This window comes from Vicia villosa, unplaced genomic scaffold, assembly GCF_029867415.1.
Source record: "Vicia villosa cultivar HV-30 ecotype Madison, WI unplaced genomic scaffold, Vvil1.0 ctg.000262F_1_1_1, whole genome shotgun sequence".
Taxonomy (NCBI): domain Eukaryota; kingdom Viridiplantae; phylum Streptophyta; class Magnoliopsida; order Fabales; family Fabaceae; genus Vicia; species Vicia villosa.
In genome coordinates this window covers 72,763-133,710 of record NW_026705111.1, presented here as the reverse complement: position 1 = coordinate 133,710, position 60,948 = coordinate 72,763, and the positions used below count along the sequence as shown (strand labels likewise).

The 60,948-nt window shown below is 34.2% G+C and overlaps 5 protein-coding genes and 2 non-coding genes across 7 annotated transcripts; 4 read left to right on the top strand and 3 right to left on the bottom strand.

Moving 5' to 3' along the window:
- Window positions 1-9,239: 9,239 nt before the first annotated feature.
- LOC131626116 (uncharacterized) lies at window positions 9,240-12,385 on the top strand. The gene is made up of 5 exons (XM_058896935.1): window positions 9,240-9,632; window positions 9,719-9,867; window positions 9,981-10,142; window positions 11,255-11,370; window positions 12,005-12,385. Exons 1-5 carry the CDS (start codon window positions 9,449-9,451, stop codon window positions 12,021-12,023), a joined length of 630 nt encoding a protein of 209 aa, XP_058752918.1. The 5' UTR covers window positions 9,240-9,448; the 3' UTR covers window positions 12,024-12,385.
- Window positions 12,386-12,900: 515 nt separating this feature from the next.
- On the bottom strand, window positions 12,901-14,736 carry LOC131626117 (uncharacterized). The gene has a single exon (XM_058896936.1). The coding sequence runs from the start codon at window positions 14,707-14,709 to the stop codon at window positions 14,176-14,178; it is 534 nt and encodes a 177-aa protein (XP_058752919.1). The 5' UTR covers window positions 14,710-14,736; the 3' UTR covers window positions 12,901-14,175.
- A 1,822-nt stretch (window positions 14,737-16,558) lies between these two features.
- On the top strand, window positions 16,559-16,719 carry LOC131626140 (U1 spliceosomal RNA). The gene has a single exon (XR_009291053.1). It is a non-coding gene; the product is annotated as a U1 spliceosomal RNA (small nuclear RNA).
- An 8,833-nt stretch (window positions 16,720-25,552) lies between these two features.
- LOC131626139 (U1 spliceosomal RNA) lies at window positions 25,553-25,713 on the bottom strand. Its single transcript, XR_009291052.1, has one exon. It is a non-coding gene; the product is annotated as a U1 spliceosomal RNA (small nuclear RNA).
- A 1,635-nt stretch (window positions 25,714-27,348) lies between these two features.
- LOC131626091 (uncharacterized) lies at window positions 27,349-28,071 on the top strand. The gene has a single exon (XM_058896914.1). It carries the CDS (start codon window positions 27,368-27,370, stop codon window positions 27,899-27,901), a length of 534 nt encoding a protein of 177 aa, XP_058752897.1. The 5' UTR covers window positions 27,349-27,367; the 3' UTR covers window positions 27,902-28,071.
- Window positions 28,072-32,042: 3,971 nt separating this feature from the next.
- LOC131626090 (aldehyde oxidase GLOX-like) lies at window positions 32,043-33,914 on the top strand. The gene has a single exon (XM_058896913.1). It carries the CDS (start codon window positions 32,102-32,104, stop codon window positions 33,776-33,778), a length of 1,677 nt encoding a protein of 558 aa, XP_058752896.1. The 5' UTR covers window positions 32,043-32,101; the 3' UTR covers window positions 33,779-33,914.
- A 6,906-nt stretch (window positions 33,915-40,820) lies between these two features.
- On the bottom strand, window positions 40,821-42,937 carry LOC131626089 (benzyl alcohol O-benzoyltransferase-like). The gene is made up of 2 exons (XM_058896912.1): window positions 42,384-42,937; window positions 40,821-41,969 (listed from the first exon to the last, which is right to left on the bottom strand). Exons 1-2 carry the CDS (start codon window positions 42,822-42,824, stop codon window positions 41,025-41,027), a joined length of 1,386 nt encoding a protein of 461 aa, XP_058752895.1. The 5' UTR covers window positions 42,825-42,937; the 3' UTR covers window positions 40,821-41,024.
- Between the last annotated feature and the right edge of the window lie 18,011 nt (window positions 42,938-60,948).

Here is a 60,948-nt window from a genome sequence, read left to right as displayed (position 1 = left end):
GATTGAGTTCTTGACAAACTTCATAAAATAATGGGTTAATAGTAGTTTATCTCCTGTAATATGAGCGTGTTTCGGTTTACCCCATCGTTGTCAAAGGCAGGTTTTGGCAACGGTTTTTTTGAAAAAACCGTTGCCAAAAGGTAGGGAGGGGAAAAGCAAATTTCACTAACATTTCAGGGGGTGAATTACTATTAACCCTAAAATGATTTGTGGTCGAGTTTCTCCTATCAAAAAATTTGATTGAGCTCCTAAAAGACTTATATTTAAATATCATAGTAAGAATTGTGCAAATCATAATATTTTAATTTTTATTGATGAAATTATTTATAGTTTTAGAGAAACTTAAAATTTAATATTATTATTAATAATATATTTTGTCTCATTGATCACAAAAGTTCCAATGATGATTTGTATGCATCCTAAAAAAAATCCTAAAAAAAGTTCATCAATTATCTTAAACAATCCAAAAAAAGTTGCATCTATATATTAAAGAATCCTAAGGAAAATTTTAATTTATTTTGATTATTGTTTATAACTACATGTATACATGTTGTTTGTGATATAGTTTTCAAAGAATTAATAAAAATTTCCATGTTATGCATGTGTATTTATTTAAAGTATATGATCAATATTTATAAGATAATCATTTTTATAATTTTTTAAGAGCTAATATTCATTGATAAATATTAGTCGTCTATCCGTACGATGTACGGATAAATTTTATTGATTTAGTATTAATAAACACATACTTTCAAAATATTTAAATAATTCATATTGACTGTGCTTTTATCGTAAAATAATATTAATAATTTAATAATTTAATTTTTTTGATTATATATATATATATATATATATATTTTGTTAATATAATTTAACAAATTACAATTAAAATATAATAAAATTTGCAAAGTGTCCAAATTTATACGAAAATGTATATACTAATAGTAATATATATTTTTCAAATCAATTTATTTTGTATACATAAAAAATAGAATTCAAAATTAAAGATAAATAAAAAGCAGACAAATCATGAAAAAATAAATAAATGAGAAGAAAACTTAAGTAAGGAATAGAAACATGTCATAAAAAATTAAAAATAAAATAATATAAAAAAATGTATGAATTAAATAATACAATATAAAAATAAATTAGCTCCATGATAATTAATTATATTTTGTTTATTAATAAATAATATAATTATTTGGAGATAAATAATAAGAAAAAAAAACTAAATGAATTTTACTTTAAGGGCCAAAAGTGTTTTCATTTACCTTAATAAGGAGTGGTTGTTGTAGAAAAAGAAGTAAAATAAAATAAGATTGTGGTGTTGATAATAGTGGCAAAGAGGAAGAGAGAAAGAAAGATTAAAATGAAATAACAATAACAATATAAATATAAATTAATTGTTTTATTTGACTATCTATTCGGGTGCGTTTGATTTGTTAAAAAATGTGGTATTGGACAGGACAACTTTTTTGTACTCTGTTTGATGCAAAAACTAATTATGGTACTGGACTAAAAATATGGTCAGGTACTGGACAAAACTATAATTTCTTGTCCCCCACTAAACCATGGGACAACTTTTTGTCCCAAGCACTAATTATAAAAAAAAAAATCAAAACATTTTTTTACTCTCTTTCTTATTATTTAATATTTTAATTCATAAATATAATATTATTATTTTATATATAAAAAATGTTATAATAAAAATTATACTATTTTTATTCGGTTATTGACATATCAAATAAAGTAAAGTAGAGAAAAAAATCTCAATTTATTATTTTTCTTCTCTTCTCATTATTTAATATTTTGATTCAAAAATATTAATAAAAATTATTATATAAGAAGTTATATTCTTTTGTTTGCTGCATAAACATATTAAACAAAGTAGAGTAAAAAAACTATTTCTTCATCTTTTTTCCTCCTTATTATTTAATATTTTTATTCATAAATATTGTATTTTATATATCAATAAATAATATTATATTAGAAATTATATTATTTTGTCTGGTGCATAGACATATCAACAAAATCGAAAAAATAGTTGTCCAGTTCAGTAACCATCAAACATAGTACAATACAAAAAGTTGTCAAAAATTGTCTTGTACTGTCTAGTACTGTTCTGTCTAGTACTTCATATTTTACAAATCAAACGCACCCGAAAACCTTACATAAAATTAATAAATGTTAAATTTTCATTTGAAAAAGAAAAAAATATTTACATAGTTAGATGGACATAATTAAATTTACATATTAAAAGTCAAACAAAATACATCAACTTATAATTACTCCATGTGATACCGAGAGACTAATATTTATTAATTCTTAAAAGAAATTTTTTATAACATTTATCTTTAAACCCTCTAGTTTTTCAATTTGATCAAAAATGTAAATTTTGTAACATTTCAAAAATTTGTACCTATAAAATATAATAATCAAAATTATCAAACATAAAATTATAAGAACTTTAAAATCTACACCTTTGAAAAATAATCAAGAATTAACAAACTTCAATAAAATAAAAATAACGTAATATATTATAATATAAACTAATCAAATAAATTAAAAATTAATGATATAACATTTATCTTATTAAAGAGTAAATTATAATTTCGTGCTATGAGATGAATATGAATGGTGATTGGTGAAGATCAAGCTCAACTTGATATCTTTGTGATATTTCTCATTAGGAACATTAGTCATGACTTAGTGTATTTATACAAAGGATGAAGTTAGTTGTTCTCTACCTAACTTCATGAGCAATCTAACTACCTAACTATGAACCCTAATTATCTTATCATGTAGTACATTCATTGCATTCTTAGTATGAACCTTAATTACCTTACCATGCACTACATTCGTTGCATTCTAATACATACACCCTAACATTTCAAATCAAATCAGATAAAACCAAAAAAATGAAGAATCGAATAAAATGAGATGAATTGGATTCCATCATATTTCACTCCACTCCATCTAGGAGTGTATGTAGATCAGAAAAAACTAATTAAAGCGATAATCCAAACAAAAAAAACTGATTGTTTTTGGTTCGGTTCTAAAACCGAATCAAACCAATGAAAACCAAGGTGGTTTGGGTTGATTCGGTTTTTTGTTTTAATTTTTAAGAATGTTAAACCGATGAACCAAACCAATGAGCATAATTACACTCTAAATCTTTTATTCCTCCCGTCATTTAGCACAAATTTTATATCAGTCCAACCATTCTCCATTGTTGTTTACACTTCATTCCTTTTAGCAAAACACACAGCTAAAACCAAACTATAGACACATAGAAATCATAAGTCACAAAAACTTACTCTCACTGAACTGATGTTCTCACCGCCCACCACCACTGTTGCTCTCGCCGCCACCGCTCTGATATGTTATGGTCGCCTTCTTTGTATTCAAGTTTTCTTCCTTAGTTTTCATTATTTTTTTACCTTTTTCTTCTTCTTCAGTGAAATTCCTTATAGTCTTGTTGCAAAATAGTTTTGATGTGTTTAAGGTGTGAAACATGTTAATTTATGTGTATTGCGACTTTTATTGTTATTGTTGTGTTTTATTTGTTAAGCTTTTAAATCTCTTCCCAACTCTCCGATGCTTTGTGCCAATTTTTATATTTGATAGTGAACTTATTTTATGGTGCAATATAAATCATGTCACTTTCGTATGAATTAAGAACAATTTGTAAGTTTTTTTTAAATAGAGCATGAAATAAATAATATGAAATTATTTAAAAAATTAATAGCATAAAGTACACAAGAAAAACACGATAGTGAAGGATACATAAATAAATATAGAATGATTGACAAAGTTTGGTATAAGCTTGAGTAAGGAACTGAGAAAAACACAAGAAAAACACAACTTTGTCAATCACAAGATAATCACAAGAAAAACACTATAGTGAAGAATACATAAATAAATATAGAGTGTTTGTAGCTAAGACTGCTAGATGATTGTTGGTTGAGCTACAAACACAACATTATTAACTACTGAATTTAGATTTTATGACTTGAATTGCAAGCTAGCCATTGAGGGTGCCACATTGAGCTTACTGAAACAATACATACCACTTTCATTTAATTATCCCTTTAGTCGCACATGGTTAGATTCATGAGATTTCACAAAGCATGTGTTAGAGTGAAATTCAAAATAAGCTTTATTATCTTTGGCAAATTTGGAAACTGAAATAATATTTCTTGTTATATGTGGAACATGGAGTAAATCAACAAGATGCAAATGTGACTTAGACTTATAGGAAGACTAAAATTTGGAATTTCCTATAACCTTAAATTCAAAGCTATTTCTATTTCCAACAACTGTTTTGTTTGGTCCAACACATGATTTAATATATTGCAAGTTTGATAAATCAGAGATAATATGATGGGAAGCACCTGAGTCTGCAAACTATGCTTGGGATTCCAATTCTTGAGGAATTTGTAGCTGATCCTGATGTGCCAGATATGCATTGGCTTGAGTGGAAGCACGAGTCGAATTCTTGGTATCTGCTTGAGCATTAGTTGCCTGATGAGAAGTTTCAGCTGAATTTTGAGCTTTTACTGTTGAGGGTTCGGAATAATCATCAAATTTGTGCCAACATTTCATGAATGAGTGTCCATACTTGTTACAGAGTTGGGATGTGGGGCTATTCCCAGTTGAATTATTGGATCTGCTCCTGCCTCTACCTCGACAGGCTTGCCTCGAGCTCTTGTGTGATAACGTGACCCACCTGAGTTAATGGTGGCATGATGATTCTGACAAGATGCTTGAGCTACATTGGTTGTGGCACTTGGTGCTGCAAGTTCTTAACGATACTTATCAAGTTGAGTTTTTTGCACATATAGTAAGCCCTCAACTTCATAAATATCCATTGGTTGCCATAATGATAAAGGAATTATATTCTTCAGGAAGCTCTTGAAGAATTGCATCAATTTGATCACGATCCGATATTGGATCACCAATGGCCATGAGGGAATCAACAATCAATTTGATGCAAAACACAAACTCAGAGATTGAACGAGTACCTTTCTTACTCATTTTCAGTTCAGCCCGTAATTGATGCACTGTTGCTTTCATTTGTGCATCTCGTCCCATACCTCATAGGCATGCTTGCATGAGAGCAACCTAGGAAGAACTGAATTGGAGATCGTAGATAATATCCATGTGAAAAGTGCTTGATCTTGAACTATCCATTCCTCATAAGCTTCAGAAATGACATTCTCAAGACGACCACTTTCGGACTTGAACATTGGTGGAATTCGAGGATTAACAACCATCTTATGCAACTTGTGTGAAAGAATTACTCCTTCTACTTGTTGGTTCCCCAACAAGAAATTGATTTCTTGAAGTTTGATATAAAGTTTGGGCGCGAACATGTTGGAGGAACTTGAGAAGGCCATGGATTTTACAATAACTTGCGAATCTTGAGTTTTCATTGGGAAACTTTGTGATGGAATTTCAACATTCATTTCACCATTGTTTCTCTGAAAAGATGAATTTCTTGCACGAAATCTTTGAATAACTGAAGCTTGTTTGAAGTAGAAGATTCGTGCGAGACGGAGAACACACCTTTGCTCTGATGCTATGCCGTTTCTTCGAAATTGAATTCTCCACAGGTCACACAAAGATGGCAGATGCACGAGGAAGACGATCACCAATTCTCTGAATCTTGTGATGCAAGTGGAAACGTGAAGCTCTGTGTGTTGTGCAGCGGAATAGCTGGTCCCTTAGGCGATTAATACCATGTTATATAAGAGAATTGATTCTCCATTGATGAACATGATTATGCACGAAAGAGGAGATGAATATGAATGGTAAAGATCAAGCTCAACTTGATATCTTTGCTATATTTCTCATTTGTAAGACCAATCATGACTTAGTGTATTTATACAAGGGATGAAGTTAGTTGCTCTCTACCTAACTTCATGAGCAATCTAACTACCTAACTATGAACCTTGACTACCTTACCATACATTACACTCATTGCATTCTTAGTATGAACCATAACTACCTTACCATGCACTACACTCATTGCATTGTAATACATAAATCCCAACATCCTAAGTCAAATGAAACAAAAAAAATGAAGAATTGAATAAAATAAGATGAATTGGATTCCATCATATTCCACTCCGCTCCATTTAGGGGTGTAAGTAGATTAAAAAAACCAATTAAACTGACAATTCAAACCAAACAAAAAACTATTTGTTTTTGGTTCGGTTCTAAAACTGAATCAAACCACTGAAAATCAAGGTGGTTTGGGTTGGTTCAGTTCTTAGTTTTAATTTTTAAGAACCGACAAACCGATGAACCGAACCAATGACCATAATTACGCTCTAAATATTTTAATCCTCCCATCATTTAGCCCAAACTTTATATCGGCCCAACCATTATCCATCTTTATTTACACTTCATTCCTTTTAGCAAAACACACAGCTAGAACCAAACTCTAGACATATATAAATCATAAGTCACAAAAACTTACTCTCACCGAACTACTACTCTCACCGCCCACCACCATTGTTGCTCTTTGTATTCAAGTTTTCTTCCTTACTTTTCATTATTTTTTTACTGTTTTTCTTCTTCTTCTTCTTCTTTAATGAAATTCCTTCTAGTCTTTTTACAAAATAATTTTGATGTGTTTGAGGTGTGAAACATGTTAATTTATCTGTATTGCAACTTTTTGTTGTTATTGTTGTGTTTTATTTGTTAAACTTTCAAATCTCTTCCCAACTCTCTATGCTTTGTGCCATTTTTTATATTTAATAATGAATTTATTTTATGGTTTAATAGAAATCATGTCACTTTCATATGAATTAAGAATAATTTGTAAGTTTTTTTAAAAAAAATAGAACAACAAATAAATAATATGAAATTATTTATTTAAAAGATTAATAGCATAACGCACACAAGAAAACCACATAAAATGGAAAATACATAAATAAATATAAGATTTTTAAAAAAAATTGTAAGCCGATCAACCAAATCGACGATGATATTGTTGATTTGAATATTTTTTGAAAGATTCTCAACTAACCCCATGGATCTCTTAAAATCCACACGAAATTTCTTTTTTGTCCCCAGCTTCCGTAGATGCACATCCGGATGCACCCCGTATTTTGAAAAAATTTGATTCCTTCTGTAGATACATCTACGGAAGCGTAATAAACTAGTGTAAATGGGGAAAAAATACACATAAAATCAGGTCATGGACGTTACCGTATGTGCATCTACGGTATAACTTAGCGCCACATTGTTCTTTAGATGCATCTACGGAAGTGTCTGATATAGTTTGAACGAGCATGATCATTCCCCTCATTGTTTCATTTCTTCAAACTCTTCATATCCCACACCCTAAAAACACTACACCATTGCAATATAATCCTTTTTTGTAGTTTATGTGTTTATGTGTTTTATACTATTACATACCACTGCTGTTACTACTTTGAATTCTGCCAAAAAAATAGCAGAGAAACTTCCGTAGATGCATCTACGGAAGGTTGTTACATATAAAATTACGGGTGTTTACCGTAGATGCATCTATGGAAGGGAGAAATCTATGACCCTTTCGTGGATATATTACGGAATGTTCTGTGACAGAGATTGTGTGGTCCATAGTCTCCAAAGGCTTCAATAAATTTGGGGTTTCTAGGTTTGCATTACACACAAACACAAACACAAACGCTGGACACCAACACAAAAATGTCTCGCATAAAGCCCTGTTTATGGCAGCGAACATCATCCAGGCGTCCCGATCTGGAACCGGAATATCTCAGAAGGAATGTGCATGTTATTTTCTCTCCGGTCAAATCCCCTATACCGTTTATATTTTGGAACATCCATACCTTTGACCAACTCAAGAGGACTCTGATGTCTCAATTAGAGGGGGAGTACAAACCCGACGAAGTCATCCGAAAGATCCAGAGGCTTAAAACAAGGACCATTTTTGAAACCGGAGAAAAGCAACGTTGGTGAGACGAAGTTGAAGGCGACGTCGATTTCGGTCTAATGATGCATGAATCAGATGACATTGTTTTAATTGTTGTTATATCTTAGATCTCTTGGTTTTCTTAATTTTCTGTTTGAAATTTTGTTGTAATGCCGATTAATCAATGAATCAATGCATGGGTCTTTTATGGTTAAAATTGTCGTTGTTCTGGTTTTTTGGGTCTGGGCTGATTCTGTAGATGCATCTACATAAGTCTTCTGTAAGTACATCTACGGAACAAAACAACGTTAAATAAAAAAAAGAGGTGAATCTACGGAAGCACGAAGACAGTTTCATCAATTCGGTGGTGCGCCTCATACCTATGGGGTGGAGTGGGTTAAGAAATCTTCATATTTTTTTTAAATAAAAAATGGACCTAAAACTCCACCCGAATAAGTGTCATAACAACCTTAATATGTTAAAAAAGCCTAATTGTCTTGTCACATACTAGGGATGTAAAGCTCGGTTGTTTGGATTGACGGTGGACAATATTGATTTTAGCATAATTGAGTTTGGTAGAATTGGTTTTATCATAATTGAGTTTAGCATAATTGATTATGTTTGAATATATTTATGTAAAAATAAGTTGAACAGTAAATTATAGTGTAAAAATCATCCAGAATCAATTCTGGAGGCAGAAACTACAAATTATAGCTTCAAGTAAAATCAATTATAGAGACAGAATCAATTCTACTTTTCTCTAGAATCAAACATCTTAAAATCATCAAGAATCAATTTTACACCTCTAAAATTGCTTTTATATTTTCCAAATGATAAACCAAACATAACATGCGCCAAGTGTCATAATAAACTTTAATATGTTTTTTTGACAAGTTGAACTTTAATATGTTAAAGAAGCCCGAATTGTCTTGTTACATAGTACTAGTCACTGGGGCTGTATTATAATTAGGGCTGTTTGTTTTTGGTCCAGTCCGGTCTGGGTATTTGTTATCCTGAGAGCCGGACCGAAATAGTATCGGATAAATTTGGATCGGACCGAAACAGTAATGGACTAATTTTTTGAACCGAAACCGGACCGTTACTTCGGATATCCGACAAAAGTATCTAATAAATATCCAATATAGTATCCATTTTTGGTATCGGATAAAAAAATTACCCACTCCCGAACCGGATAACATTTGGTCGGTCCAATAGACCGGTTTCACCGGTCCGGTTTCCGGTACGATTCTCGGACTTATGGACCAAATACAGCCCTAATTATAATCTCTAAGCTCGGTTGTTTCTGCTCCTTGATTTAAAGTCGCAAAGTAGGTTCTTTCAGTCAAGAGCCGTGACCAATTTTTCATTAATAGCTGCCTGAGCTTGAACTTGAAGTCCTAATATTTTTTAACGAGACCTATATAAAACGGAGTTAGCATTTTTTTATGCTAAAACCCCATCTTAAAACCCTTGAAAGTTTTGGTTTCCATCTAAAATTCAGACATTACAGAAATCCATTCAATGGCTTTATTTCGCATCGCAACCAGAATCATAAATCGTCATCATCACCACCGTTCAATTTCCACCACACTCCACCTTCAGAATTCATGGCTCAACAAGGTCAAAAACGTCTTCACACCCCAAAAACCCGAACAACCATTACCAGACGCATCTCAAATTCCCTCCGGACCATTCACACTACTCAGTAACTTCATCTCCCTCACTTCAATCTCTTCTTCTTATTCTTCTTCATTATTTTAGGTTTTCATTTTCATCCAATTTCGCTCACAGATTTCGCAGATGAAATGAAGAAAGCGAGAAAAATTGGCGCGTTTAAAGAGTATATGGTTGGAAGAAGCAGCGAAGTTACTTTCGCTACTGCGTTTGAGAAATACGAAGCAATTATTAGATATCTCGCGGCATTCGATTATACCGGAGAGGTATCTTTTTGTTTAGATTAAACTGTAATAATAATGTACTAATTTGTTATTAGGATTTTCTGCATTTGTTTTTTTTTAGGGTTTATGATGATTTTGTTGTTTGTTATGTTTAGAATTTGAAGACTAGTCATAAACAAGAAGCGGCGAAACATTGTAATTGTACGATTGCTGATGTCGAGAATGCACTTGCAAAGTTTACTTGGGCTAAAGAAGCACAGAAGAAGATTCAGGAGTTGAATAAAGAAGGAAAACCAATGCCGAAAAATATTGCTGAAGTAATCTTCATACTTAATTAACACTTTAACTGTCTTATTGAAGATATGAATCTTGCTTTTATGTTGGTTGTTATGCTTGAAAATTGGTCTTGCTTAGGAATTTTTATCTTGACATTTGAAATAAAGAGGCCAATTTGGGTTTGTATAAGAGAAGTTATTAAAAAAGATGTTGAGATTAATGATTTAGATATAAGGATGGTCCTCAATAGAACATTATGGTAGAAGTTGATCCATGTATCCGACTCCACTTAGTGGGATAAGACTTGGTTGTTGTTGTTGATGACTAACTAGGTGCTAAGCCTTGGGTTAACCCTGTGATTTTTTTCTGTGACAATTAATGACGGAAATGGTTGCTTCATAAACTGGTTTTAGAATTATTTTAGACTGTGGAGCTAGTGAATTTTGATGTACACCATACTAGTCGTCTTAAGTTTTTGGAGGCCCTGTGTAGGTTAACCACGATTCAACCATGACAAAACAATTCGAGACTCTATTTAACCAAAATTTAACAATAACAAAATTTTTATGAGGCCCTAGCTTTAGTTTGACTGTGATAAATTTTGGGCCCTGTGCAGTTTGGACGCCCTCAAAGACGGCCTTGACCACACTGCTCAATATTAATTGCTTATATTAGTCTCGACGCATTCTATATATTATATAGCATGTTTGGAATTCCAGTGACAGGGGTCAAGTCATGACCTCACTGCGTAACTTGATGTATCGTGTTGTCACAGCGTGATGATTGCAGTTTCCAAACCCGTGCATTGTGTTCTTCTGTTGAGATCCATCACAAACTGTATTCTTGATGTTGATTCATCTTACCGGAAATGTATTGTGTGGCATTGCACCATAGATTAAAAAATGGATGTTTATGTGTCTGTTGTGTATTTTCTTGTCTTTTCTGTTGGTATTGATATTTCATTGAGAGTTGGTTTCATTGTTTGCATGATTTGGATGTTTATGTGTAAATACTCTAATGCATGCAAACCAAGTCAATAATCAATTTCTTTGATAACTAAGATATTTATGAGTTTATGAGCATATGCATAATACAATATGAGATAAGAGGATTACTTTGCTAACCATTCATATTTATTTTTCTTGTTCTCTAGCTCCAAAAGCTGGTCGGTACGAATCCAGTGGATCTTGCAAGGTCTAATTTGGCGAAAAGTGGACAAGTTAGCAGGAATGCTCCCTGTCCATGTGGTTCAAAGAAGAGATATAAAAGGTGCTTTTTCACCTTCTGTTCAAAATATAGAAAATCTTTTGAGAACAAGCTAATTCCTTACTCTTTTTTATTTTTTATAGTAGTTGACTAGTTGAACTTATTTTTCAATTAGAAAAGCTAAATAAATAGTCTCTGAATCTTTTCTTGATAGAGTTGGACTTAATGTTACATCTTTACATGGCTAAGCAAATAGGTTTATAGAATAAACTAGTGCTTTCTGACCTATAATTACTGCTTTTCTATTTTTCTTGATAGATATTAGATTAGTTTACCTCATAGTAACTTTTTTATTCTCATGTCTCTTACAGTTATGATTAAAATAAATTTCTTATTCTCTTATTGAAAAAAGAACATTGATTAAAATAAATACGAGTAATTCCTTACTTGTATTTGTAGATTTTTCAAAATAGGATTTGGTGTTAATATGTATGTATCACTGTGTGAAAATTATTGCATGTTTAATAAACATAACTGTCATTTTTCAGTTTTTCTTTTTAATTCCTTCCTATTGAAAAAGTGAAAAACATTTTTCATTTCTCCAATTGCTTTGAATTTCAAAATACTAGCAGGGTGTTATTTATGATAATATTTTCGAAATTTATCAGCATAGGCTTCTTAACATTTATTTATGCAGGTGCTGTGGAAAGGATTGAAAGAATTGAGAGGCTAAAGATTAAACTGCAAGGAAGCCTTGTTTGTTAGATGTGCACACATATGCCTGAGTGAATCTACACCCGTGCTCTGTTTTATTTAGTTCAGATCAAGCCATCAATTGCACTAGACTACGGAATCGCTCACAATAATCAAATGTTAGGATGAGAGATTTTGCCAAATAGTTGTTTGAGTTTGTTAGTCTACAATTTTCGGGGTGTACTTAGGCAGAACTAAACAGAATATTTTTTGTTCAGCTGAAGAGTAATTAGTCAGTTCTATTCTTTCTGTTAGTTCAGCCTTAATAAAAGGCAAGAGAATAAGAACAAAATTTATAGTGGCAGAAGTTAATTTTATGCTCTGTCCTCTCATTTTCTTATTTCACTGATCCAGTGTAGTATTGTTCTGAAAATTAACATATTTCAGTTTCAACTCATTTGTTTACGATTTTCGAATAGAAATTGAGGAAAATTGATCTCACTTATAGATAATTATCTTCCTACATTTTTGTTACTGTAAATGCTTAAATTATTTGTTACGGCAATGTGCGTCTCTGTTCTCTGCATGTCATCTAGCACGCCTGAGCAGCATCTTATGCTAAAATAGTTTGTACGTGGATTTGAGAATTGGGAGAAAGAGGCATGTGTGAGAAGAAGAAAAACAAAGGTTTGTGGGAAGGATGAAGTTATAGCTAGAGCTTGGAGATTGCTGGAAATTTTCAGGTAAGGGGTGGAAAGAGAATTACTCTAATATTAGTGTCAAATGCATGAAGGATAGAGAGGGATCCTCACCCTTCTCTAGGGTTTTCTCCATTGTTGAGACTTGTGTATTTGATTGAGGTTTATGTGAAAACTATTTTGTTGTTGGAATTGATATGAAATTCGTGCTTTGGTATGTTGTTGAGATTGCGTATGATGTGCAAATCTGAATTTTTGATGCTTATGTCCATGAGCGTTGGCTTGATAAACAAATCCTTAAATTTTTATTATACCTATTGGGTTCCAAAAAGTACACGTCTCTTTGAACCTTATCAAGTGCTCATTATAATGTATAGAAGCGCTTTTGTTAAATTGAGAATCTCTAAAATCTACACGCACATAAATTTTCATTTCAAACAAAGATGGGTTTGCTAGTTGAAACTTGTAAGCTACCTTTTCTTAAGATAGTAGTCGTCCAAAATCTCCCATAATTTTTATTTCAAACATGAGTTCGTCAGTTGGAACTTGTAAGCTACCTTTTCTTAAGATAGTAGTCGTCCAAAATCTCCCATAATTAACATTCCAGTCCTCAGCCGAGGTCTTAATGTTACTGCTACAATTAATTCCAAATCGATTCCACGATAAAGATTTAACCCGAGAAATCACAGTATTAATGTCCAATTGATCACCTTCGAATAGAATTGCATTCCTAGTCAGCCAAATACTCCAAATCATTGCAAACCACAAAATTCTCTGATACTATTTCTTGATATTTCCTAGCAAGAGATAATAAAAAAACAAAGCTCTCAAAATTTGTCTGCAATAACGTGAACACCAGAATTCCCAACCAAAAAAACAAACCCTGCCAAATTTGAAACGAAACTCTACAATAAAGGAAAAGGTGGCCAACTTATTCTTCATCATCAAAGCAAAGAGGACTCATTGTGTCATGAGAACCACTAATTATTCCTCTTCTGCAAAGTTGAATTCTTGTTGGAGGCCGATCAAGAAGAAATCTTCGAAACAAATATTTGAAAAAATTGGATCCTTCCAAATCTTTAAAAAAAAATGAGATGAAGTAAAATTCTGAATTAACTCTGTCGCACATATTTATCTATTAACCAATCAGAGTAAGAGACATGTTTGTCCAACCTATAGACGACTCTTGATATGGGGCCTAAGAAATAACAGTCAAGTCCAACTTTCAGCTAGTGACATCCCAAATAAAAAGATACTATCAAGTTAAAGATCTAATTATATTGGATACATACACTTGATTTCAATATATTGTAATAGTAGTTTAAACAGTTTCCCTTTTAATACAATAAGCCATATTAAGCATATCAATATTCATTCAATATCTACCAATAATAATAGGTAGCATTATGATACACAAGAGCATAAACATACCTTACATTATTTTGAACCAAACTACAACACATTCACCATAGGCCAACTAGTCAACGCGAGGAAATTCATCTGTTGACAAGAAACTAAACACTACTAAATCCTTAACACTACCTTTGATAAAAGTATATTTTCTAAGAACACCCTCTCTAACAAACCCAGCCTTTTCCAAAACTCTCTGAGAAGCCTTATTATCCACATCAACAAAAGCCTGCAACCTTAACAAATCAGGAAAATCATTAAACACATGTGACAAAGCAATCTTGATTGCTCTTGTGGCTATCCCATGTCCCCAGTAGTTAGCAGCAACAGCATAACCTATGTCAGCCTTGCACCTATCATCACCCGACCAACGATATACAGAAACGAAACCGATGGAATGATCGTCGAGACAGATAGATCGGCGCCATGGGTGAGGTATGCAGACATCTTTGATGAATGCTAGAGCTTCTTCCCTTGACAAGCATGTCTTCCATCGGATGTTTTTGGTTACTTGGTTGTCACCTGCCCATAAGAAGAAATCGTCAACGTCTGTTAGCTTGAATGGCCTCAAAGATATCCTAGACAGATCCATCTTTGGCATGTTAGTCAAATGCACGTTGTTATTCTTGTTACCTACTACCCCTATATTATATATATCATGTATTTGATTTATAACAAGTTTTGTATTTTTATAATAAAGGTATAAACAACCAATTTCTAATAACATTATTTGAAATTTGACTTATATTTAGGGGCAAAATATTTGTTAAATAAGTGTTTGTATTAAGAGAGAGAGGATATTAGATTTGAATACAATTTAAATTAGTTAATTATATTATAAAAATAAGGATTATGTAGAAAAGCTGTTAACAAGTTGCTATGTTTTTTAATCGTAAAACTAATCTTCTTAAAAAACTATGTTTATAAAACTAATTTTTTTAAAAGATCAATTGTATTTGGTGTTAGGAAGTTCATTTGACTAATCGCCAAGAGATAAGTCTATTACTTAATAACCGATATCTCGGACTATTAACTAACATAAAGCATTAAGTCCCAACAGACAACAGTGTAGTGTAGAAAGACTCTTACACTGGTCATGCTAAGTTGAGATCATAGCCACCCACCCCATTCTTCTTTCTGGCAATCTAAAAATTGATGCTGTTTCTAAATTTCCATTATGTCCCCTTATAAAACGTTTGTAGTTGTTATGTCCAGACAATGGTAACCATCCCTAGTAAATCAAGTAATTACAATTAGATTGATTGAAAAATCACAATTCCATGAGAAGAGTACAAAAGCAAGTAACACGTTGTGATGAAGAAACCGAGCCTATGTTGTTGGCAAGCCTATTGTATTTGATGATCACGGAAACCTCAAACCTGCACAAGGCTCAGCTACCAAGCATCAGAGACAGCTAGGGCACTTAATATCATTAAATAAAATTTGATTGCACAACTCACATACAGAGCTATAACCCAGAAATCTAAATGCAACTTATCAGATCCAGAACAAGATGCAAAATTTTAAACCATCATGATAACTAGCGTTATTTGATAATCATAGTGAATGATATTAATCAAATCATTGACTGTAACGATACACAAATCTGCAATAATTTCTAACACATCTGAACTATGAAAGGTTTGTTTTTGAGGAACAAACAAATGGCAGCAATAGATGAAAAATGATGAAGTGGTGTACAACTGCAAGAAGGATGCTGCTGTCTGCATATATACTTAATTAATTTGACTGCATTAATAATCACAATGGAACTTTGAAGTTAAGTAAGAGCTCACACACACCCCTTGATATGAATCCACCAGCAAATAGCAATGACTCAGAGTTGTAGTAGCAAATAAATAGAAGAAACAGATAGTGAAAAACTTGAAGCATATTATTAATTAACATAAAAAATGAGCAAATATATACTATGGGAAATGGCATCAGCTGGTAGATATCAAATACTAGCATTTATATATTCTTTGGATCTCACCAAGTGACAAAATTGAATCTGCAAACCTACTAATTAATGGTAATTCAGTTCATTTACGTAAGTAACTATTTGATGGAAAATGTAAGGAAAGTGTTGAGAATGTGTAAGTAAGAGAAGAAAACAGTGAAGTAGTATGACCCATTGAAATGGGAACATGTTAGTATATGGCAAGATTTGATATGGATGATGAAGTATTTTTTCTGTTAAAAAAAGGTGGCTATAACAATGGATTCCAACTAGAGATGATTAATCTATCATCATAAAAAATGTGGTTTAAGAAGAAAAAGTTTGGGCAGACACGTTTCACGCAGCTCTTGGTAACAAGGATCTCAAGTGTGACTAGTAGTGGCTTGTTAAAAAATTGAAGTAGCAATTTACTTAGTCCCACATCGGTAGACTTTCAGAAGTGCAATGTGATAGCAGGCTATAAGTAAAAAGTGACATGCAACGTTGCAACATACTTACCTGGATGGGGTCAATGGGTGATCATGAAGGCCCATGGCCTAGAATTGTGACCTCCATTGCACTTAGGAGGGGTGCTTTTCTAAGGTCTACCCAAGTGGTGGAGCCTACATCATAATTTGTTGCTGAGGGGGCCTGCGTTCGCGCGGCCCCCACCCAATTCAAGTTCAAATTTTTAACACTTAATTAAGCTTATTTATACTTCGTAGATCTACAGCGTATAACAAATCTACTTGGTAGATGCATTACATATACTTGATCTCGATTTTAATGTTGTTTGGTTTTTGTTATTTAATATAATGAAACAGTTTGCTAAACAAATTCAAGTTTAACTGTATTCAAGAATGAGTCCCACATTGAGGGTATTAGCCTGTGGTGAAAATAAATAAAAGGATATCGGTGCCACTCAAGCACAACTAATCTAATAAAGCCTCTATGAGAAAACTGATGCATGCTATGTATTCTGCTTCATAGTAAAGATAAAGATAGTTTTATTAGTTCTAACAAAAGAAATTGATGCTTCTCTAATTAAAAATAAATGTGATTTGCAATGAATTTCATGTTATCTACGTCGTTGAAAATATGTATTTTGCAATAGATTTTTCATGTCATCTATGTCACTACACTACTTTGAGTATTTTGCAATAGATTTTTCATGTCATCTATGTCACTACACTACTTTGAGTCAGTGTAACCTTATATTTGAGATGCATCTTAATTATTCAACAAGTCTTCTATATTCCGTCGCGTCAGTGTAACCTTATATTTGAGATGCATCTTAATTATTCAATAAGTCTTCTATATTCCGTCGCGTCAACTTAACATTCTTCTGTAATCTTTGAAATTCACCATCTCTAATCTTTTGAGATTTTAACTAGCATATCTCATCTGGTGCATTTGCAGGCCTCCACTAGTTCTTTGAAACTCCTTGATCAACCATCTTAAACTCCTTGAATTCATCCATATAGACTTTTTTGCTACATGTTGAAATTGCTCAATTGGTAACAGTGAATTTCATTCATGTATTTTGACGATCTGTCGTATTTGAGATACTTCTGAAATATCATCTATTTTTAATTTATTTTTTTCGATTTGTTTGTAATTTGATCATTAATTGTGGTATTGTACCTTGAGCTATCCCCTACACTCATTTAGGTTGAATCTATTGCACCGTTTTTTAGTTTGAGCAATTTGGTCAAAACCAAAGTATACGTGCCTTGAATCACAAGTTAGAAGTCTTAAAATAAGGTTTGATTGAATCTTGATTTGAATCAAAACTTTGGCTGATTCGAATAAAATTTAAAAGAGAATTTTGGAATTTATGTGCTATTTAGATGATTTGAATTAAGGATGTTCCTGATTCGAATCAAAGATCTCCTTGATGCGAATCATGGCTAATTAATTGTTTTGAAAATCAACTAAGGTTCAATGTAATTGCTTGATTCAAATCAAACACGTTTCTAAAATTTAGCACATTGATTCAAGTTATTCTTTCATCTGGTTCAAATCATAACTGCATGATCTAACTCAAATCAATTGCTCATTTTCTCACCTATTTTGTGTCTTGCCTTTATCATCTATATAAATCTTTTTAGACATTCTATTTATATACACATTGTTGAAGTTGTTGGTGTTCAACAATAATAAAAATAATCAAAAACTATATTTTCACAAACATTGAAAAACTTTGAATGTTTTTTCTTTTACAATTTCTATCTTAAGTCAAGCCTATAGAAAAATTTCATAGTGTGTTTATTGAGTTTGTCCTATTTAAGTGTTGTGTGAGATTATTTAGATCTTCAACCTTGAATTAAGAAATCTCATCGTTGCGGTGCTCAACTCCAACGATTGAGTGTGATTGGTAGACACAAAGTTCATTAGGGAATCTAATATTTTTTTCTTGAGACTGACTTACGTCAAAGAAAAATATTATTTTTTCTTCCATTGAAGACTTCGGTAGAATCAAGTGAAGATTGTTGTAAAACGAAGTTGCGAGTTTCTGAGATCCTTTAGTAGAACAAAGACTCGAACAAGGGACTTACAATAGGGTTGAATGAAGATTACTTCGGAATGAAAGTTTGGAACAAAGCTTTTGGTCTATCAAGGTAATCGACTCAAGATCAAGTGAAGATCTTTTGAATTCGATAGTTTTTTTTGCCACTATAAAAGTGAAATCCAGATTTAGACCTGTGTTTGCTTAGAAATTTGACTTGAAGTGTTCAATGTTATCTTGATTTTTTTTTGTAACAAAAGATCTTGTATATTAATTTTAAAATAATGGAAGACCTAACAGATTTTCAGTGGTTCTCCATTGAAGATTGAACTAAGAGAAAAGCAATGAAGAATGCGCTGAACCAATATAAATCTGGTGTATAATCTCTCTCTCTCTCTCTCTCTCTCTCTCTCTCTCTCACACACACACACATTCCAGTATAGATTTGCATGACTTAGAATTTATCACTTTCTAAATTCACACGATGATAGGCTATCATTTACTTATAGTGATTTATTGTGTAAGTTTAGGTGTGTGATAGATCCAGGTAGGGGTGTTCGCGGTGCGCTTTGGGCGATTTTGGCACTAAAAATCATTCGAACCACAAGAGAAATAAACGTGCACTTCGGTTTGATTCGGTTGACTTTCAAAAATAAACCGAACCAAACTAATGCAGTTTGGGTTGGTTCGATTTTTTACAAAAATATTATCGAGTCACACTTACATATATAGAGGAAAATATAATTTTGAATTTTATCATTCATACATTACCATAAAAAAAGTTTATAATTGTCAATAAGTTTAAGATTTGATACATAAAATTGCATCTTACAAATTTATCTCAAGTCTAAAGAATGATATACATGAAATTACATTCTTAATATGGTCTTTAAATATGGTCTTGTGTAACACCCCGAAATTTCTGAATAATTATTTAACCAAGTTTTAATAATTATTTCAAATTATATGTGAATTATGATGATTATTTTGATGAGTTGTGATATTTGGTGGTGCTATGTGTGAGACATTGAGGAGCAGTGTGAATTCCTTTAGAGAAAAATTATTTAGATTTAATAATATTATTAGAATTATTTTTAATAATTTAAATTATAGTAATTTAGGACAAATGGGGAAAATGATAGTAAGGGTCCAAGGGGCAAGAATGACAAAAGGAAGGGAGAAGAGAAAAAGAGTTATTCTACGATCGTGAAAATTTGGAAATACATTGTGAAGAAGAGTTGGGGCACTGAGGGACAGGGAGATTCAGTAGAAACTCGAAGAGAGGATCGAAGCTAAGAAAATCTAAGGTAATGGGATGATCATTTCATTATAATTCATATGGGGTTTAGATGTATGTGGAGATTATCGAATCTTAGGTTTCGGTGTTGATTGTCTTTGAATTGACCTCTATAATCGAATACAAATGATGAAATTGATGTGGTAAATTGTTGAGGAATGTAGTGTATCATATGTGTTAGAAGTTGTGTGGTTGACTGATTTTGTTTTAGTTACAAGCTGGAATTTTGGGCCTAAGAGGAGGATTTTCGTAGCAGAAAAATTGTAGGCTTTTGGCTTTGTTTTAGTGATGTAACCGGTTACATCATGAGGTAACTGGATACATCGATAAGAATCTTACAAAAATTAGCAGTGGTTCAGTGATGTAACAGGTTACATCGTCAAAAATTGCGTAACAGGGGATGGGAAGGATGATGTAACCGATTACATCATGAGGTTACCGGTTACCTTACTGAAACTGACAGATTTTCCCAAATTTTAAAAATTAATAACTTTTGACTAGGGTGTCTGTTTGACGCGTCGTTCAAACCGTTTGAAAGTTGATTTAACGCACTTTTATGTAAAGTTATTTTCATGTCAGAATTCCACCTCTTCAACACGTTTATGTGTGTTTCCAAGTGTTTCGAGTTATGTTGTTTTGTGGGGAATGTGAGAATAATTAGTATGATTGATACTTGGTGATGTCCCCTTATTCTTATGATGACTATGATGTATTGTGAAGTTGTTGTGAGGATGTGATGTATGTTGACTATTGTGAGGATGTGATGTATGTTGAGGCATGACGTATTATGAAATTCATGTTTGATGATATATATGTACCTTGATAATATATATGTACCTTGACAATAATTATAATAATGATTTGATGCAAAAGATGTTGTTTGTGAATATGATGTTGTGACGAGTACGTGAATGATGATGCACTTTGACCAGCCAAGGTCGTGATGTTTTTCATTGTATGCATTCATGGCATATGTTAGGATTTCGGTTCGGTGGTGATTTGTAGGACTCCAGTCCAGTGGTGGCATCAATCCCATTGTGCGGGTTGTGTGCGTTTAAAATATGTGCTCCGGTTCCAAGTGGGAATCGATCATATTGGTGAGGATCTTTGGAGGTAGAAGACTTAATGTCATTAGTGATGTTTTGGTACCACATGCATGAGTCAGTGAAGTTGCAATTCATAGTTTGTATGCTTGCATGATGGTTGGTGTAAAAGATGATTTGATGATATGGTGATGTGAATTGATGTCTCAGTGGTATTGTGTGTACATGATGGGGTGATGGTATTACTGTTAATAACTATTATGTATATTCCGTATATCTTTTGTAATGTTTGTGATTACTCACCCTTTCTATTTGAATGTTACCTCCACGTGGGTAACACACAGGTGATCATGAATAACATATTGAGGAGTAAGGATAGTGCTATGGAGTCGTTTAGTTTATTTCTGTTAAATAAAGGGTCTTGCTCTGATATGTAACATCGGATTGAGATCGTGTGACTTTAATATTCTATTGTCTGAGAACATGATTCTATAAGTTATCGATAATGGTTTTGAAGTTGATTTTGAGATTTAAATCACGAATAATGAAGCGTGATAGATAATTTTTATTTTAATTTAATTGTACATAAGTTTCTAAAATTGGATATTGAGACAATTGAGGAAACTTAATGTTGTATTCCAAGGTTTAAGGAGATTCTCTGCAAAATTGGTGCAACTCTCAGCTTGTGGATCAAGTAATATTTGGGTGAAGATTTTGAAGCTCGAGGACTGTTGAGTAGTATTTAAAGAGGAACCTAGACCTAATGTAACAAAGTCTTCCACAATTGTAAAATTAGGGGAAGGTTAGAAGTCTTAGGTTTTGAGAGTCTCTTGTGTTTTGAGTCACCCATGTATATTTTGGTACCATGTGGTAGACTGATAGTTGACTGTTTGTCAAGTTATTGTTCTCACTCTTGAAGCTTTTAAGCATAAAGTTGATTATTGTTCTTGGTTAAAGTTTTTAAGCAAGATCAAGTATTGTGTTGTATTGGAAGTGTAATCTTCAGTTTTGATTACTAGTTACTAGAATTGTGATTGGTTTTGGTCACTGGGATTGTGACTTGTTTTGAAACAATAACTAGGATTGAGACTATTTTATCACTGCGGTGATTGTTTGTAGGAAGTGAGAGGAGGATCTCATATCTAGATGGTGATTTCTAGGTAGAAGTTGCACAATGTAGTGATTAGGCGATAAGTTGTATGCTAGAACTGTTTAGGCTTAGAACTAATGTTGTCATAGTGAATTTCCTTCTTGGCTTGGTAGGCCTTAGAGTAGGAGACGTTGCATTGAATTGGGTTTACAATTGACTGTGTGATTTACCATTCTACAATTTAATCCTGCATGATTTATGTTTGGTAAAAGTGAGTTATGTCAGTAGATGATGTCCTAACATCTGTCCTGACATTGTGATTTGTGTTGAGTGGTGTTTATCACTCTGTAGTTTATCCTTTTACATACATTACAGGTTGATGTTATTATTCTGTATCAGAAACAAATGTCACAACATCTGTCTTGGCATTGTTCTGATGCTAAAGCATCATTATTAGCATGTTTTGTAAGTGCTAGAATTTCAACCTCTATAGCGCCTAAGGTTCATATATCAAAGGTATAAAGGTTGTTTATGTTAGTTGAGTTGTAATTCAACAATCATTGATTTACATTATGTATTGATCATTAGGTTTAGTGGTTGAGATAAAGTGAGAGGGGTTCTCATATTTAGGGGGAGTCCTAAATAGAAAGACACATGTAGTATTAGGAAGAGAGACATTGAACAAAGGTTGTTCATCTAAGAATATTTATACTAATACTATTATGAGTTGATTTCCTTTGTTGGGTTGAAAGCTCCTCAAACGTAGGTGACGTTGCACCGAACTGAGTTACCAATTCTTTTGTGTTGTTTATTGTCTTATGATTTATTCTCTATTTTCTGCCAATCTATCTTAATCTAGGTATACACATTATCCAAAACATTATGTCTAACATCTGTCCAGCGAAGAACAAAATTTCATTCTATAATGTATATTTTAGTGTTTAGGATAGTGAGGTTTCCCTTAAACCCCGACTTCGACCTAATTCATTTGGAAATTTCTATAAGAGATGAATTGTCCTGAACCTTAGATTGGGGTTTGCTTCTTGAATGATAGATCATTAAGGTATTTGTGTAAATTGGTATGTTTGATCATGATTATATATATAATTTCGGAATTCATGTTTACCTCCTTGGAGATATGTTAATATGGATAGATTTTGTGTTCAAAGTTATGTTTAAATGATGTTTGAATGTGTTAAATTGCTTCTTTATGTTAAATGCTTTTCGATGCGGTAATATGATGTTTATTGAGTTGAATGTGAGGCCTTGAGTATTGATATGCTTTTGGTTCAGTGCATTCTTCATTGAGTTGAATATGATGTTTATTGATGTTTGATATGTTTTCGATGCGGTAATATGCTTTTGGTTCAGTGCATTCTTCATTGCTTTTCTCTTAGTTCAATCTTCAATGGAGAACCACTGAAAATCTGTTAGGTCTTCCATTATTTTAAAATTAATATACAAGATCTTTTGTTACAAAAAAAAAATCAAGATAACATTGAACACTTCAAGTCAAATTTCTAAGCAAACACAGGTCTAAATCTGGATTTCACTTTTATAGTGGCAAAAAAAAACTATCGAATTCAAAAGATCTTCACTTGATCTTGAGTCGATTACCTTGATAGACCAAAAGCTTTGTTCCAAACTTTCATTCCGAAGTAATCTTCATTCAACCCTATTGTAAGTCCCTTGTTCGAGTCTTTGTTCTACTAAAGGATCTCAGAAACTCGCAACTTCGTTTTACAACAATCTTCACTTGATTCTACCGAAGTCTTCAATGGAAGAAAAAATAATATTTTTCTTTGACGTAAGTCAGTCTAAAAAAAAAAATATTAGATTCCCTAATGAACTTTGTGTCTACCAATCACACTCAATCGTTGGAGTTGAGCACCGCAACGATGAGATTTCTTAATTCAAGGTTGAAGATCTAAATAATCTCACACAACACTTAAATAGGACAAACTCAATAAACACACTATGAAATTTTTCTATAGGCTTGACTTAAGATAGAAATTGTAAAAGAAAAAACATTCAAAGTTTTTCAATGTTTGTGAAAATATAGTTTTTGATTATTTTTATTATTGTTGAACACCAACAACTTCAACAATGTGTATATAAATAGAATGTCTAAAAAGATTTATATAGATGATAAAGGCAAGACACAAAATAGGTGAGAAAATGAGCAATTGATTTGAGTTAGATCATGCAGTTATGATTTGAACCAGATGAAAGAATAACTTGAATCAATGTGCTAAATTTTAGAAACGTGTTTGATTTGAATCAAGCAATTACATTGAACCTTAGTTGATTTTCAAAACAATTAATTAGCCATGATTCGCATCAAGGAGATCTTTGATTCGAATCAGGAACATCCTTAATTCAAATCATCTAAATAGCACATAAATTCCAAAATTCTCTTTTAAATTTTATTCGAATCAGCCAAAGTTTTGATTCAAATCAAGATTCAATCAAACCTTATTTTAAGACTTCTAACTTGTGATTCAAGGCACGTATACTTTGGTTTTGACCAAATTGCTCAAACTAAAAAACGGTGCAATAGATTCAACCTAAATGAGTGTAGGGGATAGCTCAAGGTACAATACCACAATTAATGATCAAATTACAAACAAATCGAAAAAAATAAATTAAAAATAGATGATATTTCAGAAGTATCTCAAATACGACAGATCGTCAAAATACATGAATGAAATTCACTGTTACCAATTGAGCAATTTCAACATGTAGCAAAAAAGTCTATATGGATGAATTCAAGGAGTTTAAGATGGTTGATCAAGGAGTTTCAAAGAACTAGTGGAGGCCTGCAAATGCACCAGATGAGATATGCTAGTTAAAATCTCAAAAGATTAGAGATGGTGAATTTCAAAGATTACAGAAGAATGTTAAGTTGACGCGACGGAATATAGAAGACTTATTGAATAATTAAGATGCATCTCAAATATAAGGTTACACTGACGCGACGGAATATAGAAGACTTGTTGAATAATTAAGATGCATCTCAAATATAAGGTTACACTGACTCAAAGTAGTGTAGTGACATAGATGACATGAAAAATCTATTGCAAAATACTCAAAGTAGTGTAGTGACATAGATGACATGAAAAATCTATTGCAAAATACATATTTTCAACGACGTAGATAACATGAAATTCATTGCAAATCACATTTATTTTTAATTAGAGAAGCATCAATTTCTTTTGTTAGAACTAATAAAACTATCTTTATCTTTACTATGAAGCAGAATACATAGCATGCATCAGTTTTCTCATAGAGGCTTTATTAGATTAGTTGTGCTTGAGTGGCACCGATATCCTTTTATTTATTTTCACCACAGGCTAATACCCTCAATGTGGGACTCATTCTTGAATACAGTTAAACTTGAATTTGTTTAGCAAACTGTTTCATTATATTAAATAACAAAAACCAAACAACATTAAAATCGAGATCAAGTATATGTAATGCATCTACCAAGTAGATTTGTTATACGCTGTAGATCTACGAAGTATAAATAAGCTTAATTAAGTGTTAAAAATTTGAACTTGAATTGGGTGGGGGCCGCGCGAACGCAGGCCCCCTCAGCAACAAATTATGATGTAGGCTCCACCACTTGGGTAGACCTTAGAAAAGCACCCCTCCTAAGTGCAATGGAGGTCACAATTCTAGGCCATGGGCCTTCATGATCACCCATTGACCCCATCCAGGTAAGTATGTTGCAACGTTGCATGTCACTTTTTACTTATAGCCTGCTATCACATTGCACTTCTGAAAGTCTACCGATGTGGGACTAAGTAAATTGCTACTTCAATTTTTTAACAAGCCACTACTAGTCACACTTGAGATCCTTGTTACCAAGAGCTGCGTGAAACGTGTCTGCCCAAACTTTTTCTTCTTAAACCACATTTTTTATGATGATAGATTAATCATCTCTAGTTGGAATCCATTGTTATAGCCACCTTTTTTTAACAGAAAAAATACTTCATCATCCATATCAAATCTTGCCATATACTAACATGTTCCCATTTCAATGGGTCATACTACTTCACTGTTTTCTTCTCTTACTTACACATTCTCAACACTTTCCTTACATTTTCCATCAAATAGTTACTTACGTAAATGAACTGAATTACCATTAATTAGTAGGTTTGCAGATTCAATTTTGTCACTTGGTGAGATCCAAAGAATATATAAATGCTAGTATTTGATATCTACCAGCTGATGCCATTTCCCATAGTATATATTTGCTCATTTTTTATGTTAATTAATAATATGCTTCAAGTTTTTCACTATCTGTTTCTTCTATTTATTTGCTACTACAACTCTGAGTCATTGCTATTTGCTGGTGGATTCATATCAAGGGGTGTGTGTGAGCTCTTACTTAACTTCAAAGTTCCATTGTGATTATTAATGCAGTCAAATTAATTAAGTATATATGCAGACAGCAGCATCCTTCTTGCAGTTGTACACCACTTCATCATTTTTCATCTATTGCTGCCATTTGTAAGTGTAGGTATCCAAAGACGACCCCGGCACTGATAATCTCAAGTGTCAGTGTAGGTACTACATGCAAAACATTCAATGATTGGATCAATATCAATTACTGTGATCATGTGCCCAAAAAAAAAAATCATTCAGTGATTATCAAATAATAACTCTAGTTATCATAATATTTTGAATCATAATAACTCTTATTTAACTATAAAGATTTCACTGGCAGTTACTAGATTGCATTAACCAGGCTTTGCAATTTTATTTATGTGCAGAGTAACAAGGCTTTATAAAGGTACTCAATCTTGGTCATGCCCTTGAAGAGAAAAGTAGTGAAAAGGATTTCAACCTTGTTGATCCATGAATTCAGAAGGTGTAGCGTAGTGAAAAATGAACGGTAGTGGTAATAATCCCGTTTTCATGGGGTGCGTGTGCGTGTACGGGTCTTTATGATTTAAACCTGCAAAAGGGTTAGCATACAAAATTTGCAATAATTCCGTTTTCATTTTATTTTGTTGAACATTCCTTTTGCATTTTAGTGAGATGGATTAACGTTTGGGACTATGTTGACACGGTGTGCCACCATTGCTGTTGGTGTTAATGTATACTTCAGCCATGGTTCTTTGTGTTGAAACAGAAGAATCTTCTAGATCTAGCTCTTCGGCTTTGTATTCAAATCTAATATCCTCTCTCTCTCTTAATACAAACACTTATTTAACAAATATTTTGCCCCTAAATTTAAGTCAATTTTCAAATAATGTTATTAGAAATCGGTTGTTTATTATACCTCTATTATAAAAATGCAAAACTTGCAATAAATCAAATATATAATATAGGGGGTAGTAGGTAACAAGAATAACAGCGAGCATTTGACTAACATGGCAAAGGTGGATCTGTCTGGGATATCTCTGAGGCCATTCAAGCTAACAGACGTTGACGATTTCTTCTTATGGGCAGGTGACAACGAGGTAACCAAAAACATCCGATGGAAAACATGTTTATCAAGAGAAGAAGCTCTAACATTCATCAAAGATGTCTGCATACCTCACCCATGGCGCCGATCTATCTGTCTCGACGATCGTTCCATCGGTTTCGTTTCTGTATATCGTTGGTCGGGTGATGATAGGTGCAAAGCTGACATAGGTTATGCTGTTGCTGCTAACTACTGGGGACATGGGATAGCCACAAAAGCAATCAAGATTGCTCTGTCACATGTGTTTAATGATTTTTCTGATTTGTTAAGGTTGCAGGCTTTTGCTGATGTGGATAATAAGGCTTCTCATAGAGTTTTGGAAAAGGCTGGGTTTGTTAGAGAGGGTGTTCTTAGAAAGTATACTTTTATCAAAGGTAGTATTAAGGATTTAGCAGTGTTTAGTTTCTTGTCAACAGATGAAATTCCTCACGTTGACTAGTTGGCCTATGGTGAATATGTTGTAGTTTGGTTCAGAATAATGTAAGATATGTTTATGTTCTTGTGTATCATAATGCTACCTATTATTGGTAGATATTGAATGAATGAATGATATGCTTAATATGGCTTATTGTATTAAAAAGGAAATTGTTTAAACTACTATTACAATATATATTGAAATCAAGTGTATATATCCAATATAATTAGATCTTTAACTTATAGTATCTTTTTACTTGTGATGTCACTAGCTGAAAGTTGGACTTGCCTGTTATTTTTTAGGCCCCATATCAAGAGTCGTCTATAGGTTGGACAAACATGTCTCTTACTCTGGTTAATAGATAAATATGTCTATAATGTGAACGGTTAAAGCTGTGTATTCTAGGCTGTATTTGTTATGTGCGCCAGAGTTAATTCAGAATTTTACTCCATCTCATCTTTTTTTTAAAGATTTGGAAGGATCCAATTTTTTAAAATATTTGTTTCAGAGATTTCTTCTTGATCGGCCTCCAACAAGAATTCAACTTTGCAGAAGAGGAATAATTAGTGGTTCTCATGACACAATGAGTCCTCTTTGCTTTGATGATGAAGAATCAGTTGGCCACCTTTTCCTTTATTGTAGAGTTTCGTCTCAAATTTAGCAGGGTTTGTTTTTTTGTTGGGAATTCTGGTGTTCACTTTATTGCAGACAAATTTTGAGAGCTTTGTTCTTTTTTATTCTCTCTTGCTAGGAAATATCAAGAAATAGTATCAGAGAATTTTGTGGTTTGCAGTGATTTGGAGTATTTGGCTGACTAGGAATGCAATTCTATTCGAAGGTGATCAATTGGACATTAATACTGTGATTTCTCGGGTTAAATCTTTATCGTGGAATCGATTTGGAATTAGTTGTAGCAGTAACATTGAGACCTCGGTTGAGGATTGGAATGTTAATCATATTAAAAACAACCCACCTAGGCGTACTTTAGGAGATTTTGGACGACTATTATCTTAAGAAAAAGTAGCTTACAAGTTCCAACTGACGAGCTCATGTTTGAAATAAAAATTATGGAAGATTTTGGACCATAGTACGAGCTCATGTTTGAAATAAAAATTATGGAAGATTTTGGACGACTACTATCGTAAGAAAAGGTAGCTTACAAGTTCCAACAGACGAACTCATATTTGAAATAAAAAATATGGGAGATTTTGGACAACTACTATCTTAAGAAAAAGTAGCTTACAAGTTTCAACTAGCAAACTCATCTTTGTTTGAAATGAAAAATTATGTGTGTAGATTTTAGAGATCCTCAATTTAACAAAAGCGCTTCTATACATTATAATGAGCACTTGATAAGGTTCAAAGAGACATGTACTTTTTGGAACCCAATAGGTATAATAAAAATTTAAGGATTTGTTTATCAAGCCAACGCTCATGGACATAAGCATCAAAAATTCAGATTTGCACATCATACGCAATCTCAACAACATATCAGAGCACGAATTTCATATCAATTGCAACAACAAAATAGTTTTCACATAAACCTCAATCAAATACACAAGTCTCGACAATGGAGAAAAACCTAGAGAAGGGTGAGGATCCCTCTCTATCCTTCATGCATTTGACACTAATATTAGAGCAATTCTCTTTCCACCCCTTACCTAAAAAATTTCAGCAATCTCCAAGCTCTAGCTATAACTTCATCCTTCCCACAAACCTTTGATTTTCTTCTTCTCACACATGCCTCTTTCTCCCAATTCTCAAATCCACCTACAAACTATTTGGCTCCCTCCCTATTTGGTCTCAATTATCATGTGAATAGACCATTAGCATAAGATGCTGCTCAGGCGTGCTAGATGACATGCAGAGAACAGAGACGCACATTGCCGTAACAAATAATTTAAGCATTTACAGTAACAAAAATGTAGGAAGATAATTATCTATAAGTGAGATCAATTTTCCTCAATTTCTATTCGAAAATCGTAAACAAATGAGTTGAAACTGAAATATGTTAATTTTCAGAATAATACTACACTGGATCAGTGAAATAAGAAAATGAGAGACTGTAAATACTACACTGAAATATGTCAATTTCTCTGCTCAAAATTTGGGTGGCTGTAAATGGGTCTTTCGAATCAAACGGAATCTGGATGGATCGATTGATCGTTACAAGGCTCAGTTAGTTGCCAAAGGGTTTCACCAACGCCCTGGTTGTGACTATACGGAAACATTCAGTCCCATTGTTAAATCGGCGACCATTCGAATTGTTCTAACACTTGCAGTTCATCAAGGGTGGTCCATCTATCAACTTGATGTCAATAATGCATTTCTTCAAGGGACGCTCAAGGAGGAAGTATTTATGGTTCAGCCACCTGGCTTTGTCAACAAAAACTTCCCTAATCATGTTTGCCGCCACAAAAAGGCACTTTATGGGTTGAAGCAGGCACCTCGCGCCTGGTATACGAAATTTCGAGTATTTCTACTCTCCATTGGCTTCGTTAATTCAACTACAGATGCATCTTTATTCATCCACCAAAAACCGGGTGTTACTCTGTACTTATTAGTATATGTTGATGATATAATTGTCACTGGGAGTTCTTCTATAGAATTATCAAGCCTCATTGCCACATTTGCCGTCTGTTTCTCGTTGAAATATCTTGGATGCCTCAACTATTTCTTGGGTGTCGAAGTAATTCCTTCCGCTACAGGTATGTTTCTTTCACAAAGGAAATATATCACTGATCTGCTACATAAATCAGGCATGGCAGATGCGAAACCAGCATCCACTCCGTTATCTGCAACTGTTCAATTACTCAAGGATTCTGGTGATCTCCTGCCTTCCCCAACTGAGTACCAAACGCTAGTTGGAAGTCTTCAATACTTGAGTCTTACACGCCCAAACATCGCCTTCAGCACCAACAAACTTGCACAGTTCATGCAGAACCCAAGAACGGTGCATAAGTCTGCACTCAAAAGAGTGTTCCGTTATCTAACAGGCTCGTGTGACAAAGGAATTGTAATATCGGCAACTGCTCCGCTGAATTTTTATGCATACTCAAAAGAGCATGGATTTCATATCAATTACAACAACAAAATAGTTTTCACATAAACCTCAGTCAAACACACAAGTCTCAACAATGGAGAAAACCTAGAGGAGGGTGAGGATCTCTCTCTACCCTTCATGCATTTGACACTAATATTAGGCAAAGACCTGTACTTAGAAGTCAACCAAACCACATTATGATTTTGACTTTTACTCCGAAATTGTCAAAATTTTACTAGAACTAAATGAATGTGCATGTGTTTCTAACAAAACCTCTCAACAATGTAGGCAAAGACCTGTAATTAGAAGTCAACCAAAACACATTCTGATTTTGACTTTTACTCCAAAATGAAATGATGCTTGTTAGTGATGCAGAGGGAATGTGAACAGATAATTAAAAGCAAGCAGTCACTCTTGGACCATTTACAATTTACATTCAATTTTTAGACACAAATGAAAGTGACGACTTTACAAACATTCAAATGAAATTGAATACTCTTGACTCTTCACCCATCTGAACCTTTGAAGTTTGAAATATGCAATAAAATAAATTGTACCCTGAGTCTATGAAATACTCTTGGTTCCTTAATCCACGTATAAATGAATGAATGACATTAAGATCAAATAAAATGCTTGAAATATGAATAAATATTTATAGTGTTTAACATTATCTGAAATATTTTTATTCCTTAATAAAAATATTTCACATAATTCACAATCTAAGTTCAACAAATTAATTATCAAACTATTTTTATGTTGTTTCGACTCATTGCTCGCTCCAGTTTAAACTAATTAATTGTATTTTGAAAATTTTAAAAAATAAATTATTCCAAACTAAAAAAAACACATCCGAAATACTTACCAACTTGACAAGTCCATTGCCTAGTCTTTCTTTGTTTCTAAACATGTGGAATTCAAGATCTCCCACATGTGTTTAGAATCACATATCTTGGCCTTAAACAACATTCCTTGATTATCTCCCCTTTAATTGCCGAATTCATCCCTTCATTCAAAGAAACTTTCCATCAAAACCCATCAATACATATCTCATGTTGTATTTAATCATTCCGATAAATTATGGATTCTATTAATTTTATACTAAACAAACCTAAATCTCACCAACACTTCACTAGTAAAAATACTAATTAAACTCTACCTCTACCTCTTTTTTCTCCCACACAATGAACTCTATCACATTAACCCTAATTTTCCTCATATTATCTTCACTAATCCCACATTTTCATCTCACACTATCATCATCATTATCATTCTTATTACCCTTTAGCAATCAAGGAAAATGGCAGCTATTACAACCAACCATTGGAATCTCAGCCATGCACATGCAACTTACACGCAATGACAAAATCATCATTTTCGACCGAACCGATTTCGGCCCTTCAAATCTACCTCTCCCCAATGGCAGTTGTCGAATGGATCCATTCGATACCGCCCTTACAACCGATTGTACTGCTCACTCGGTTATTTACGACATTATATCAAACACCTTCCGACCATTAACGGTACAAACAGATACATGGTGCTCCTCAGGTTCTGTCCTCCCAAACGGTACATTAGTCCAAACCGGTGGTTTCAACGACGGTGAACGCCGCATTCGAATGTTTACACCGTGTTTCGATAATACTTGCGATTGGATCGAGTTCCCGAGCTACTTATCTGAAAGAAGATGGTATGCAACAAATCAAATACTACCTGATAGCCGCATTATCATAATCGGAGGTAGAAGACAATTCAACTACGAATTCGTTCCTAAAGAAACAACAGTTTCTTCTTCGTCGTCTTCAATTCATCTACCTTTTCTTCAAGAAACCAACGATCCAAGCGAAAACAACCTATATCCTTTCGTTCATCTTCTACCAGACGGAAACCTTTTCGTATTCGCGAACACACGATCAATACTACTTGATTACAAAAACAACGTGATCGTTAAAGAGTTTCCCGAGATTCCAGGTGGTGATCCTCACAACTATCCAAGTTCAGGTTCATCGGTTCTTCTTCCGCTAGACGAAAACCTAGCCTCCGTCGAAGCCACAGTCATGATTTGTGGAGGAGCGCCTCGTGGATCATTCGAAGCTGCTTCGAAGCAAAACACGTTCATGAAAGCACTTACAACATGTGGATTTCTCAAAGTAACAGACTCAAACCCTAGTTGGGTTATGGAGGAAATGCCAATGGAAAGAGTGATGGGAGATATGTTAATTCTACCGAACGGCAATGTTATTATAATCAACGGTGCTGGTTCCGGGACTGCTGGTTGGGAAAACGGTCGTCAACCGGTTTTAACACCGGTGATATTCCGTTCATCGGAGACAGAATTATCGAAACGGTATAGTGTGATGTCACCGGCTTATAGACCTAGGCTTTATCATTCTTCTGCAGTGGTGTTAAAAGATGGAAGAGTTTTAGTTGGTGGTAGTAATCCACATGTATACTACAATTTCACTGGAGTTGAATTTCCAACTGATTTAAGCCTAGAAGCATTTTCTCCACCGTATATGTCGCCGGAGTTTTTTCCGATCCGGCCAACGATTCGACATATCACCAACACTATATTAGGGTACAGGGTTTTTTATTATGTTACATTTACAGTAGGTAATTTTGGTTCGGCGAGCGATGTTTCTGTTAGGTTATTGGCGCCGTCGTTTACGACACATTCTTATGGAATGAATCAGAGGATGGTGGTTTTGAAGTTGATTGGAGTAACAATGGTGAATTTGGAGACTTATTATGCTACTGTTTTGGGACCATCTACTCAAGAAATTGCACCCCCTGGTTATTATCTTTTGTTTTTGGTGCATAAGGGTGTGCCTAGTTTTGGTGAGTGGGTGCAACTCATGTAATGTAGTTGAAGATTGGTTTATTTAGATGGTTGTTTGTTAGGTAAGTATGAGTTAGGAGAAATTTGTTAGGTTAGATGGATGCTAACTATCATGAAGAATGGTTTGTTTTGTTTCTTTCTTTTGTTAATTTTGTAGGTAGGTCATCATTATTTGTGTTAGAATTTGAATTCTATTGAAGTTTATTAATTATTTGAGTTTAATTAGTTGATTAGATGCATTATAATTGTGTAAAATATATGAATTAAATCCAAATAAAACTCCAAGAGCTAATACTTTATTTGTTCCTAACCATTTGAGTCGAAAAAGGTTAACATAGATTATTTTTAAAAGAGAAGTTTGAACCCTTAAACATGATGTGAAATCTTGAAATCATTAAATTTTCGGTGATCTTGATTCTCAGATGACCACTTGGCGCTGATGTGGCATATGATCATCACCATATTAATAAAAAAAATTCAAAAAGCTTGCTTTAGAGACCTGGATTCAAACCAGGTACATATTGGTTACTAGACAAATTACTCTACCCTAAGACATTTTTTCTTTTGTTACTAAATTTACAAATTAGATGTATATTTATTCTCTCTCTTTCATGGATTTCTTCAAACTTCTTCAACCTGGGTTTCTTCAATCTCTGGGTTTCTTTTACAACCACCATAAAAAAAAACAGACTCACTATACAAGGATTCATATTGTTATCCTAAAAAAAATCCTACATTCATCCTTTCATCTCATCTTTAACTTATCAAAATCCAAACAACCTCTGCACAAACTAGTTTAGAAAATTTTAGATTCGACGATTTCAGATTCAAAAATTGTTTTATCAAAATCAACCTTTTAATCCTATTGTCGTGCCAAAATCAACCTTGTAAGTCACCATGAATCCGCCGGCTTCGCCCTTTTTCTGTCACCTTTGCGTCGCCGTCATTCACCATGGTTTCTTCTGGATTTCAAATTCAATATTCTAGGGTTTATATATTAAAAGAGCAAAAATAAATCTGGTGTGTTTGGGTGGATAATGCTGCCATTTTTTTTTGAAAAAGAACTTGGATTTTCTGCATTATGTTTCATGGGTTTCTGGAAAATGAATGCTTAAGCAAGTGAGGGGAGGATCTAAATCCGAATTAAAGTTCTCACAATAAGTTGCAATAGAAAGAGAATGGTGAAACCAAAAGAGGTAGAAGGAGCAGTAGTACATGAATCAACAATAGAACTCCTCAACCGTACTTTATACAACCTTGAGGAACTCGAAACCCAATTGCCCCAATTCCTCTCCCACTCAGACCCTGATTACCTCTCCCAACTCCCACTCCTCCGACGTGCTCACTTTCTCATCTCCCTCGCTAAACTCACTTCAACTCTCTTCTCATGTTCGTAGCTACAACTTTATTACCATTATCATCATCATCATCATCATCTATTTATTTATTGTTGCTTCACTTCAATTTGATCTTGATTTTTCATTACAGTGAAGTTGAAGTGTAGAGGAGTTAACCCAAATGACCATCCTTTCAAATCTGAGCTTGTAAGTATGTTAAAGGGTTTTTTTTGGTATTGTTTTATTTATGGTTCAAAATTTGAGCTTTTGTGATGCATTGCATGTTGCTGAAAATTATTGGTTTTATGTTGCACAGGATAGGATAATGTTGAATATAAAGCTAGCACTGTTAGTTGGAATGATTTTTAGCCATTGGACATATTCAATGATTTTTGGTTATGTAATGTAATTATGTAAAGTAATTAATTGATGTTGAAAGATGGCGATGTCTGTTAATTGATGTTGTAGATGATGTTGAAAGATGGTTGCAGAGTGGATGTTGTTCTGATGAAGATGAATGTTTTTATTGAATGTTTTTTAGAAATAATAAACTTGATAATAAATATGAATGAAATAGTTAACATCAATTGTAAAGTGGTGTGGTGGAAAGTTGAGATAGCTTACAGCTAAGGTAGCTTGGGTTCGATTCTAAACTTAAACAAAAATTTTGGAATGTTTTTTCAGAATTTTAAAGACCTTGAAGATTAATATGTGCCAAGTCACCTGCCACGCGTATGACAAGTGCCACGTCAGATGCCACACAAGCAAACGTTGACGCCGTTAGTAAAAATTAAAAATTGGACGGAAAGGACTAACGTGGACCTTTTTGAATAATTAAAGGACTACTCTGACACTTTTTAAAGATAAGGGACCAGAATGTACCTTGGGGTTAAGTTAAGGGACCAAAAAGGGTATTTTGCCTTATCTTTTTCATTGTTAAGAATATTATTTTTACATAAAAATAATATAAGTGATACATTTATATAGTTCATAGGGTGTCCGCTTTAGAATTGGTCTTATCAAGACCCGATTCATGACATATCAAGCAATGCTTACTACATCGACACATAAATATTTAGGAATATTAGTCTCATTGAACATCATCCTTCTAAGCTCTTCTAGTGATCTATTTTTCCTCTCTACTACCCCATTTTGTTGGAGAGTTCATGAAGTGGCAAAGACTCGTTACAAATATTTTCCAATTCCTCATTTCAGAATTCTCCACCGTGGTCGCTTCTAATGGGCGTAATGTTTATTTCTTTTTCGTTATGGATAACCTTGGCTAGTTTTGGAAAGGAAGAAAAAAATATCTATTCTGTAAGATAGGAATAATGTCCATGTGTAGCGAGAGTAGTCATCTACAATTACAAGGGCATACACTACTAGAAAAACAAGTATTAGCGTCGACCGTTTACTGACGCTACCAACATAAAAATCGACGTTATATTAGGTTTAGCGTTGACTTAGCATCGGTGGTGGGGGAAGGCTAAAAGGCTCAAAGGTAACAAGTTAGTGTCGGCCAAAAGAGTCATGTCTAAATTTGTGCAGTGGTGATTTTATATGATATGGATCTGTTATATTATTTATCATACATCAGATTATATGGTTCGATATCTCACCCATTCTGTTTGAATGTTACCCTTATGTTGGTAACGTGCAGGTAATCCAGAGTGAAGGTTGTTTACCTTCATTAGTTTGAGTCATGTGTCGGTCGCTCTGATACGTAACACTCGGGGGGGATGAACGCTTGTTACTTTATTGTTCTCATGGCTTTAGTTGTTGAATTTTAACTCGATATCAATAAGCATTTTGTTGTTTTTGAATTTGTTTTCAGTTGGACAAGACGATATGTCATTTAGTTGAAATTGAGATTCTGCTGCTTAATTAATGAAAGTTGGTTTGTTTTCAAAGATCAAATTATGTTGTTATCGGTTCATCTGAATTTTAAGTGTTATGTATCTATTTTACATGCGATTAAATGTCGTTGTTTTAAGAAGTAAATGTTACATCCTATTTGTATGTTGAATTTTGTAACTCTGATTTTAATAATATTCGCCGGGTAGAAATGGGGTGTTACACCAACCATCTCATACACTCTCAAATATTGCCACTTTCTCCACCCAAAACCAGACAACATCATACACCCATAATTGCAATTGTGTAGTAGATTGCTCACTTTAGAACATAACTGGTTATTAGTCATCCCCACTTACCCATTCTTGGTTCATGTCTCGCTTCTTGTGGGGCATGCTTTCCTATGTCATTTCAACACGCATTTCGTAGTAAATCATCATTTTGGTCCTAAAAATTTAAATTAACAAATTCTTAGATGATTTATGAAATTAATTTCAGCAAACAAAATGCATAATTCTAACAATTTCAAAGCACGACTCTTACAAATAAATAAATGCTTGTATGACTACTTCTTAAATGTATTGTACCTAGCAAGTATGATTACTTGTTTGATCCTGATGATCCAGATGAATTTAAAGTCAGAGAGTTTGATGTTATGTCAAAGAGTTACTAATAAATAAATGCTTGAAACTCCGTTACAGAAGTTATGTCAAAGCCATAAGAAATAAAAAACCTATCAGATACTAACACAAAGAGCCTTGTTTTTTAAGGGCATGACTCAGCACTCACAGCATGTAAGAGTATCCTTGTGTTCTATTGAAAGATTATGTGCATTAGTTTACAACTACTATGAATCACATTACAGATGAAATATTTCAATTATCAATGATTTAATGGAGGGTCTATTCATATTCTTCTCTTTTCCATTATTTTTAAAGCAAACTCTGCATGCCGGTCACTAAAAGCAGTGATTTTTGCATTCAAGTAGCGGATCTTATCGTTAGGAAGTTATGGAAAGAAATTTAAAAGCACAACTAGATCAACCTGACTAACCAACCTGTTGGGCAAACAAAGGTAAAAACCAACGGATAAAAAAAATAGGATAATAAGTATATTAACAAGTCCCACATCGTTTTTTACAAAGACAAAATGAGTCTTTATAAAGCAAACACAGTGAATTAAAAACAGACTCATACAATTAAGCTTATAATGCATCAAATTTGGGCTTAGGCTCAAACTTTAATTTTCATAATTCATAAAAACTAATAAATATTTGATTTTATTTTAATCCAATGGTTAGAAATGTTTAACTAGTGACTCATGATTCTTACTTAAAATAGTTTTATTCTATTTTTGGTAATTAATAATTTTGATTTCATCAAATTATAATTTATTCTTTTTCTCATAAAATCAATAAAATTTCTCCTAATTTTGTAACAATTAAATCAAGCTTCAATTTTATAAAAAACATGATTTTAAATATTTCTTAAAAAATCAAGATTCTTAGTAAACAAACCTTTTCTTATTTTAAAGTATATCAATTATATAGTGAATTTAAGTAAATAAAATATAAATTCATTTACATAAAAAATAGAAAAATTAGCTTAAAGTTAAAAAAAAATTATATAAAAATAAGTTTTGATATTAATAAATATTAAAAATCATAAATTTTAAAGAAATATTAATTTTAATAATAATAATAATAATAATAATAATAATAATAATAATAAATGAATAGAATGTGGTTTTATATTATTATAAAAATTGTGATTTGTTTAAAATTGTTAGTAAGCATGAAAGATAATGTTTGAACCTAAGAAAAAATTGGTATAAAAATTGTGATTTATTTTAAATAAAAAATAATATTATATTCGCTTAATGTAACTAATAAAACTGCTTTATTTTTAAATACAATACAAAATAATTCTCAAAATATGTTTGAAAAATACAAAAAAAACAAAATAATAAATAATTAGAACATAATAATTTAGTTGTGGATCAAATAAAATTTTATTTTAAAAAGTAGTACAACTTTTATTAAATTAAGAATACAAGTTTTTTTAATTAAAAAATTATATTTTTATTAATAAATGATAAAAATAACATATTTTAAGAAATATTAGTAAAAACTACTTGATTTTTATTAATATTTTTTAATAATACGTGAATTTTTATATATCTTAGTAACAAATATTATTTTTCATCAAATAATGTTTACTAACAATTTTAAACACATCACAATTTTTATAAAAATATAAAACTATATTCTATTCACTTATTCTTATTAATGTTATTTTAAAAATTCATGATTTTTAACATTTATTAATATCAAAACTTATTTTTATATAAATTTTTTTAACTTTAAACAAATTTTTCTATTTTTTATGTAAAAAAATTATATTTTATTTACTTAAAATTTTATATACAATTGATATATTTTAAAATAAGAAAAGGCTGCTTTTGAATCTTGATTTTTTTTTATGAAATATTTAGAGTCATGTTTTTTATAAAATTGAAGTGTGATTTAATTGTTACAAAATTAGGAGAGATTTTATTTATTTTATGAGAAAAATAGAATAAAACTATTTTAAGTAATAATCATGAGTCACTAATTAAACATTTCTAACCATTGAATTAAAATAAAATCAAAGGTTATTAATGAGTGTAACTATAAGTGTAACATATTGGTGTAATTTGATCCCTCCTATATATATATATATATATATATATATATATATATATATATATATATATATATATATATATATATATATATATATATATATATATATATATATATATATATATATATATATATATATATATATATATATATATATATATATATATATATAGGGGACGACTCAAGTGAGAACACTTGGTTATTATGAGAAATGAGAACAATGAATCACGACCATTAGATTTGATTTTAATGGACTGGATTGGTTTCTCTTTCCATGAACCTTAATATTTATTTTAAATCAACACCGAAAGAGAAACTAATCCAGTCCATTAAAATCAAATCTAATGGTCGTGATTCATTGTTCTCATTTCTCATAATAACCAAGTGTTCTCACTTGAGTCGTCCCCTATATATATATATATATATATATATATATATATATATATATATATATATATATATATATATATATATATATATATATATATATATATACATATTTTAGTTTAATATTTATAGTAATATAATTATAATAAATATTTTTTATACAACATTTAAAAAATTTCAAGGGTTACCCCATATAATTTAAAATATTACACTGTCTTGCGAGGGGTTACCACAAAGTTTAAAACATTATTTTCTAGGCCACAGACTAGCACGGAAAATAGCATGAGAAGTAAAGTGACGCAGAGTGACGTGATTTTTTTTTTGCCATGGGTTAAACCCCTAGCAAATATGGATTTCTTGACTTGAAAATAATTTCTAAGTGTATCATGGGTGAACTCATGCACGTACTCTAGTTGACTTCAAAACCCTATCTTCATTCACCATTAGTTGATCGAGTGTTCGTCTTAGTTTTGAGGTATGTTTTGTTTTTAATTTTAGTTGTTCTCAAAGTCGATTCTGATGAGTTTATGGTAGCGCTGGAGGTAAGAGGTTTAACTTGCATGCTAAGGGGTCAGTATTTAGCTGCTTGAGTGCTTTTCTTGTCCTTTTTGTATGATTTATTATTCGGTTGACTGTGGTGTTTTCTTTTTGTTGGTTTTTTTATTTGTATCCTTCGTAATACTCTAGGCACTTCTTCTTGTGCTTTGGAATTATTAACATTTCAGTGGTTTTCACCTTTGATATTAATATATTATTTTTTCATTTAAAAAATCGAAAAACAAACTACCAAGTTGATACCACAATAAAAACAATAAATAACATATATAAAAAGTACAAAAAGGAAACACTCGAAAATAAACATATAAAATCAGGCAAAATGTCAAGCAATACAAAGAGAAAAAATTCAAAGCAATAAAACACCACCCCAAAGAAGGAGAAACATGCGAGAGTTCTCTCCTTAGAAAACCACCATTAAAAGAAGAATCGTTCTTCAAGAAAAACACCAACTATAAGGTAGACTTGACAAAACTGGAAACACTTGTGGTAGGATAATTTTGGCTATGAAGAATCTCATCTAACTCCTTAGCAAACCTCTTCATTACTTTAGAGGGCAAACAAATTGGTAACATCATACATTCTTCTCCTTTTGCATTCTTATGTGGAACAATATAAGTTATACCTGGAAAAGGTCCAGCCCCACCTTTAGCAACTCCACCATACACCCCTTCACCCCATCCAAAATTCACTTCTCTAAATTTAGCTCGAGTCAAATCTGAAATAATACAAGAATTTACAGTTGTAAATAAACACCTTTCGTTAATAACCATAAAATCTGCTACAGATTGTATGTATTCCTCTGTAACTTCATCTTTTACTTTTCTTATCAACTCTAATGCATAACCTAGTGAGTTTCCACAAAGCTTCCCTGCTGTGGTGAGGGCCGCAGGAAATGCAAAACAATTACCGTAATACCCGACAAATGAAGAATGTTTAGCACTAAACCTTGAACGCGCATTGGCGATCACCATCATTCTTACTTCTTCTTCAGGCTTTAACTGCAATGCTTTTGTGCGACAGTACCAAAAACATGCAGTGATAAGATCGAATGTGGTACATTGGCTAAGGTGAAATGGAACCAAGAGACGAATTCTAGCTATGTCTGAAGGTTTAAAGAAAAAAGACTGATGGACTATGGTAGTAGTAGTTTCTTCTTCTTTGATGGTATTGTTTGATTGAAGTATTTGTTTGTATTCACGATGGCTACATGTAATGTGTGGTGGATCTCTTGCCATTAGAAGCTCTCTATGCCACACAGGTTGAATCGAAGGTTGATGTGTTCCTCGAGCTATTTCTGCCCAAGCATTCATGAACTGTTTCAAACCAGCTGCATCACCACTTGTATGATTCCAACTAATTACCACTATGAAACCACCGCAACTGAGACGTGTCACCTGTAATTATTTGAACTAAATATCATTTTAGAATATATATATATATATATATATATATATATATGCATGTTGTAATTAATTAGACTTGCTATATGTATAATATTAACATGTTGTAAGTTCAAGTAGTTGCATAATTTAATCAATATATATTTACATAAAGAAAAATGATATTTCAACATAATTTTTTTTTGATTTTATTTGAATGTCAAAACAATCATAATTTAATAATTTAATAATAAGAAAAAAGGACAAAGGGGATCACATCAAAAACTTTTATAGTTTAATAAAGAAACCTTTATAAGTAAAACATACTAGGTTTCTTTTTGGACTATATATACACATAAATATTCTTTTTGTTATATCTCATTTTTTATTAGTAAAATTTAAAGGATGAGAGAATTAAGATAATTGAACCTGTATGAGTCGAATAGGACGGTCAATAATTAGTTCAGAGCCGGTAACATCATATAGAAGCTCTTGGAAGCAAGGGAATGGTGGTTGGAGAGAGTCACCAAATTGATCAAGTGTTACATCAGCTTCAGCTCCAACGAACATGACACCTTCACCAGTACAATCAACCATCAACTTGCGTCCAACCCCCTCTTTAATCCTTCCCGCAAGTGGATAGTAATAAACAAGTGTTTTTGAGAGTGCATTTCTAAGAACTTCAACCGGATCTCTTCCTGCCATTGATGGTTCGTAGCGATAGATAAATATGAGAGGAATATTAAAACGTAAGCCTTGTTGATCATCTATGTCAGATAGTAGTTTAACTTCACGAGGAGTGGGTGCAGCCGGAAGCACCAACTCTGGTTGAAACCTCCTCACTGTGAATAATAATGGTGATGAAGCCATGCTATCAGGAATGATGATAAAGAAAACAACAGAACTGATAATAAGTGTTGTGTTTGGTTAGGGTGAGTTATAAATTGATTGGTTGGGAAAAGTTGAAATTTATAAGGACCGTGTTACACCTTTTGTCGTACTAGTAAAGACTAGTTGTTTTCAAGCAATGTCACGTTTTTTTTCTTCTTTTATATATAAATACCGAAACATTAAGAACTCATCATGCAAGGACATTACTATTCATTACCCATGCGTTATCACTATCTCCCTCATTCATTACACATGTTATATATAGTATTTAGGACAAAAGTTAATTACGTGCATATGTTACATATGTATCATGTTCACGTTGTTTGCCACTCAAATCATGACACATGTATGAAGCAATTGAAAAATTCATCGAAACAATGAAGTCGTCATCGAATATTTATTTATTCCACGAGAAGGGAGAGAAAAACATCGAAGAAAACCTATAAGGAAAACAAACAAAGGTTTTACCACTACTAAAAATAAAACATTTGATTAAATGATTTTACATCAGGTTTCAAGATATATGATGTGAAAAATATTTGTTAAAGAATTTTACATCAGACATTTATTTTCAATGGTGTAAAAAATTATTTGATTTAGAGAAAAATATAACACAGTGGCAGTTTGGTAAATAAAATGAAAATTTGTTAATAAGGATTTCACATCGGATCTAAATTTGCACCGATGTGAAAATTCATTTATGAAAAAATAAAGCACGGTGGCAGTTTGGTAAATAGATGAAACTTTGTTATATCTGGCCTTTACTTCGGGCGTTTTAGTCCACCGATGTGAAATGGTTCCCTTACTAAACGAAAACCCTAAATCCTTGAAAACATAATTTGTTTCTTCTTCTTCTGCCTTGCAGCTGAAACCGCTTCACCCTCACGAACGACGCATCACCCCTCGAACCCCCTCCGCATCAATGCTCCCTCTGTTACCAGAACTCATTCATCCCAAATACCGTTGGATACGAAATCAGCCTGGCGTTGATTACCAAACATCTTCAATTGAAGTTTAGTGGAAACCATAGCACGAATTTTGGAACCGACTTTGAGAATCCATGGACCTTGAGCGACGTTGTTTTGTTCATCGTCTCGTATTCTTCTTCGATTTTGACGAAAGCGTACGAAGTGCATTTGTCGAAAAGGATCCATTTGGCGTTGGGTGTGTTGCCGCCGATATGAAGATAAAGCTTAACGGTGTTTGAAGGAAGAAGCGTTGGTGTGTGAGGTTGTGAAGGTGATGAAGAAAAAGGGTATTTGAGTTTTAAGGCCTTGAGTTTGGTGTATACTTCTTCGGTTGGGTGGAATGCGAACGGGGCTGAGAGTGAGATTGTGCGTCCTGGTATTTGTCTTCTACTGAATCTCGTTGTTCATCGTAATCAGAGTCAGAATCGATGAATTCAAGACTTTCACGGCTCTGAGATGTACGCATCAGATTCAAATCAAATGAAATCGAGATGGGATTGATATTTTTGATGTGAGTGTTGGGGTGTGCATGATTGGTTATTTTAAAAAACCAAATCATAACTATTTTAAAACCATTTAAATTGTTTGGATTTATAACCATAACCACATTTTAATCAAAACTGATTATAATTTTGGTTATGATTATATAACTGTTTTTCTTTTTAAAAATCCAGTTTTGAAAATTTAATTTTCCGAATTTTTTTTTTCAAAAAAAAAAATTGTTTTGAGATTTAAAATATTTGGATTTGGATAATAGCCGGATTATAACCGAATCCAAAATAATTTACCGGTTAATAACCATTTAATTATGAGAAATGCTTAATATGACGAAAAAGCATTTCACGAATTTCTCGCGAATGTACTATATGTCTGCACCACTTGTATTATTTTTAATTAATTAACACCTGTTTTCAAAATGATGTTTGATCTCTCCTATCCATTCTTATAAGACTGAATGCATATCAAAACAAACATTTGAAGAACAAGTGTGACTTTCAAATGCACCAATATTTAAAATGCTCATTAGAGATGTGTTAAAGTAATCTAGCTTTTAGTACTTCATAGCCTAGCAAACAGAGTGAGGTGGAATTAAAAAGTATCTAATCATAGTTATTCTTTCTATTCTATCTAAATCTAATCATAGTTATATTAAAAAGTATCTAACAAAAAACTTATGTAATTCACAAAAATATAATATAAAAGTGTATTCGTGAAATTTCGGGAGAAATCATTTCGGGACATATAGCATAGCTCTTTAATTATATCTGGATTATATGAATGAATAACCAAATCAATAATAATTAAACCGATTTATAACCATTCAATTATATCCGGATATTTAAAAGTAGTTTAGATTTGGTTATGGATTTGACCATCATAACCGGATATTTTGTACACCCTATATGAGTGATGTTTATTTTTGGGATTTAAATTTAGTTAACAGTTAACATAGTGTTAGAGCTAATAGTTATTGTTTAATTTTGGTGCTAAAATTGAACATGGTATGTGCAGGTTTTGGATGCGCCTTCACTTCAAGATGACTTTTATTTAATCTTGTGGATTGGTCCTCACAAAATACTTTAGCAGTGGGGCTTGGCACTTGTGTTTATCTATGGAGTATGGAGTGCTTCAAATAGCAAAGTGAGTATGAAACTGTAAATTGCCAACGATATCACCTCTTATAAACATGTAAAATCATAGTTAACATATATATTTTTGTGGCTTTCAGGTGACTAAGCTTTGTCACCAAACTAAGCTCTTATATGTGTATAAACTTGCAGGTCTGTAACCTTCCTTGGAGTAAAAATGTAAATGAGCTAATAAGTACTCATGGTTACTCACAAAATCATCACAATGGTTCTTGAATTGAATATTATTTTTTCCTATGAATATGTCTGATCCCAAATTTCTCATGAATTAGTTATTACTAACTTTTCCTTACATATTGTTTCTTGAAAATTCTAAATAGTTAATTTCATTAACTTACTTCATGATTTTTTCTTCTTAATTTCCTAAATGTTTAATGTAGCAGGATGTTTCAACTTGTTTAGGCATTAAATATCTTCTTAAATATTATTTTTGATTCACTAGGTTTTTGTTCATCCAAGGAGTGGGAAGAGTAATAGCCGTAGAAACTGGGAAGTTGTGGCTCCAATATTCTCATGTGCTAAAGTAGAATGTCCTGAATGGATAGCAACTAATAAAATGTTTGAATATGTTTTTAAGTCCAATCAGGTGTATTTGTCTAAGTAGCTCATATCGAGGGACCGTTGGCCTAGCTTTCTTTGGCATTAAAAGCTACTTTCATGCCGCTGAGTTTAATAATTGGATAACTTAATTCATTCAGTACATGATATTAAGTAGTAAGTGATGATATGTTTATGACGAGGCTTCATGTTCTTGAAGTTTTAAATCATTGTTTTTAGAGTGAAGATCCATTTTAGTCCCTCACAAAAACTTCAGAGGTCATATTAGTCCCTGAGAAAAAAAAGTCTCTATTGAGTCCCTTACAAAATTTAACTGAGTCATATTAGTCCCTCTAGTAATATTTTTTTCAAATCAGTTTTTTTCTTACTTTTGAACTATGTCTGAACTGCTAGTGAAGATCCATTTTAGTCCCTCACAAAAAAGGGAGAGTATAAATCAGTCCTTGAGAAAAAAGTCCCTATTTAATCCCATACGAAATTTAAAATTTAATTGAGCCATGTTAGTCCCTCTTTTAATATTTTTTTCAAATAATTTTTTTCCTATTTTTAAACCATGATCGGACTTGGCAAGATAAACCTGCTTTCAGAAATTGAGTACGGGTCAGAGGTTGAGTTCCTTTGCACATGGTCTTCGGAGTCTGAGTTTCCACCAGAAGTTGGGTTACCTAGTTGTGAGACATTAGAATCTTATCATTCAGGATTTGAGTCATCAGATTCTGATCTTTCAACCAATTTTCTTCTGACATATCATGTGTATTATTTTCGCCACAAGTATTATTTACAAAAGTAAAAATTATTCTAAAGCATCCTAGTAGCATAACTAAACCTTCCTAAAAGATCATTAACAGCTGAAACAATAACAACACCTAATACACAAGAATACATAACAAGAAAAACCATAGTCACCCACCCATAAGTCTGATAATAATCCCAACAAAGAAAACAACGTTGTGGTATCACAATAATTTATTTACAATCCCTTCACAAATAATTTAAAATCATCAGTCGTAAAATATGAGTCTAGTCGCAGTTTATAAATAAGAAAAATCGATTTGAAAAAATATTAAAAGAGGGACTAATGTAACGCCCCAGACTGCTTTCGGGATGATCGACTAACCCCACAAACCAACACGGGTCTTTTCAGCATGCTTTGACCTCACTCGCACGCTTTCTGGGAAACTTCCCAGAAGGTCACCCATTAATACTACTCCAAGTCAAGCACGCTTAACTGTGGAGTTCTTATGGAATGAGCTACCGAAAAGAAGATGCATCTTGTTGGTATAGGTAGTACCTATCAATCCTTATAAGCTTTCCTTCAACCATGCAGTCTCATACCTGCACGGCTTTAGGATCCCTCTCATTCCGATGTGGCGACCACCCTAGCCCCAATTGGCCCCAGGTGTTCCATGCGGTGCAACCACCCATCGCATTCTTCGGCCTCGGGTGTTACAACTAACATGGCTTGATTAATTTTTGTAAGAGATTAAATAGAGACCTTTTTTCTCAGGGACTAATTTGGAATCTCTTATTTTTCTGAGGGACTAAAATGGGTCTTCATTGGCAGTCAAGTCACGATTCAAAAGTAAGAAAAAAACCGGTTTGAAAAGAATATTAGTATAGGGACTAACATGGCTCGGTTAAATTTTGTAAGGGATTTAATTGGGACTTTTATTTTCTCAGGGACTAATCTGGCCTCTGAAGTTTTTGTTAGGGACTAAAATGGACCTTCACTCTTGTTTTTATTTAGATACAGTCATTTAACCACTTTTGAAGTTTCCTTGTTGCTTTCAAGTTTAAAGTGATTTTCTTATGTTCTTCTGAGTTATTGTATTTTCTAATTGAGGTGGTTCCAGGGTGGTGATGGATTTTTCAATGAAATCCTTAATGGGTTTCTTTCTTCTAGGCTAAAAGCTCCCTACCCACCAACTCCTCCAAGTTTTGTCCATTTGGCTCAAGATAAAGGCGATTTCTTGGCTGCGGACAAAAATAGGATATTTGAAAAGACTCCAAGTCAAATTGAAGACCACCTTCATCCGATTTCAAGTCCAAACCAACCTTGGTCTAGAATATCAAATTCTAGTGAGTTCAATTTCAACCGATGCCATTGTGATATGGTATTTTTTCCTTCCTTGTACTTTTGGATTTTTCAGTTCTACTTCTACGCAAACAGAAGACGTGATTGTAGTCTATCCTTGTAGTTTTCTAATATTATTATTCTTCTAATATTATTCTTCTATGTTACGCGAAATTCTGAATATTTTCTAGTACAACTGGAACTAGGGGTGGCAAACGGGCATGCCCGCCCCGTTTAGGCCCTCCCTGCAAAAGCCCGCGAAAAAATGGGGCGGGGCGGGCACATTAAAGGGAGCGGGCCTAAAACCTTGTCCCGCCCCGTGAAAAAATGCGGGCGGTGTCATACCCCAAAATTTGCCCTCCTCTATGCATCTTCAATGGCTCAAGGTTCAAAGAATTATTCAACTCACTCTCTTCTAATCGAGGGTCTCTAAAATTAGGGCTTTCATTTCATCAAAGGATTGTGAATATTCATGACCCAAATAAAGACCTCTAAATCCATTATTCAATTTTCTATTATTTTTATTTCTTTTATATTGAATTTTATTCAATTAAATTCAACTTAAATTAAATAAATAATGGAGATATCCCAAGGAATGTACAAGATTTATTTTCCAATCAAATCTTTATCATGATATTATTGAAATTTGTTTGGTTTAATAATAGGAAGGTGTTGGGCAAAAAGAGAAAGGAAACCATGTGATTTTTATCAAAACTCTTTCTCTCAAGACATAAGGAGTCCAAGCCCATACTAACCCTAATTCCATTCACATATATATTCTGAAAAGTTCACTAAGAGGGGGGCAGCCACATAACTTAGGGTTTATACTTCAAGGTTTCAAGAACTAAGGGACATCATCGAATCTAAGGTTGCAGGCTCTCTCAAGAGTTTCCATAGACTTCTTCGTGCTCTTGAGGACTGCAGGGACCAGGGCCAATAATCACTCACGCTTGTAATCACCCAGAACCCTATAATGCGTCCTTGCCGGAGGTAAGTAATCCTAAACTTCGAATCGCTTAATTCGTACGTCACAAATCCATTTTTTGCGCATAGTCATGTTCATGGATGGATATGAGACGTTTTTGATGTATTACATGGGATTTTAGGAGCCGGGATCGCGACTTGCCATTACTAGGGCAAGGAGCACCTTGTGTTTCGGATTCATGTTTCCAGTCACTTTCAGTCGAAACTAACATCACCACTGAGATCGTAGACCCCAAATTAGGGGGATAGGGTGGTCTTTGTTTTGTTCCAGCTCGTTATTTCGCAGGTGCAAAAAGACCCCCATCGGAGAAGATGGAGGAAACCACCGCCGGTGGTGGTTTGACTCTTCAGACCAGTCAAGGTACACGCGTGGCTCCAGCAAGGCCTCCCATTGGCTCATTCAAAACGTATAGACTGTTGGTCTGCGCGCGCAAGAAGTTCATAGGCTGGTCAACCATAAGTGGATTCTCTCTCCTCTGTAATTGGCAGCGTGTGAACACCTTGAAGTCTGCGTTTGACTTCCACTAACCACCAGGTTTTTTTCTTTATTGATTGGCTCTATGTGGTTATACTAACAACTAACTAACTGCAGCGTAGTGGTGGGGTCAATTGTTGCTAAGCCAAGGGTGCTGGGATCGATCCTGGCCAAAGACATATTTTTGTTATGAGTTACAAATCTGGAATCCAGCGCATGCCATATCATGTGTCCCTATGATGCCCCTCGCCTCACAGCCACAGGATCATACCAGATTTGGATCTAACACGCATGAAGATGCAGGCCTACGGTGGACACTCTCAGGCACACAACACAGGATCTATACCAGGTTTCTCTATTTGTTTTATTTATTTAATTATTTAGATTAGAAACTAATTAATAATGATTAGTTTAATTGATTTATTTGATTAGAGATAAATTAGGATTAGAATAAGGAATTAGGATTTGGGGTTATGGTTATTCAGATTTATTTTCTTGATTATCTCGATTATTCGAGTTAATTTATTTCAATTAGCATTAAATCACGAAAAACCCTATAAAGGTTTATTCGTCCATTAGGGTTCGCTCAATCCCATTGGCCCTTGGCCAAATATTAGGATTTAAATTATTATTCGTTTCGACTAAATCTATTGGTCGCGATGATTAATAATCGATTAATTTAATTAATCAAATCCTATAAAATCCTATAAATTAAAATAATCTTTATTTTGCCAAATGGTTTTGACTATCTTATTGGTTACAATGATTAGCATTTTCCCTTCATCCAAATTCGTTATTATTTGTAATCGAATCTATCGATTATGAGGGGTAACGATAATTAAAATACGCACATTTGCTATTCGCGATAATCAATCTATCGATTATAGTGGTTAGCAATCCTCCCTTTAATCCGTTAGCCATGGTAAACAAATCCATTGATTATTGCAGCTAATGGTAACAAATTAAAATCAGGGTTGTACGCCCAAATCCTAAAAACACTCAAAATACACTAAACCACATTACTACGGATTTTTATCCCTGCAAACATTGCGATGTTCACAACTACGATAAGGTAATTCAAAATACCTTCGAACATTTGCATTTCAAACAACTTCAAAACAAATTCAAATACATTCAATTCAATTCTAAGGCGTACAATCCTGTGCCCGAACTACGTTGACTCTGATTCTCCCTAAGGAGATACGTAGGCACTTGGCAACAAGGCGAGTCCCCCTCTTCCAAACTCTAATCATGTTCAAATAATTAGCCTTTAACTCTTACTACTCTCTGTCACCTTTCTTTATAAACCTTGCCATAAATCTTTATCTTAGAATGTTAGCCTTTAGGAAAGGGTTGAGGGTGCCTAACACCTTCCCTCGACCTGAATATAGTATCTTACCCCGATCTCTTAACTGCGTAGGGTTTCCTATTCGCCCTTCAGAATAGGTGGCGACTCTAAGTTACAATTTTTAGGCAGGTTGCTACAGCTGTCGACTCTGCTGGGGATAACTATAATGGTGAATGCTATGCTCCTATAGGTTTTGGCAGGGTTTAGGTTTTGGCAAACTATTTAAGTTTTTGGCAAACTTTTTAGGGTTAGGCTAATTTGCCATTTTTATGATTTGTGTTTTGTTTTATTTTTATTTATTTTTGCCTAAAATTATTTAATTATTTATGTTTATATATTTGCATTTAATTGCGTAAATGTTATGTTATATGCACTGTTGCGTTATTATGTTGTGTTAAACCCTAAGTGTGGGAGTTAACTTTGAGATCAATAGCGGAGTATGAATCGCCTACGAGTCTCATTGATAACTCCACTTGGAGTGGGTTGAATATTCAAAAATGTCCAAAACGAGGCTTGACTTTGTTGAGGGCAGGACGGGATATTTGGCTGATCTCTCCGGGAACCTACCCCAAAAATTCGAACCTCATGGATAAAATGAGTTGTTCTAAAATCCGAAGAGACAAAAAGTCTCGGAGGCTACGAACAACCCCATGAGACCTTCTAGAACTCCCCATATAAAAGGTTGGCTCCCAAGAGCCGCTACGTCGAACCTATGAACCTGGATTTCTTGAAATATTATGATCTGATTTGCATTTTTGTCTCGTATGATTTGTTTTTGGTTTGTTTGTTGCTAATCTTTGGGTTTGCATGCATCATTCCTCACTTGCATTCTTGCATCATGTCTTATCCAAAAAAATAATAAGAAGAAAAAAAGATTTTTATTCCATAGATGTGGATAAAGACATAAATTCGAACAAAGCATATCATGCATGGCATGCACATCATTTTCATGGCATTAAGAGAAGATTTCTCTTCTATCTCCAGAGCAAGGGACCATTGGGAAGGATAACCTAACATCCCGACCATATTATCAAACAAGATTTCAGCAAAAGAAATCAATGGACCAGCTAGAGCAGAATCAAGCCGCTCTTCGTGAGGAAGTGGATCAACTGAAGGTTAGCATGGAAGAAGTTAAAGGAGGTATGACTCAAATGCTAGAATTCATGAAGGTCCTCCTGGATAAACAAGAAAAAGCAAAAGAGGTTCAGTCTAGGGATACCCTGGTTCAGGATGAGATCCCCGATGACGAAAACCCGCCGCTAGGACTTGTTTCAGGCTTTGGCCCGACTAAGGACAGACCTCAGGCCCGCTCTGTTAGGAGAGCTATCCAATTCCAAGAGAAAGGAGAAACCTCCCAAGAAGGATTTATCCCCACTCTACAAACGAAAGGGACAACCCGCACAGTTTGCATTCCTGCTGACAATGTCCCTAAGGACGAAGATTACCTGGATCTACAATACGGAGTGCAAGAGGTGGACAATACAGACCAAGCACCTCAGACACAACAGTCTAATCCCGACTCTAGGGAAGACTCCAAGGATAGTGAACAAATCAAGGCGCTGGAAGAAAGACTAAAAGTGGTAGAAGGATACGATGCATTCGATGTGGATGCCTTCGAAATGAGTTTGGTCTCAGACTTGACTATCCCTCGCAAGTTCAAGATTCCCGATTTCGAGAAATACAAAGGACTCACATGTCCGAGGAATCACTTGCGCATGTATGTGCGGAAAATGGCTGCTTACGCCCACGATCAAAAGCTAATGATACATTTCTTTCCAGAAAGCTTAAGCGGAGCGTCTATTGACTGGTACATGCAATTAGAGAAGTCTTCTGTCCGAAGCTGAAATGATCTGGCTAACACATTCTTGAAGCAGTATAAGTACAACTTGGACATGGCACCCAATCGGATGCAATTACAAAACATGTCACAGAAGAAGGATGAATCATTCAAGGAGTATGCCCAAAGGTGGAGGGAAATGGCTTCTCGAGTCCAACCTCCCCTAATGGAAAAAGAACTGGTGGACATATTTATGAGCACCTTGCAAGGACCATACTACAACAAGATGGTCGGAGGCATATCTTCAGGGTTCTCGGACTTGGTAGTCATTGGTGAGAGGATTGAAGATGGAATCAAAAATGGGAAGATACAAGGGGTACCCTCAGGTTCCTATCACACAAAGAAGTCATATGACGAAAAAAAGGAACCCAACACTGTTGGAGCAATCCTGGTTAATCAGACACCAACACTACAACAGAAGGATCAGCAAAAACAACAGGGTGGCCAACGCCCCTGGAGGTCCAAGCCAAAACGTTCGTTTACCCCATTGCACATGCCGCTGTCTCAAGCTCTGCAACATCTGCTCAGTCAGAACTTGATAACTCTGCTGCCTCCATACTCAGCTCCAGCTAACCCCGCTCCCGGGTACAAGCATCATGCTAGGTGCGCTTATCATTCAGATAGTCCTGGTCATGATACAGAGGATTGTGGGCCGTTGAAACACAAGATACAAGATTTGATTGAAGAAGGGCTCATTGAGTTCGAAGATCCTAGCAAGTCTAAAGCCATAGGTGGCTAGAAAGAGGATTTCTTAGATCATTATTTTTGTTTTCATTCGCAACTTCTTTCCGTTTGTTTAAACATTAGTCTTATGACATATGCTATGTACTTTACAACAATCATTAATGCATTGCTTACGTTTGTCTTGATTCATTCCTAGTGTTCTCACTATATTTAAAACTGTGTTTTTACTTGGTTTTCTCCTTTGTGATATTCAACTCTCGTTAAAGTTGTACACCTTTTGAGGGAGAATGACGAAAACGATACCACAATTTCATACACTACGCTTTCGAACAGACTGTGTTGACGATGTACAGGCATTTGTTCAATTCCTAAATAACGGAGATATAAGGATGTTAATCCCTTGTCAACCCCTTTGAGCCTAAAGAAGTAGGAGTTTTCCTTCATATAAAATAAAACCCTTAATACATAACCTAGGGTAGGGTAGTTGCTCAGTTAACTTAATTATTCCAAGTTGTTCCTTTGAACATAATCACCGATGGTTCCCCGTCATCATTAAGTCCGGCAGTTAATGTCCGCAAAGAAAAAGAAGGCAATGCAAAGGCCCGCTAAGTCAAAACCTATTAAGGAGACTTAGGCAAAAGTGGGGCATCCCGCTGACTGTAGTTTTAAAACGAACAGTTCAGGAAAAGTTAGGGATAACAAAGTCGAAAAGAGGTCATTACATACCCTCACAAAGGAAAGATATCACAAAAAAGGAGAATGACTGCCTTTGCAGATAAACCTTTGGTTTTTGAACCATCATATTACAATTCCCAAAGTCTTTTGGAACTTAAATGCATAGTTAACCGAGCATAGGACTGGAGAACATCACGAAGATGGGGATGGGTACAAATAAACTTTGAGCCTCTATCTTTTGTTTCTTTAAACCGTGAACCAGGCCACGTTACAACCCTTAAAAGTCCTAACTGAAGCATGGTTAGTTCGAAAGCATACCGTTACCAAAGGTATCCCGACTCCTTAAGGTCTACTATAACTCTTGAGTTGATATCACTTTCTTAAAAAAAAAAACTTTGTTTTACTCAAAAAATGTTTTTAAACTTTCAAGACAGACATATGCATTCGCATCTTATGAAATTCATTACAAAGTACACTTGTCTATGTGGATTCAGATGTTTAAACATCAGGGAGAAGTTGCATGGGGCATGGCTAATGGCTAAAAAATCCTACTGACTGGCGAAGTAGCTTTAAAAACTCGTCAAAAGAAGAAACATCCCTTACGCATGACTGGGATGGCTAATGTGTACACGAGGCATAACTCGTCATTATCCCATTTACATGGGGCAATCTAATCAAGATCCATAGGAATCTCTCACGGATGCTGAATAGCCCATGGGGCAAGTCCATTACCTGGGGGCATGTGGCAAAGGTCGCTCAGTATCAGATGGGGTCAATACCACTCTCACATCCTTTCCAGGAACCTTTATAGGACATTTCTCAATCTGTCCATATAGTCTTCTCTAAGACATGTTCAAATACATCTTACCCTTTTTAGGAGCCCTTTTTCAGATAGTCTTTTAAGACCCATTTTCTTATCCTCTCTATTTTCAAACCCTTTCAAACAGTCTTCTCTAAGACATATTCATTTCCAAGAACCTTTTCTAGGTAGTCTTCTGTAAGACATCTCTTAACTTTTTCAGATAGTCTTTTAAGACGTATTCAAACTTCTCTTATGCTTTCAAGAATCTTGTCAAACTTTATCTAAAGTGCAGAGTCTTCTCTAAGACAGTTCACCATCCTTTCTAGGGTGATCTTCTTCAAGATGTTTTTCCTAAGTTTTGTTTAAAACCCCACATTCCTTAAAAACAGTCTTTATCCTCTATAGGAATATTTTTTACCCTCTGCACAAACATATCCCTTTGAGCTTTGTTTAAAGCGCAATCTTGTTTAAGACAATTTCCCATTATTTCCAAGGACCTCTTCAGGTAGTCTTATAGAAGACATCATCTCATGCTGAGTACTCAGCAAATCACTGTCCGTCAGGCGCACCCGAAACGCATGACTCACTCTGAAAAGTATCTGCTTCACGTTCAAATCAATGCATACAATCAAAGATCCTATTGACTAAGGGCCTATCTTTCAAGAATTCAAACACTGGGGCAATGCATGTCAGGCAAGATATGGTGAAAACTCGAGTTCTCTCTAAAGGTCCTTCATTCAGGCTAAGGGGCATGTTTCAAAATCTCTGATATTCGGGAAGTCATACTAGTATCACACAAGGAGCATTGTTGCGTAACTGATCTTCCCACGCCTGTACTATTTACGTCCCTCAATGTGGGATCGACATATGATCCGCTGTCGCTCGCGGGTCAAAACGAGTAGTTTTCAAAAACGTAGTATAGCGACAATGGCTCGAGTCGTATCGCAAGGATTCTTGAATTATTAACTGAAATCGAAATTGGGGGGGTTGGTTTGGTGGTCGAATTACAGAAAAAGTGCTTAAAATAAGTGATTCTGAAAATAAGCTGTTTTTGTAAAAGTGATTATGAAATAAGTCAATCTACCGATCCGGTTCCTACTAATCATCGACTATTATAATTTCACTATCCTAAGCGGATTCCGTTCCCGTTCGATTATAATATGATCAACAAGCGCAACAATATTATACCAATTATATTTTCCGTTTGCCGAATTAAGCATTCGGTTAAGCGATAAGCGGGTTAACGATTAAGCATACGATAAACACGCAGATAAATTGGAAAACTTAATCAATCGAACCAAACAATATATATTATGAATATCAAATTAAGCAAAAGATAAACAACATATATAATTGAAGAAAGTTTTATTGCAAAATTATAATAATCTCATAGTTTTTGGAACCTGAATACGGAAGATTAACTCGAAGGGATTAGTTTGCCATGGATCAATTCGTACAAGCTTTCAAAATTCGTGAATGGAAGGTGAATGCTACAGTACCGCGGCTGCTACCCTAAGGGGAAAGATTACAACCCGTTTTACAACCCAACTGGGTCAAAGATACGACCCAGGCCCAAAACCAAATTGACCCGAAACTAAATTAAAAACTAGTGCTGCAACTTCAACGAGATTTCTGGCCCTGCTACAGTCCGATTCTGACTTCGACTCCAACATAAGAAATGTAGCTCTTTCTCTTAGCTTTCCGTCGATTATTAGAACGCCTCAATCGGACTCCTGGAACTCCAGTTATGATCGTTTCCGTGCAGACTACTAAAGCTGAAAAATAAATACGAAAATCAAAAAACAATAAAAATAAATTAAAATATAAAAACTTAATAAAATAGAAAAATAAACAAACCAAACCATAGAAATGCCTAAGTACAAACATAAAGGAATGTGCATCAAAATGCACTGATCAAATTCCCCCACACTTGAAATTTTGCACTCCGAGCAAAATGAAAAGAAAGCAGAAATACATCAACAGTTACTCATCCTAGGCTACAAATCTTTTTCGGGTAAGTTTGCATCGACAGGTACTAATCTTGCACACGAAGGACATCGTAAGAACACTAACCACAGATATGCAGACATAAGGCTCCTAAATACACAAACCAATTCAAATCATATTATTATACCATAGCCTAACTTACTCATCCTTTTTGCTCTTTTTCATTCAGGCGCAATCACATTAAGCCCGTTATCTCCACACACTTATAGCAGGACAACCGGTTAGTGACTCTGATCCTTTTGCACGGGGTTCCGGTACTTGCGTGGCATAACCCTTTGCTTACTCAGATGTGGTTGCGGGGGATCGGACCGTAATCCTCCCTACCAAGTTCAGCACCAGAAACCGCTGAACCAACTAACAAAGAGTTTTGAAAACTTTTTTTTTTTGAAGATTACACAACCGTTGGGTTAAGTGACCGGGTGAGGATCACCAAACTTAGAAGGTGTATTACCTTTTTCTTTTCTCTTTTTTTTCTTTTCTTTTCGGAACATTCACTTATATTCATCGGCTTCCTGCGTAAAGTGTGTGAGAGATGGTGCCGACTGCTGAAATAAACTACTCAAGAGCTGTCAAAGAATGAGAAATTAAGGCTAAAACATAATAACAAATTCAAATCAATTTCCGTATGCAGGAGACTTACGGTGTTAGAACGATACCGATGTTGTGAATTTTTCCCAAGTCTCCGCAAACCCGACTCAAATCAGCGTGTAGCCTAAAACTTTCAAGAAGATGCATTTTTTATTGAAATTAAACAAACAAAAACAAAAAAAAAACAAATAAAACACACATTTTCCTCCCCCACACTTAAACTAAGCATTGTCCTCAATGAAAGGACATTACTAATAAAGTAGAGAGAAGGAAAGAAGGACTCCCTGATCAAGTTGCAGTGTAGTCAGGTGCTTCTAAAGAAAGCTCCTCTATGCTGACATTTTCAGGCACCGAACTTTCATGGAATAACTTCAGCCGCTGCCCGTTAACCTTGAAGACTTTGTCAGTACCTGCACTTTTTATTTCTACTGCACCATGAGGGAAAACATTAGTAACAACAAAGGGGCCAATCCATTTGAATCGAAGTTTCCCAGCCATTAGCTTAAGGCGGGAGTTAAACAGTAAAACCTGTTGGCCCACAGAAAATTCCTTCCTAGAAATCATTTTATCATGAAAGTGCTTAGTTTTTTCTTTATAAATCCTAGAGCTCTCATAAGCCTCTAATCTAAGCTCTTCCAACTGTTGCAATTGGAGTTTTCTTTCAATACCTTCTTGTTGCATCTCCAAATTACAACTCTTCACCGCCCAAAAAGCACGGTGTTCTATCTCAACAGGAAGATGACATGCCTTACCAAAAACAAGTCGATAAGGAGACATCCCAATGGGTGTCTTGAAAGCTGTCCTTTGAGCCCAAAGTGCGTCTTCTAGACGACGGCTCCAGTCTTTCCTGTTTGGCTGCACCATTTTCTCTAAAACCTGTTTGATATCCCTGTTGGAGATCTCAGCTTGCCCATTAGTCTGTGGGTGATATGCAGTAGAGACTCTGTGCACAACTCCATACTTTCGGAGTAAGGCTTCCATGGTGCGGTTACAGAAATGAGTGCCTTGGTCACTTATGATAGCTCGCGGTATTCCAAACCTGCAAAAGATATTAGACCTGACAAACTCTGCAACAACTTTAGAATCATTAGTCCTAGTGGGGATAGCTTCCACCCACTTTGAAACATAGTCAACAGCAAGCAGAATGTAAAGGAAACCAAATGATACAGGAAAGGGACCCATGAAATCGATCCCCCATACATCAAATACCTCACAGAAAAGCATAGGCTGTTGAGGCATTTCACTCTTGCGAGTGATGTTGGTACCTGCTATCTGGCACTCTTTACAAGTGCGATAAATCTCAAAAGCGTCCTTAAAAATAGTTGGCCAATAGAAGCCTGAATCAAGGACCTTTCTTGCAGTCCTTTGAGGACCGAAATGTCCGCCGACTTGAGATGCATGAGAAAATTTCAAAATAGATTCAATCTCATTGTCGGGGACACATCTCCTGATTACCTGATCACTACCAAACTTCCATAGATATGGATCATCCCAAACATAATATTTGGAATCACTCTTGAGCTTGTGAGCCTGTGATCTAGATGCTCCTGTAGGAAAAACACCAGCAACAAGAAAATTAACAATGTCAGCAAACCAAGGTGTAATCCCATGCAAAAGAAACAGCTGCTCATCAGGAAAGTCATCCTTAATAGGAAAAGGATCTTCATCTCTCTCTATCCTGCTCAAGTGGTCAGCCACTAAGTTCTCAGCTCCACTTTTGTCTTTAATGTCAACATTAAACTCTTGGAGCAGCAACATCCACCGAATCAATCTTGGTTTCGCGTCCGGCTTCTTCAGCAAGTACTTTAAAGCTGCATGGTCAGTAAAAACAACAACCTTGGAACCTAGCAAATAAGATCTGAATTTGTCAAGAGAAAAACAATAGCTAGCAGTTCTTTTTCAGTGGTAGTGTAATTTGACTGTGCAGAATCTAAAGTCCTAGAAGCATAGTAAATAACATGGGCAACTTTGTCAACCCTTTGTGCAAGGACAGCCCCAACAGCATAATTCAAAGCATCACACATAAGCTCAAAAGGAAGTGTCCAGTCAGGGGGCTGAATGATGGGAGCGGAGGTCAATGCTTTCTTCAAGAAGTCAAACGCTTGTTTGCATTTGTCATCAAACTCGAAAGTGACGTCATTCTTCAACAAGTTCGACAGCGGAAGAGCTATCTTGCTGAAATCCTTGATGAAACGCCTGTAAAAACCTGCATGACCAAGAAAAGAACGAATCTCGCGAATGCAAGAAGGGTAAGGCAGTGTAGAAATCACATCAATCTTAGCAGGGTCAACAGAAATTCCTTTTTCAGAAATAATGTGACCAAGAACAATTCCCTGCTCAACCATAAAATGACACTTTTCATAATTCAACACAAGGTTAGTCTCGATGCATCTTTCTAAAATCAAGTTTAAACTGTTCAAGCATGCATCAAAAGAAGAACCATAAACAGTAAAGTCATCCATAAACACTTCCATGCAATTTTCAATAAAATCAGAGAAAATACTCATCATGCATCGTTGGAAAGTGCCAGGAGCATTGCAAAGGCCAAAAGGCATCTTCCTGTAAGCAAATGTACCGAATGGGCACGTGAAAGTGGTCTTTTCTTGATCTTCAGGTGCAATATGAATCTGAAAGTAACCTGAAAAACCATCAAGAAAACAATAATGTGATTTACCAGCTAGCCGTTCAAGCATCTGGTCAATGAACGGCAAAGGAAAGTGATCCTTTCTAGTAGCCTGGTTCAGTCTCCTATAATCAATACAAACTCTCCAGCTGTTCTGGACTCTAGTGGGAACAAGTTCATTCTTTTCATTTTTTACCACTGTGAGTCCAGATTTCTTAGGTACAACCTGCACTGGACTTACCCACTTACTGTCAGAGATAGGATAAATGATACCTGCTTGCAAGAGTTTGGTTACCTCTTTCTTTACAACATCAAGAATCAAAGGATCAAGCCTCCTTTGGGGCTGCCTTACTATTTTCGCTCCATCCTCAAGTAAAATCCTGTGCATGCACATCGAAGGACTAATACCTGGAAGGTCGGCTAATGTCCACCCGATTGCTTTCTTGTGCTTCTTCAATACCTGCAAAAGTCTGTCCTCTTGATTGAAATCAAGGTTAGAAGAGATAATAACAGGAAGTTTTTCATTATGCTCCAAGTAAGCATATTTCAGGTTCCCAAAGAGCTCTTTTAGCTCTAAGGACGGGGGCTGAATGATGGATGGAAGGCTTGGGGCAGCCGGGATGTCAAGAGCATCGACGGTAAAAACAACCTCATCGGTAACAACTTCACCTGTAGGAAATGTATCAGGCTGCAAGGAAGCATCAATCTCAGCACAAAGGACACAAACATTAGTGTCAGTGCAGTCAGGACATGAATAATTATCATCAAAATCAGAGAGAGATGGAAAATCAAGTGCAAATAATTCAGAACAACTCTCATCAACTAATTCAG

Coding starts and splice junctions, on each gene's coding strand:
- LOC131626116 (XM_058896935.1), top strand. CDS start 9,449: ATGGCTTTATTTCGCATCGCAACCAGAATCATAAATCGTCATCATCAC. Junction 9,633..9,718: donor CGGACCATTCACACTACTCA/GTAACTTCATCT, acceptor TTTCGCTCACAG/ATTTCGCAGATGAAATGAAG. Junction 9,868..9,980: donor CATTCGATTATACCGGAGAG/GTATCTTTTTGT, acceptor TGTTATGTTTAG/AATTTGAAGACTAGTCATAA.
- LOC131626117 (XM_058896936.1), bottom strand. CDS start 14,709: ATGCCAAAGATGGATCTGTCTAGGATATCTTTGAGGCCATTCAAGCTA.
- LOC131626091 (XM_058896914.1), top strand. CDS start 27,368: ATGGCAAAGGTGGATCTGTCTGGGATATCTCTGAGGCCATTCAAGCTA.
- LOC131626090 (XM_058896913.1), top strand. CDS start 32,102: ATGAACTCTATCACATTAACCCTAATTTTCCTCATATTATCTTCACTA.
- LOC131626089 (XM_058896912.1), bottom strand. CDS start 42,824: ATGGCTTCATCACCATTATTATTCACAGTGAGGAGGTTTCAACCAGAG. Junction 41,970..42,383: donor GTCCTATTCGACTCATACAG/GTTCAATTATCT, acceptor AAATAATTACAG/GTGACACGTCTCAGTTGCGG.